The following is a 72,089-nucleotide window of genomic DNA, read 5'->3' as shown; positions in this document are numbered from 1 at the left end:
CTTACCCCATGGCTGGCTGTGTGTCTGGGTGGCTGGCCCTCCTCCTCTCCTCCTTTTCTCTCTCCTGTATTGCTTCCCTACATTTCTCTTATTTATTCTCTTTGCATGCTAGTGCCGCCCATTTCTCTCTCCTGTCTAGCTATTGGCTGTTCAGCTCTTTATTAGACAATTCAGCAAAGTGAAACAGCTTTACAGAGTTAAACAAATGCAATATAAGAGAATGCAGCACATCTCTGCATCAGTAAACAAACATCCCACAGCACAAACAAATGTAACACATTTAAACTAATATTTCACAACAATGACCAAAGACACCTAGGGAGGAAAGTGTTTATTTGGCTTACACTTCCACATCACTGTTCATCAATGAAGGTCAGGAACTCAAACAGGGCAGGAACCTGGAGGCAGGAGCTGATACAGAGGCAACGGAGGCATGTTGCTTACTGGCTTGCTCCCCATGGCTTGCTCAACCCGCTTTCTTAGAGAACCCAGGACCACCAGCCTAGGAATGGCACCACCCATGTGGACTGGGCCCTCCCCCAACTATCACAAATCAAGAAAATGCCCTATGTATGTATCTGTTTATAGCCCAATCTCCTGGAGGCATTTTTAAAATTAATGTTCCTTCCTTTCAGATAGCTATTGCTGTGTCAAGATGACATAAAACTGGCCAACATGCAATGACTGTTCAACAATTTATGACATAAGAAGGGCTGTTACTAATACTGTGATGGGAAGTTGTAGAGGAAACAATGTGAAATCAAGACTGAGGCATAGTAGCAAAACAACACAGAGTGTATCCATTTTTAATGTGTCTGTTCCCATCTCAATAAACAAGCCATATCCCTGATAATCACCCACCCTACCTGCTCTCTGCAGATTGTGCAAAGGCCAAATTATGCCTACAGTTTTGGCACCACATGCATACTTAGGAAATTCTCCTCTTATTACCTACATTACAAGCCGTCTCTTTTCAAAATTTATTTATTTTTATTTCACATGCATTGGTGTTTTTGCCTGCATGTATTTCTGTATGAGAGTGTTGGATCCCCTGGAACTGGAGTTACAGACAGGTGTGAGCTGCCATGTGGGTTCTGGGAATTGAACCTGGGTCCTGTGGAAGAACAGCCAATGCTCTTAACCACTGAGCCATCTCCCAAGCCCACAAGCCATCTCTTTTTCTTTTGTCTATCCCATAACTTTTTTTCAAAAATTTATTTTTATTTATTATATATACAGTATTCTCTTTGCATGTCTGCCTGCACACCAGAGGGCACCAGATCTCATCATAGATGGTAGTGAACCACCATGTTGTTGCTGGGAATTGAACTCAGGACCTCTGGAAGAGCAGTCAATGCTCTTAACCTCTCCTAGCCATCTCCCCAGCCCCTATGACTTTTCTTGTCCCGCTTCAGTGCACAGGACAAGGCACTGAATAAGATCATTGCCAGGTCCACCTTACAAACATTTTTCTGAGCCAGATACCAACTCTTACTGACATCTGACATGGGTTTCCTATTTCTGAGATAGCACTGTGTCATATGTTATGTTCATTTAGAAATCTTATTCTGTCACCCATCACTTTATTTTTATAAACTTCCAAATATTGTCTACAATCCAAAACTCACTGGAGCCAACTAGCATCTTTGTTTCAACAACAAGAAAGAAAATAAAAGTCCTAACCATATCAAAAATAGAACAAAACAAATCTTATTTTACAATAAAATTGGCTTCTAGAAGGAAAAGGCTCTCAGAAAAGTATTTGGAGTTTTATCAAATTCCAAACAAAAGATGTTAACAATGGCTTTAACCAGAAGTAGTCAGAATTGTATCATTGAGCATCAACTAACTCTAAAATGCAACATGGACCTTTGCCTACAAGGGAAGAGTGGATCGATTGTGATAAGAAAATGATATAGTTTAGTCATGTGTCCTGTTGACCTATATCAGCTTATTCTCAAGACTGACATACTATGATTTGAAGAGTAGTAAGAAAATCCTAAGTCCCCAAATAACTCTCCTTAAACCTGGGGCAAAAACTACCAGAATGACCCCAGAATCTTCCTGTAATTCTGTAACTCGGAGGCTTCTCCATCACTTGCCACATGAGTGCCCTTTCCTCTTACTGCCTAGCCTTGTCTATGGATGCTGTTATTGCAGCCAGATCATCACTTGGGTGTCAGGGTAACACTGTTCTGTAGCAAGGCTGCTTCAAAGTACAAGTTGTCCGCAGTGACCAGAGTGCAGTCTTAGTTACTCGAACCACTCTGATTCTTCTTGATTTATTAAAGTCAGTTTTAACAGACTGTAACTCCCAATTCATTGCATTGCCAGATGGTAATTAACTTCAGCCTTAAACACTAGGTACTGTCTGTGGTCTCAAGTGCGGAAAGTTTTCCTCCCACAGTGCTCAAATACTATTTGAACAGTCATGTTTGATCCTATCTTAGGTATCCTAAATCTGGTTTAATTTGTTATATCAATAGCCCCTTGAAAATGAGTATTTTTAATGTTATATGGATAGACTTATTAGTAAAATTCATTGCATCTTACTTGAAAAGATAGGTTTGGTCCTGATGACCTACTGTAAGCGGCAGTTCACACCTTTATACAGCATCCTTTTGTACGAGTGGTAAAGTACAAATTATGATAAAAATACAAGTTATAACAACATAATCAAGAAAAGTGACTTTTATATGAGGAAAAATATACCACTGGTTGTACACACATGATGATAATGATGCTGAAAATGAAATTTAAAGTTTCGGTAATATGCTACCTTGATATAATTATGATTGTAATTATATATTTTTCAGGTGCCATATCAGCAATTGAAAGAAATAACATGTGTTATCGTATAAACTGATCAAAACAGCGAACTCTCTCTTTTTAAGAGTACAGAATCTTGAGGTCTCCACACTTACAATTTTCAGGAAAACTAACATGTGAATGAATCCTTTTTATTACTTTAGGGGAAACCAGGCAGGAGGAAGGCATCTTCATATATACATATATATACCTACATAGATGTATACACAGGGTTTGTCTCTAGTGTGAAAGGCTTTGCCACAACTCTCCCAAACAGGATTTCTCTCCACTAAATCCTTTCATGGAATCAAAAGTAACCGGTCATTAGTCAAGGTGGAGGATTTCCCATCCATTTTCATTGGCTTTGAGACAGGAATAGTGTTTAGTGCAGATTGGCCTCAAACTTTCGATCCTTCTTCCATGGGCTCCCAAGTAGACAGAATTATAAGCTTGTATTACCAACCCCGTTTTAAGAATATAGATATTCCTATTATTTATATACATTTTTACAATATATAAGCCCTGCCTGGCCTAAGACTTAACATACAAAGCAGATTGGCCTCAAACTCAGAGACCCATCTGCCTCTGCCCCCTGAGCACTAGGAGAGATTATCACTTTAAAATACATATTTTAAGCAACTAAAGCCTGGTTAACAAAATTCACTTTACAACTGGGTCCCAGATAAAAATATGATGCTGAGAAGTTTCATGAAACAGAGAAATGATTAATTAAAGCTCCCAAGAGGATGTAGCTACAACTTTGAGGATAAGGTCAAGGAAGGGTTGGCTTCTGCAATGGAAACTAATGAAAATAGAGTAAGATAGCACCTACAGCAGGTCTCACATTCAATCATTTATAGCCTCATTCGAAATGGAGATGCTGCTTCTTAGTACAATTAAGAAAGTCACTGCATCTCTCAAAAGACTTTAGCCTAATTCACTGCTATTGTCAAATGTCTGCTATTATAGCTGACCTGACACAGAAAGGTAGGTAAGAAGAAAGCTGATATTAGTTGTATCCAGCCTCCCAAGATGGAAGGACATTTTTCACTGAAGAAGATCACCATCAATTATACACTTGGAACATACCTAGAATAGAGCAGGAGCAAGCTACACTTAATTTTATAAAAATAGCCAGTAATTACATCTAACTCTTTTTGTTGTGATTACCTATGAAGTGTTGCAGGAGCGGAAAGAACCAGGGAGAAGTGTGGCTAGGAATGTCACGGGTGAGACAAAGAATGTACATTTAGTGCCAGACAGGAAAATAAATTGCCAGATGGAGTTTCAAGAGGGACTGTTCAGGCGAAGGGGAACAGAGAGAAATGTTAGGGAAAGGCAAGCCTGGCCTCTGATAAGAGGGTTAGGAGGATGCAGAGCCACGCGGGAGTAATTTATAGATAAATGCTGAATCTAAACACTTGAATGAAGAGGGGAGCTGGGGAAAACATCCCGGTAGAAGCTGCCACACTAAGCATTTTTTCCAAAAGAGGTTGAGAGCTTGCAATGTCAGGTGACTGAGACAAGCATATGCGACTGTTTATAGACACAGTAGAAGGCTGGAAACCGAATGTGATGGGCTGAGTGCATCAAGCAAGCTACGATAACACATTGTGGAAATGCTACCACATCCCTGTTGCTTATGAGCAACAAGTTCAGTAGTTATCAAATTTTAGTCTTTGGGTGATACTTTGGTCATCTTCACTACATCATCATGAAAACATAATCTGCTTAATGTAATCCTTTCAAGCATTAAGTAAAAAAAACCTTCATGGCCAGACGGTGGTGGCATACACCTTTAATCCCAGCACTTGGGAGGCAGAGACTGGCTGATCTCTGTGAGTTTGAGGCCAGCCTGGTCTACAGAGTGAGTTCCAGGACAGCCATAGCTGTTACACAGAGAAACCCTGTCTCAAAAAACCAAAAGAAGAAAAAGGGAAACCTTCACATTGAGCTTTATCCTAAGTATCTGTGACCATTAGATCTTTTTCTAACATCCATTAACGGAAATGCATGACTTTCACAATAAAAGCATTTTATCTGTGGAACAGTGAAAATCCATCTGTGTGTTATTGGTGACGCATAAATGCCATGCCGAAACTTGCAACACATACATATCTGGGGCTTGCTTTCCTTTAGGCTCTTGTTTGACTTTTTTCTTAAAAAGTAAGTTTGTGTGAGAGAGAGAGATAGAGCACAAAGGGCTAGTATACAACCTCCAATGTCATTATACAGTTTTGTTCACCTTGTTTTAGGCCTGAAACTAGACATTTTGGCTTGGCTAGATGGCTAGAACTAAGACCCTAGGGTCTGCCTGCTTCTATCTTCCCCATGCTGGGATTGCAAGCACATGCCACTATGCTCATGGAGTTTTCCCATGGGTGCTAAGGATAAAACTCAGATCCTTATGTTTACAGGGCCAGCTCTTTACTGACAGCTATCTTACCAACCTCCTTTGCTTTTCAAGAAAAAGAAACAGGAGAAAATGAGCTGCCATTGACTTTCTACTGCACAGGTAGTTCAAGGTCTTAACATGGGGCCATTGAAACTTCTGGACAGCCCAAAGGGTAGCCGTTCAGTAAGGGAGAGTTCTGGTAACAGAAGAATAAGAAAACATCTTTTCAGACATGGGACTACAGCTCTCCTTCAAGACAGATGCTACTAGGTATTTGGAATATATTTTTATCCAGATTATAAAAAAGAAAAGTTTTTACGTATATATACATATATATATATATATATACACACACACACACATATATACATATATGTAACTCTTACATATAAGGTTATATACGATAAAAAGCATAAATATACATATATGATCAACATACAGAACCTCTATGTGGAAATCAACTAATATTTAGGGGAGTATTTTCATAAAATTGGTGAAAAAAAAGCGTATGATGACCCTTACTACCTGGTCCCATCACACAAACATATGTACTAAGTTCCCACCATGCTTCAGCAACAATTTCTCCTTTAAGTGGTTGTGCCACCAAGACAGAAGCTGAGACAACTAGCCAGTGTTGACATCTGGGCAGATAATACATTCTGAGTTTGGCCTCCTAACTTACAAAATAGCCATTTGTGACTTAAGTTAGTAACCAACAAGTGTCAACTAAACTGGAACAATTTTGTAAGAAGTGAAAATGAAAATATTTTTTCAACTCACAGAGATACTCTACTGACAAAATGACTTAATATGGGACTCAGTTTAGATAGAAGACTATCATTTCTTTGAAACCTTAGTATATTCATCAGACACTGATTCCCAAATCCTGGCTTTCTTTATGACATAGAATTTCGAGAGAGCCTTACTTCTTACTAATAAAAACTGTGCCTGTGAAAGGTATTTACCTAAACAGTGTAAGAAACTAAACCCATTCATGTAGTAATGCATTAGTTTTTTGTTCCTATAAAACTATCTGGTATATCCGCTTACAGAGAGAAAGGACTTATGTTGGCTCGTTTCAGACATCCTAGTCCTTACTCAGTTGGCACAAACGCACTTCCAGGTTGGAGCACTTGACAGAGCAAAATCATTCACGTCTTAGACAGGAAACAAAGTAAACAGAACAGTGGTGACTACAGACCCACAATCCCTAGTGGCGGTGCATTCACAGAGACTTAACAAGCCCCCATTAGGTGTCTCCTCCTGTAGGGTTCTATACTGACCTTAGAGTATTACCCTGAGGACCAAGCCTTTGGCACATTTGAGATCTAAACTATATGGGAGGTATGTACAGTACTCCCAGACACAGCAAAGGCTGCTGTGGGCTACAAGCCTTCATCTGAGAAATTTGGGACCCTGTTACTACACCACCTGCCAGCCTTCCTAGTGCTTTGCTGGCCTTATTATTTTGTCTTTTTCTCACTTAGATCATCAGTTAATCATTTCTGTTAATTAGCTGTTAAGAGAGCAACGTGATGTCTGGAAGCAGAATCCAGGACCAACTTCTAATTATACACTAGTGAAAACAGAAAGGCTTTGTATCAGATGATAGCTGGAGGACATTAGTACATAAATTGTATTCCTTTTCATACTTCTTCCAAAAAATAATCTTTTTTTCTTACTTTCTCTGTGTGCGTGCACATGTGTGTGTGCATGCTATGTGTGTGTGCACGCACACACACACACACAGAGCGAGAGAGAGAGAGAGAGAGAGAGAGAGAGAGAGAGAGAGAACCACTTGCATGGACTGGTGCTCTTCTTATGCCACATGAGGCCCAGGTATAGACTCAGGTAGTCAGGTTTGGGGACAAGCTCCTTCACCTGCTAAGTCATTTCTTCCCCCAGCTCCCTGTTTACTTTCCTAAGCCCATTGTGCTGTGCTAGCTTCATAAAAAAAAAAAAAAAAAATACTTTATGTTTCAAAATCTTAGAAGGAAGCAGTGATTAGCTTTCATGACCTTGAATTTGGCAATGCATTCTTAGATGGCACCAAGTTATATGAATAAGAGCAAAAAATAGATATACTGGATTTCCTCCAAGTTTAAAGCTTTTATATATTAAAGGACTTTATCAAGAAACTGAAAAGACATAGCAGGCTGGAAAAGCTGCATCCAATAAAGGACTTGGACCCAAGAATGCATAAAGAATTGAACAAAAAGTTTAAATAACCCCGTTTTAATGATGAGCAAAGAATCTGTGTAGACATTTCTTAAGGATGATACATGAAATGATGCTTGCTATCATCAGTCATTAAGAAAGTACAAGTCAAGATCCCACTGAGACACTACTTTATACCCACTATGATGGCTCTCATTCCTTATGAAGCAAGTGTTCTTGAGTATATAAGCAAACCCTTGTGTATTGCTCGTGTGTGTTAAATAGTGCAGCTGCTGTGGAAGGCAGTGTAGCGGTTCCTCAACAAAGCTCAATATAAACTACTATATGATCCAACAATTCCACTCTTGGGAACATAGCTGAGAGAATTTAAAACAGGTGAGAAAACAATTGCTCACACATGAGTCTCTGTAGCAGCACTATCCCCTAGGGAATGCTGCAAATGGGTAAACAAAATGTAGCCATGGAAGACAATGGGATATTATGGGTCTGGAGAGCGCTCATCAGTTAAGAGCACTGGCCACTCTTCCATAGGTCCTGGGTTCAATTCCCAGCACCCACATAGCAGCTCACAACTGTGTGTAACTCCAGTTCCAGGGGATCTGGCTATGCAGGCAAAACATTAATGCACATACAAATAAATAAATTTAAAAGAAGAAAAAGAAAAAAAGAAAATGATTCCATAAGATCAGGTTTCAGGAAGACCTGTAAGGCATTTTCTTAGGGACAGATGGAAGAGGGTCCAGCCCATTGTGGGTGGTGCTTTCCATGGGCTGATGGCTCTGGGTTCTATAAACAGTCTGAGCAATCCATAGGGAGCAAGGCAGTAAGCAGCACCCTCCATCCCTCTGCATCAGCTCCCACCTCCAGGTTCCTGCCCTGTTTGAGTTCCTGTCCTGACTTCCTTCAATGATGAACAGTGATGTGGAAGTGTAGCCAAATAAACCCCTTCCTCCCCAAGCTGCTTTAGTTGTGGTGTTTCATCAGAACAATAATAACTCTAAGACAAAAGTCTAGAGCACTTTTTGCTCTTTCAGAGAACCCAGGTTCAGTCCCCAGCACTCACATTGTGGCTCAAAACCATGCATAACTCCAGTTCCAGGGAATCTGACACCCACTCTGGCCTCCACAGGCACCAGGCATGCATGTGGTGCACAGGCATACATGCACGCAAAACACTCATACCCATAAAAAAATTATTTTTTAAGAAATTAAAAAAATAGATTAAGTATTGATGTTACAAGTTGTTTTCCTGCCAGCCTGGTCCCACAGCTGCATCAGCCCCAAATAACACACAGAGACTCTGTATTAGATATAAAGCTGTTGGCCTGTAACTAGTATTTCTTATTGGCTAGCTCTGTCTTAAATATTAACCCAGTTCTATCAATCTAAGTATTTCCACGTGGTCTTGGCTTACTGGAGAGAGGGTCCATAGTTCTGCTCCCCTTGGCCTACATGTTGAATCTCCTCCTACCTATCCCTGAATCTTCCTTGTCTCCTAGTCCCACCTATCTTCTTCTCCTATTGGTCAACAGTGCTTTATTATTAACAATAAGAGAAACATATTTACAGAATGACATCTCCCATCATATTGATCCATGCTATGATGAAAAGCAACTTCAAAACCATTATAAGTCAGCTAGGCATTGGTGGCACATGCCTTTAGTCCCAGCACTCAGGAAGCAGAGGCAGGCAGATCTCTGTGAGTTTGAAGCCAGCCTGGTATACAGAACTAGTTCCAGGACAGGCTCCAAAACAATACAGAAAACCCTGTCTCAAAAAACCAAACCAAACCAAACAAAAAACAATTTAAGCCAAGAAGCTTGATGCAAAAGCTCACACACTGTAATGACCCTGCTGACACAGGATAGCAGAAGGGATGATAAACCCATGTGGATAGGAAAGAGGTTGGATTCTTCAGTTTTCAGGAATGGAGACTGGTGAGCAACTGCTTAGTAGGTACGGGTTTTCTGTTAGGATGACAAACGTGCCTTGGAACTTAATAAACTAGCAGTTGTAGAGCAGTGTAGACATACTTGATAGAACCAAATTATATGCTTTAAATTGACTAATATTAAAAAGAAAAACTAATAGATAATTGTTACTGAATGAACTAGCATGCAAATTTGAAATTAGCCTTAATGGGGAATTGATGACTAATTAATTCAGACAAGGGGATATTAGTTTGAACGTTTCTGGCTTTCTTATGTGACTACAGGACACACAATAGTGTTAGATTGAAGCTGATGGACAAACTAGAAACCATACAAATCCATCTATCTTGTGGTGTAGTCAGGGGGAGAATCCATAGGAGGGATGCTTGGAAAGGCTTCAACATCTTTCTACTAAAACCAGAGTTGTCTGTCTGTCAAGAGAACAAGTTCTATTTTGGAGGGTAGAAGACTTAGGAAGCACCCTCAGAAAGGTATACTTCCCATTTTATGAACATCAATTTCATTAACTTCTACAGCAAATACCTCAACGCATAAACTACCCAGACCCCTAATGAAAGGGATTCTCTTTACACTTCCTTCTTCCTGGTGTGTGACTCAGCTCATATCCAAACTGGTCCAAAGCTATCATGACCCTAAGGAGGATTCTTGAGCTTGGGTACATGTGCATTTGGATATATTGCTAATACTTACATAAGATCAAACTAGGGTTTCTCTCCCATTTACTAGGGAAGTGTAGATTATTTTTATTTTGGTCCTGAACCTAGCCTTTAAGCACTAAGCTGTCTCCCCAGTCCCTAGCTTATTTTTAAATGGGAAAAAGAAAATGTTTAATGATTATTACATGTGGGGCAGTTCCATCTAGTATAAACAAAAGATAAAATGAACAACATTCACATATCCTTGGGACCAGGTTCTCAGACTGAAAAATCTGACAAGTCTGCCATTAGGATGTTTGCTTGGCTGAAAGTGTTCAGGAAAGTCAAACTAACAGCAGATTAAATGTGTGGGTTTGTTTAATTTAATTTGAATAGGTGACTGGAGGTTATCTCTCTTGCTGAATAATGTCATAACTCCTCTGGCATTTTCAGTATCTCCTTCCTAATATAAGGATATTATAAGATGTAGGATATTAGAATAAGGATATGAACAATAATATGTTATATATTATTACATGTAATATATGTAATATTATAGATAAGATATATGATCATATATTAGTATTATATGGCATAGATATATATTGCATTATATAACCTGATAATAGATAATATATTATGTGATAATACATTACAATATAAATAATATACATATAAGAATATTATAATGCCTCATATTTTTGACCACATAATCACAACATGCCACCAGGGTGACAGAGAGCCTTCATATATTTAAGACAAAGAGAAATAGATGGAGAGAAAAAACACCAACCTAGCTGTTCTTCGTCAGGCATGGAAAGCTCCCTAGGAATCTCACAGTGGACAACTGCCTCTGTGAGAACAGACACACATGCTCACCTCAGGATGCAGGGGAGGCAGAAAGGAAAATTAGAATTTCCATCCTTTTGCAAGTAAAAGGCTGGGGACAGAGGAAGGGACTTGGAATGGAGTTTTCACTTAGTCAACTTTAAATTGGAGCAGTTTGTCACTTTTTCTAGTGAAATGTTAAAGGTGCTCTTAGACAAAACACTCTTTAAAGAGATTTTATTTGTATGAGAGTTTAAGTATGTGCGCGCTTGTTTGTGTGTGTGTGTGCACGCACAGGTGACTGACTACACGTGCTCTCAGAGACCAGAAGGTGGTGTCAGATTCCTGAAGCTTGAGTTACACATGGTTGGGAGTCACTAGATGTGGGTTCTGGGAATCAAAGTCAGATCCTCTAGAAGCAACATCTCTCTTAACCTTTAAGTCACCTCTCCAGCCCCAGATGAGACATTCTTAGTTAGTTATTAGGCACACTGAGGGTTTGCCTGATAAACAAAAACACTAGAAATAGGTCAGTTCTATGTCAATCTCATAGCCTAGGAAGTATATAATTGCTTAATTTTCATGTCATCACAGGTACCAGGCTTTTTCTTGGGCCACAAACCACTCCCAAATCATGACAGGTATGAATGCTCTTATTTTAATCTGTTTCTGCTTATCTACATTTTTGCCTCAGGGCTTTTTACCTTTCTTTCCTTCTGTATGTCCTACTTTCCTGGTTCTCATGTCTCGCTGGTGCTGGCTGGCTTCTGGCCCCAGGCTTGTCCCTCTCTTTCCACCTCATTCTCTCCTCCTCCCTTGAGTCTACATTTCTCCCCCTACTTATTCTGTCTGCCAGCTCTGCTTATCCCTCTACTATTTAGTCATTGGCTGGTCAGCTTATTAGACCAATCAGGTGCAACAAATGCAAGACATTTTTACATAATTAAATTCATCACAAACACATCTTCACACAGTTAAAGTAATTTCCACAACAATGGGGGGGCACACCTGGTACTTTATCCTTCATGACCTGTCATTTCTATTTAGATCCCAAAAGATCTTAATATATATTGACTCATTTGATTTTAGTTCATTGAAAAGGAAGACCTTGAGGGCCTGGGACATAAAACAAGCTACAAAGTTATTTATTTACCCTATTGTAGTAATAGTTCAGGGAGTCTGGTTTAGAGCTCAGGATAATTGGCAATAACTTTTAATTTGAAAATTATATTTCCTCTATTACCCTCCTTTCCTTTAAAGACCTAATTTGTCACATATATGGACACACACAAGTGGGCACACACACATGCACACACACGTATGCATACACATAGAGTCAGATGAACAGAGGGAAAGGAAGCCACATATACGGACACACACAAGTGTGTGTGCGTGCATGTGCGCACGCATGCACACACATGCACACATGAGCATTCACACATACACACAAACACATGCACACGAGCATGTACACATGCATACGAGCACACACACATGCATACACAAGCACTCACACATGCACACACGAGCATGCACACACCCATGCACACATGAGCACACACATATGCACACACAGAGTCAGATGAACAGAAGGAAAGGAAGCTACACATATGGACACACATAAGTGTGCACATGCACACACACATGCACACACAAACACATGCACACACGAGCATACATACACAAGCATTCACACATGCACACACAAGCACACACACACGTAGAGCCAGATGAACAGAGGGGAAGGAAGCCACACATAAGGACACACACAAGTGTGGTCACACACACACACAAAGCATGTACACACACATGCACACATAAGCACTCACACATGCACACATGAGCACACACACGCAGAGTCAGATGAACAGAGGAGAAGAAAGCCACACATATGGACACACACAAGTGTGCACACACAAGCGAACACTCACACATAGAGTCAGATGAAGAGAGGGAAGTAAGCCATTATTTAAACCTTGGCCTTGGTAAAGAAAGGTCATAGATGATTGTCTAAATGCCAGGAAATTATTATTTTCCTAGGGAACACAAACCTATTTTAACTTATTACACCTGGAAAACTGATTTATGCAGCAATATTTCAGAGAAGAGTGGGCAGATTTATGCTGACAAAAAGATTCAGTCCATTTACGAATAAATCCAACTTCCTCTTTGTTACTCACCAAACCTATCTCAGCCAACCAGGCAAAATAAGTCTCACCCTGGCAAACTCTCCCCCGCAGCAATTGCTTGCGTTGCTGGCAGAGTTTCCCAGCTGTGGATCTGTAATTACTTTCTGAATTTCGAAGAACAGATTAAATGGTGATGTCTGAATATTACCATCTACAAATCTTTCTACTGATTACCATGAGTTATTAAGTAAGTTTCCCATGTTCCAGAAGACTTCCTGTGCTAGCACATCCTTTGTGAGAGCGCATATTGCCTCTGACAAATGATTCAAAAATAAAATATGACCTTCAAACAAAATTAAGCCAGGGATGCAGCAGACGAGATCCCAGGGAAGATGCAGATAGTGAAGCCAAGGATGTAGAGAAGAGATCTCAGGGAAGATGCAGATGTATCTTGTGGGGAGATTTTATAAAGTATTTTCTAAGGCATAAAAGGGGTAGCTTTTAACACTCACTGATAAATATTAAAATTCATTTGCCAAAAGAGCAAAAGTCTTCATAAAGCATAACGCCTACAGGTTTTGAGCTTTAATAACTTGTGTTACAACTGTGATAAAAATAATCTGGAAATACCACTCTAGGGGAAATGCAGTCTCTTCTATTCAGTTAGAATGGACTTCTAATCTGCTTGCCATAGGTCCTAATGGCACTGAGCTCAACATTTATCTTCTTCTGCTTCCTAACTACAGATACAACACAGCCAATGCTTCACTCTCTTGCCACTATGGCGAGCTATACCTTTGAACTGTAAGTAATGGTAATAAAGCCATAAGACAAAAAGTAGATTGACCAAAAATTGATTTAAGGTGTAAGAGCAAGTTAGTAATACGCCTAAACTACTGGCTAGCTTTTATAATTAATAATAAGTCTCAGGTGGCAGGATAGAAAAATCTGCCTACACCTGTGGGCACATGGGACATGATCACTGGCACTGAAAAAAGGGAACAAAACAAAACATACTCGTAATTAGAATCCTTTCTGATGTAACTAATGAACTATGAAATTATATGCTTGGTCACAGCAACAGAAACTGACTTTTTCTAAGTCCAGAAGAAAAGGGATTTGTTGGAACGGTATACAGTAATTCACTGGGACTGGATTCCAAGGCTGGAAACTGCACAGGAGAAGAAGAAGGTAAGAGAATAGGAATCGGGCCAGTCTCATTGAAGCAATGGTGGCTGGAATGTCTCAATAGGCATGACTGCCCACACTTAGCCACTGCTAGTAGCTCTTCTATGAATTGTTTGAAAACTGGCCCTATACAAAAGCTTCACTAAACTCAAATTCAAATTCTTGGGCAGGAACATCCAACTGCTTTTGTCCAGAGGAAAGCCCTATCATTTCTAAGAATCACACAGCATGGGTTCCATCAAAATAGATTGCAGGTTGCCCAGAAGAGTGCCAATGTTTACTGTACACTGCTTGTGGGACAGTTTATTCAAGAATTATTGTAATGAAGACAGAATTTCAATGAAAGATTTCAGAGCTGTCTGCAAGGACAACAGAGGTCTGCTCAAGAATTACTTCTTTGGAACAAGTGACTGTGTTCCCAGTCCTGGTTGATACATCCATCACCCCCATTCCAGCACTGAAGGCTCATGGGAAGTTCCAGGGGAACAGGAAGTTTGCTATGAGATTGAGTCTCCTAGAAATGCACCCACACCCATGAAGTTTCATCAGTATGGCTGCCAAAGCAACACCTGAACAAGGACAAAACCAATGGACATCCAAATTTGGAAGTGGGGGTAGCTCAAGGGCTTCAACTTTAGGCAAAGAACTACAGTCAGCTAAGGGAGTGGGAAACATAATCTTCCTCATGGAAGAGCACACCAATTGGTTATCTAATACCAAATGTTCAGGCCTGAAAATATACATACAGCCTGGGCAGGGTGTGTTTATGTATGTTGTGTGTGTGTGTGTGTGTGTGTGTGTGTGTGTGTGTGTGTGTGTGTAACAACAATTAAAGAAAAAGAGGCCATGAATTTGAAGGACAGCAAGGTTGGGGAGGTCCATGGTAAGAGTTGAAGAAAGGGAGGAAAGAAGGGAAATCACATTAATTTAAAAAGTGTCTTCATTGGCTACTTCCTACATACCCTAGACATCTTTGATGTCTTTCTCATATCTTGATGCAAGAATATTCATCAAGATCTCTACTTACTGAATTTCATTTTTTACTCAGAAACCTCCATCTATGTAAAGGTGTAGGAATAACCATTTTGACATATCCATTTTACACATGTCTGTCTCAGAGAAGGTACTAGAAGCAACTTAGTTATTATGAAGTACAAATAGATGTGAAACAATTAGTTTCTTCTGTCTTATTTACTCTATTTAATCAAAACTTAAGTAAAATTATTCAGATACAATTTCCTGTAGGAAATACTTGACATTTATATCTATGAGTGATAACAATTTGAAAAACACAGATGGCTGACTAGAAAATTCACTACAAGTGAAACTGAATTCATTCATTATTAACCAGATTGCACAGTGCTATTCAAAGCTTTACATTTTGCTTGGAAAGAAAACTAATTATTAAGATTGCTTTTTACAAATCTGTCTTCTGGCCTATTTCTTTACAGAACTGAGACTAGACAAAAATATTTGTTCTGACTCAGTTATATCTGAGCTTGAAGCTTTTATATCAGGGTTTCTGTACATACTTTGGTAACACTTTTAAATCCAAATGCATTTTTAAATTAAGATTACAAATTTTAAGAACAATAATTTTAGAGGAACATGCATTGCCATTGTGCCAAACTCAGAGAGCTAGGGTAATGAGCTAGAAAAATCGGCAATGAAAATGAAATAAGGTTGACATTCAGTCTCCTTTTCCCATGACCTTTTATCAACTTAGGCAATGACCTGTCCCAAGTCATTCCAGGAACCTTTACATTCTTCCTTCATGATATAACGATGTGGCTATTTATTTTGATTATTTGTTAAAATGTACCAGGCTTGCCTACCCATATACAACTTGTTCTCAATGACTCACTTCTAGATCATGCTAAGCCAGTGCCATAACCAGACATCTCAGCTGGTAACTGAGCCTACATTCCAAATATAAATGGAGGGCAGCTAGAGAGCCAACAGGTGGATCATTAGAACAGGCTAAGACAATTGCTTTGAGATGCAGCGCTGAACCTACAAAAGACCAGAAGTCAGTGTATGGAATTACAGGATATGTAAGACTCAGCTCCGTCAGGTTGTCTGCTCCAAAGTACTGAAATATTTCCTGGGGCTTCTATCATTCCTCCCCATGGATTTCTTGAACTGCCATGAGGCAAATATTCACGGTAACAAAATGATCCCCAGGCTACAATAACCCATGTATTAACTAGAAATTGTATCTTTATGTTGTAATAGACATGTTTTATTTCGGTCCCTCCCTGTGTGTATGTGTGTGAGACTCACTATGTGGCCTCGATTGAGCACCTGATTCTCTTCCCTCAGCTTCCCTCCAGCAAGTGAGCTGATTATATTTGAAGTAGGTGGCACCATACCCATCTTTTGTCTAGCTTCTTCTGGTCCTCCTGTATCCATCCTTCTAGTGCTAGAATTTCAGGCATAACCCACCACACTTAGCGGGGATCAAACCTAGAGCCTCATGTATGCAGGCAAGAATTCTACCAACTGAGCCACATCTCCAGCCTATTTAGGCTTACTCTGAAAGCTGGCCCTAAAACTAATTTTCTCCTTTAGTGGGGTGCATTATGAGATAACAATCCAAAGGCAAATCCACTCCCTTTGTTCCTGTGGCTTCTCTGTTGCTTTGCAGAGCATCTAGTGTACACACATTCTGGAGTCGGCTCACTGTCCCCAACTATATACAGCCTTCTGGCTCCCTGCTCTAAGGCTCCCAGATGTATACGTTGAGCTTGGTGATCCATCTATCTCCACCACCTAACAAACCATTCACATATCCCGTAACCCCCTTCTCCTTCTGGAGAAAGAATATTAACCCGAGCTTTATACATTGACCTGGAACAGAGAGTTTCTAATAATATAGCATTGCTGGAACATCTCTTTCTTTCTTTCTTTCTTTCTTTCTTTCTTTCTTTCTTTCTATCTTTCTTAATGAACAGGAACACCCTGCGAGGTCTTGAGTTTACTTCGAAAGCACCCCTCCTTCACTTCCCCTCGTCCCTGCAACATTTGAATCAGCCAACATTTGAGAAACACTGCTCTTCTCTGGAGGGCTGTTCCTTCCCCAGCAGGCAGGCTTTTCTATTGCGCTACTGTATTATCCTACTAAGACATCATAATACTCTGCAATTACTTACTTCCTTTGAGACTGACCCCTTCAAGTTATGTAGATTGAATATAAACTATGAACTGTAATAAGGCCTCCCTTCAGGGGATCTTATGAGAATTCAACAGAAATTAGTTTCAATTAAGTTCATGTAAGACACATTGTTTAGTAAACAGTAGGTCAGCAGCTAATACTATTACAATTATTAATAAAGCCTGTGATCTGATAGAGAACTTTTTCTTGAGAATCTCTGTGGGTGGTAGGTATGCTATTAAACCAAGAATGCAAAAGAGATCACATTGAGGGTTTGGAGCAAAATAATGAGTTCATTTTCTGGCATTGGCTTAAGTGCTCAGGAAGAAAAGCATAAAGATGGTACCACCCTTGACTTAAAAGACACACACACACACACACACACACACACGGCGGGACTGATGATACAAGATACAAAAGCATGTACACACATGAGGACCTGCCTGCTAGGTCTCAACATAGGTTGATGAAATCCAAGATCACTTAGTCAGTAAATAATTCATTCACTCACAATACCTAAATACTGGCAAACACCAATTCATGACGCTTCGAAGTCCCTGCCATCAGTATTTTGTATGTGGCTCTAAGGTCTCCTGTGAATGAATCAACAGTGCTCACTGAGCTGCTATCAACTTTAAATTCACTACTGACCAGGGCTGCTCTCTAGACATGTGACCACCTTGGTCTTTGCTGCTGGTGACATGGTAAGACAAGGGGCATTACAATCAAGCTGAAGAACAACCTGCTTTCTGTTTCCATCACAGAGAAGGTCACAATGACCATGTGGCAAGGCTTAATAACAAGGCATCTGATACACTCTTCTTCCTAGGGCTCCTCCATGCCTTATTTCCTTCTCTTCTTCTGTCTAAGCAGGTTCTCATTACCACCAACCTGTTTTCCTTCAGGTTCTATCCTGACGACCTCACTAATGAAAAACTATCCATGCATCTTCTTACAAAAAACTAAACCCCAAATGACATTTCAGAATGGTTAGAATCATGCTAAGTCTACATTAGTCCAGGCTCCAATTACAGGAAATTGCTCATGTCTGACTAGTCAGGCTCTGTAAAGTGTGGGACACGGAACTATCACTATGGAAACCAGGTTGCAGCAAGCAGGAGGTAGTGCCAGTGACTCAGCAGGTGGCACTTCCCTTCAAGGAAGGGCACCAAATGCTCTGACAAGACACCAGGCAAACACCACGGAGTTTCATTTGCTGTATCAAAAATGAGTCAATCGACAGCTGGTTTTGCTGCTGTGCAACCAGCTTTTAGATCAGTCAAAATGCTAGTAAGAAGAGCAAAGAAAATAAGGCAGCCATGAAAAGGACAGAAAAACACACAAGTGCAATGTTTACTGTTAAACCGCAGCCGGGACGCTTATTTACAGAGTTCCAATCAGAAGTAGCAAATAATTATATATCAAGCTTAGTAGGAAGACAAAACATTATTTCACAACTGCCACTACGTGCTTCTTCCTCTCTGACACAATTGGCACAGATCCAGGCTTGCTATGTTTACGACGATTCATTTCCCTAGAAAGAAACAAAATACATAAAATATGAGCAAGTATGTAAGAAATCATCTCAGCCAAAGGGGGAAAAGTTTAAATCATAAAGCATTTTCTTTCACTAGTGAAAGCAGGCGGACCTCAGTAAGTTCAAGGGCAGCCTGGGCTACAGAGAGGAGAGGGAAGACAGTTAAAAGGACAGAGGGAACAGTCAGATGCTCTAACACGTACTTTCGGCGGCGAGCCTCCCTCATAACGCGCTGCTCCTGAATCTGGCTGTAGATAGATTTCGGAAGATGCCGATGGCGAGCGATCCGCTTGACTTGTGGGTGATACTGAAACTTTTCCTTTAACTTCTGGTTATAATCGTTTGCTGCTTTTTCCCGTGATGTAAGCTAAAAACAAGGAGCATTTGGTATCTCGAACTCTGTAGTTTTCTTGACTATAAAAACCTAGGAAGCATCCTCTTCTCCTTCTCCACAAAAATTCAACTTTGACAACATACAGACAAAACCACCAGTGAGCTTGCACGCCTCTGCAAAGTTGTTAGTAGCACTCTGCAGACACCAACTGTTCTGGAGGCAGCACACCAACTGTGTAATAGATGCCAGAGAGTAAACACAAGTGCACTGCATGGGCAGGGCTGTGAACCCACAGGGGGAGCCTACTAGGCACAGAGCACCGAAAAGGCATCCATAGCAATTAATCAATTGAGGTTCTGGTAAAAAATCTAACTACGTGAAAACAAAAAAAGTGATCCCCAAGTAGGTTTTGTTTAACAATGCTAAGAACAAAAACAAACACACTAGACCGTTTAATAATGAATGAAGACATAGTGCAACACCTAATGATAACTGAACTTAAAATAGAATTACCTTTCATTACTTCTTACTGTGCCTGGATTCTACTACTGGGGCTAAGCAAAAAACACTTCAAACCTAACATTCCTTTTAGTTCTTGCTTCTCACATAAACATGATGCACGGTCCACACAGAAAGTGGCCATTTAGAAATATCAACAATAACAAAACCCACAAATCAACTGTTATCTGACAGCCCAGATGTAGCTGCATTTTCATGGCATCAACTCTGAATTAAGGTTTTCAGGTCTTGATATGTGATGGGTTTACAGGTCTCTGATATCAGGTCTCAGGGACCGTCAGCCTTTGATGTGCCACTCACTACCGCTGTAACAGAAGAGGGGTCTCCCAAACCCTGAATTGCTAGTCCCCACAGCACAGATCTCCCACCAATGAAAACAAAGAAGCAGGAAAACACAAGAGGATCAATCTGAATTGATAAAACCTGCTGACACCCGGACAGTGGTGCACCACTTTAATCCCAGCACTCAGGAGGCAAGGGCAGGTAGATCCCTGTGAGTTCAAGGCCAGCCTGGGCTACTGATCTAGTTCCAGGATAGCCAAGGCTACCCACACAAAAACTGTCTTGAACCTCCCCCACAAACCACCTAAAGAAACAAACAAACAAACCACCCAAAAAAACTAAAACCAGAAAACCACAAACTACAACTAAAACCTTGTGAACGGGCATCTGTGTGCGCACCGACAGCAGGTGCCCGGGAAGGCGCAAGTCCAGTGGTGCCTCCCCACTGCTCTCCACCGTGTTTCTCCAGACAAAGTCTGTCTCTGAACCTGGAACTTGCCAATTCACTAGCTGGCTAGCCAGTCTAGATGGTGGCCCCAAGGATCCTCCTGCCTCCTGTAGGAGTGTACTGGTCTGTTGCTATGTCTGTTTTGTTGTTGTTGTTGTTTAAAGAAAGAAATGTGTTCTAGGGATAAAACCCGGGCCTCCACATGAGCCAACTCCCCAGCCTTGCAGGAAAACAGAATCCATGAATCTTGCTTGGATTAGTTGCTAACTTTCCATCACAATGAAAGTAAACTGGCCTTACCACACCCAGTTTCTCTGATGCATTGGCTTTCCACAGACGGATGTTCATTTCATCAGACCCACACATTATATACTTGCTGTCAGAGGTCCATTTCACACAAATAACATGCTGCATTCGTTTTGTATGATAGACTTCCCTGTAGAAAAGGAATTAAGTTAACATCTTCAGGGTCACTGCCTACCAGTGATTCAGGTCGAGAGCCACTCTCTACTCAATTTAACATTTACTGAAAAATAAAATGAACCCAAGAGCCTCCAAAGAACACCCCCTAGCACTCTGAACCCAGCTCTGATTTTTGCTTGGGGACACTGTTTTAAATGCCTAATTGAAGTGAGAGTTTATTTACATGTGTGAAAAACAGAGGAGGGCTGCAAAAGTTGATAAGTTGAGGTAAGTATCACCTAATAAACAGCGATGTCAAGTTATACCTATTTGGAATGCTGTGAAACATGCTAAGTGAATTCACAGAAGATACTATATTGGGGAAGTGTTAAGAAGGGCATTTCAAAGCAAGTGAAAGGTCAAAGAAATTAAGATGAGATGTCTTAATTCCAAGTATGGAAAAAATGAGTCAAAAAGCAGACACCTTGATAGAAAGGAAACAGGTCAGACAAATTATTCACAGTAAAATAAAAACCACAGACGACCAAATCAGATATAACTCATATTTATAGACTGTATGTCTAAAGTGTACTCACACACTAGCCTTGTTCATTGCTTTGAAGGTCTGTACTAACCATTTAAATGTACTTGCATTTAAAACTGCAAGAAGTTTATGTTTGACGAGTGAAGCTTGGATGACTTTCTCCTCAATGCCCTGCTCTTTGCGTGTAGATCGCCTAGTAGCTCCACTTTCTTAAAGCCATCTGCCACACACACTTTTCACAAGGTGGCACGAGTCTACGCCTGGGATTGCAGTTAAGCCTTCCTTCCTATACTAAGATTCTCCTTCTCTTTCTCACCACCCACATGACTCCCTACTTCCTTTCACCGTCTTTCCACAAAACTATAGTTTTCTCAAGTAAGCCTAGGCCACTCAACCTAGAAAAGGCACACACACGTAAGCATACACACACTCACACACACACACATATGTATATAATTTTCTTTATATTTTAATGTGCATATAAGTCATATAGCTTGAAGCTTGAGTGACACTATCATAATCTTTCAATAGTTTTGTTTGTTTCCCTACGGTTTTGGAGGATAGCCCAGGTTAGCCTGTGTGGTTAGTGTGTTTTTGTCAGCTGGGACGAGGGAACCTCAACTGAGAATGTGTCTCAGGCAGATCTGTGGGGCATTTTCTTGACTAATGACTGCCGTGAGGACCCATCCCATTGTGGGTGGTACCATCCCTGGACAGGTGGTTCTTTAAAAAAAAAAAAAAAAAGCTGGCTGATCAACCATTGGAAGTTAAGCACTGCCCCATGACTTCTGCTTTAGAGCCTGCCTCCAGGTTCCTGCCTCTACTTCCTGTCCTGACTCCCCTTCATGACTGACTGACTAGGATGTATAAATCAAACAAACTCTTTCCTCCCCAAGTAGCTTTTGGTCATGGTGTTTCACCACAGCAACAGAAAGCAAACCAGACGAGCCTGGAACTTAACAACCCTCTGCTTCTGCCTCCTGAGCACCACCGCCAAGCCTTGCTGTCATGAATCTTATGAGATGTTTGTTTCAATGTCCTGTGGTTTACATGTACTTACAGGAACATGTCTCAGTATGACGAACAACAGTGAGAGTATGTGTGTGAGTGCTCTGTAAACCACAGCACACAGTCAGGCTCTCAGGGGGAGGGAATGGTCCAGGCAAGAACTCACTGGTTCAGCGCTTGCATGAGGGTCTAGGTTCAATACTCAGCAGCACAAAGCCAGTCAGTAAAGCAAACAATTAAGTACAAAATTTCCCTGAAGTTGCCAGTTTCCTATATATTACCTCAACATAAAAATACATGGATGTATAAATGCAACACTGAACTGCATATAATAAGTAATAAAGGTAAGCTGTAGGAAACAACTGAAATCTTAAAAACAGGAATCATACTAGTGTGCTCACAGACTGAGCTACACACACGGGATGGCTCAGCACTCACATCTCTTCCTCCCAGTTCAACAGTGGATACAGGTGAAATGACCAAATTAAGGCCATCTTGTCCCCACTGCAATTTATGTCTGCCTAGACTCTACATCTCACTCAGGCTTCCATCCCCTCAACAGCCACATCTGCCTTGGCAACACTTTGGGGACTGTCCATGACCCTAGACATAGTATACAAAGTATGTGGTTTTTGTGCAAACTTAAACATAAAACTAAAATAAATCAGAAATAATTGTCATGTACTGTACCACCTGGAATATACTGCTGAGCTTTGCAAGAGAGCAGGTGTCACCAGGTGACATAGCTCCCATCCCACTGGCACTCCCTGAGCACTGACGTCATCGGAATTTTGTTTTTTAAAATGTTGTACCCCTGAGCTTGGTCACCATTTTAGAGGCACAAGCCTGCTCTTGTTCTGCTCATTAATAAAATGTCTCAAAACTTTTCATTCTTGGTTTTCATAACTACATGTGTGGAGCAATGCATAGGCATGCACTAATTAACCTAAAAAGGGAAATGAGCTCAACAATCTAAACCACGTTTTCCTTCATCTTTACTTAGTTAAGTAAGCTGGACTTGAATGCATAAAAAAAAAAATATCAGGGAGTATTATTTATTGCTTTTAAAACTTCTTTCAGAAAAAAAGTCTGAGTTCTTAATCAACATACTATTTTTTTAGGTGTTTATTAATTATATGGAAATAATCACCTACTCAACAAAACAAACCACCGGATTTGCCCTGACATAATACAGTAAAAGTCTACACACCATGTCACAATACCTGGGTATAAGCTCTATCATACATACACAACCAACTGCCTTCTAAAAAAAAAATGATCACCAGGCCTAAATAAATATCATGCAAGAATAAGTGGTTTAGCATCTGAAAGAGACACACAGAAAAGAGCAGAGCTGCCAGGCGGTGGTGACACACCCAGCACTCGAAGGCAGAGACAGGTGAATCCCTGTGAGTTCAAGGACAGCCTGGTCTACAGAGGAAGTTCCAGGACAGGCACCAAAGCCACAGAGAAACCCTGTCTCAAAACAACGAAATAAGCAGCTTGCTGGCAGTCACATACCTGCTTCGGCTTTTGTCCACAGGAAAGATTCTAATAGATTTATCAAAACTAGCAGACACAAATTCTTTTCCAGTGGGAGAGTAGTCCACATCAAGTACCGCAGATACGTGATCCATGTGAACCATAACAGGAGTATCCAGTGCACGCATATCGAAAGTATACAAGCTGTAAAACATTGTTAAATATTTCACTCAAATTTCTATTGAAGAACATTAGTAAAAACAAGAGCATTAGGTAAATAATGACACACTTAATAGGCGCTCTGGTTCTGAATACAGTTAAAGAATGTAAGTCACATAGAAAGACACCAACAATTCTTACTACTTTGCAGCATCACACAAAACCAAAAACCAAACCAAACAAACAAACAAACGAAAAAACCCAAACCATTGAGATGGCTCAGTGGGTAAAGGTATACACCACCAAGACTAGTAGACCTGAGGACAATCCCCAGAACCCACATGGGGAGAGAACCAACTCCCACTAGCTGTCCTCTGACCCCAACACGCGCACTCTGGACGAGGGCCCTCAGTGATCCTGATTATGCTGGCAATTCCCAAACTAAGATAAATAACTCTTTGTTTATAAACCACTCAATCTATGGCAATTTGTTGGTTGTCTGGACTAAGATAATGATACGAAGCAATACATGCAGGCAAACACTTAAAAAAATTCATAATATTCTTATCAAAAGACAAACCACTCTGGTAGGATAGTTACACCTTCATGCCTATAACCTCAACCATCAAGAGGCTGAAGCAGGAGGCTCACATACTGAAGGGAGGCCAGCCTGAGCTAGGTAGCAAGTGCTAGGACACCGTGGGCCTACTGAGTCTCAACATTCTTTTAGCAAATTGCTTTTTATCAAATTGTTTCAACATTCTGTGAAGAAGAAAAATGCTCATTTGTTCAAATTCCAAGCAACCTGATCCTCATGGACAGGAAAGCCTAGCGCTCTGAGTTACAGCAATTCTTCAGGCAGCCCCTACTCCACACGCTTGTCCTCACAGACAGCAGAAATCACAGCACTGAGTTAGGTTAAACGGCCTGCCCACTTTCTGCATAACAGTCGGATGCCTTAGATCCGAATTTGAATTTTAATTAAAAATGACTGTAGTATTTAAAGAAAAACAAAGAAGGCAGAGAACAGAAATACCACAGCAGGCCCTTTTGGTCTGTGATAGGCTCTTGTGTAGCCCTTGAGTCATGTAGCCAAATTCTCCCCATAGCAGATAACCCTCAACTCCTCATTCTTCTTGCTTTGGCTTCCCCAATGCTAGAATTACAGGCATACACCATCATACCCACCAAGAAGAATTTAAAAATAACAATTATGGAAAACTAGCAGTCATTGCTTATAAGAGATATGCCTTATTTTAGGAACTGTATATAATCGTTGCCAAGGCAAGAAATGGGAAATTCTAAAAAGGCTCTGAAAGAAGAGCAAAACAGCTTAGCTGACATGTATTTTAGAAATATTAGTAGAGAGGTCACTATGCTGCAAAATTACTCTTGTCTTTTATGGTGTTTAATTGCAACAGTACCACTTCCTTTCAAAGCATCTATTACAGTAAGTAAAGGCTTCAATGTGGTTGGCACTGCTAATTATCAGCTGCACTTCTCAGTGCAAGAATGATAAGAGAGAACTTATGGCACTGTGCAAGCTAACACCACCACTTACACTCTCCTATCTATACACTGGACACAGTGAAAGCCATACTTTTTACTTGTGTGTATGTGTGTGTGCTTCCTGGTCTGTATGTGCACTACGTCTGTGCAGATGCCTTAGAAGACAGAAGAGGGCAGCAGACACCTGGAACCAGACTTACTGCGATGCTGGCAACAAAACATAGGTCCTTTGCAAGAGTAACAAGTACTCTAAACTGCTGAGCCATCTCCCCAGCCCCTAGTGGACATTTTTTAAATACAGAAAATCAAAGTTCGAATCCACCAAGAGGCTTGTACCTTCTCAAAAGTATATATTAAGAATGTACTTAAAGCCAGGCAGTGGTAGCACACACCTTTAATCCCAGCACTAGGGAGGCAGAGGCAGGGGATCTCTGAGTTCAAAGGCCAGCCTGATCTACAGTGAGTTCAAGGATAGCCAGGGATACAAAGAGAAACACACAAAACCAAAAAACCACAAACCTAAAAAAAAAAAAGAGAGAGAGAGAACAATAAAATGCATTAAAGATATAGTAAGACTAATACATAATTTCCACATGATTAACCTACCTGAGAACAAAACTAAAAAGATGAAATAAGGCAGTCAATGTACAATGTTTCAACAAGAATAAAAGATTACATAGGAATCATAAAATCTCACAGTTCAAAGTAAGTCTGCTACGTCAGTTTTACAGCACAAAAAATATAAGCAAATATTAAGCTAAAAATTTAAATTCTCACTCAGTTTGACCACATGAGCATCAACTACTGGAGAAGTCACAAACACCTGTAAAACAGACATTGCTTCCAACAAAACATGTATGTATGGGTCATGCATTACTTGCTCATGTTTGTTTGTTCTGAAACAATGTCTTCCTATATAACCCAAGCTGGCTTTAAATATACCATGTAACCCTGGATAGCCTCATATTCAATCCTTCTGCCTCAACCTCTGGAGTGGTAAGAACAGAGACAGGAGCCCCACCTGCTGGTCCAGTCATTATTTAAATGGCCTACATCAGAGGTCAACCAATTTCTTCTGTGTGGTCAAGTGAGCCATCAGGTATTTACTGTAACTATCAACACAGGCATTATATAGCATAAAGGCAGCCATGCCAGTATATAAACAAACAGCATGGACATACTCATGAACTAATGTATAAGCAGGATTTACCCAGAGATGTTAGTTTACTCTTTTTTATTTAAGCTATTCTAAAACTAGAGAAAATATTTTTTCTAAAGACCTCTTTTCCAATTTGAGAAATTATTTTCAGTACAACAAATGACAGCTTTCCAACTCCCTTATGCAAGACTTAACAGGTGAAACATACAGTATTAACAAGGCAAGGCGTGGAAAGGGAGCCATTTGTGATAGCAGTAAGTTTCTTCTATAAAGAGAGACACTTACTTATAGTCTTCATTGGCTGCAGTAAAATTGAAAGCTTCCATAGGGTTCCAACAGATTGTATTTGTTCTCATATCCAATATAACCTGAGAAAGGAAGCATGCATTATCCCATTACCACAGAATTAACATGTACAAAATGAGTACATTTTTTACTTCTTTCCTTTGGTTTTTCGAGACAGGGTTTCTCTGTGGCTTTAGAGGCTGTCCTGGAACTAGCTCTTGTAGACCAGGCTGGTCTCGAACTCACAGAGATCAGCCTGCCTCTGCCTCCTGAGTGCTGGGATTAAAGGCGTGGGCCACCAAGGCCTGGCTTCTATTTCTTTCTGATTCAAGCATATACTTTATACACACAGTACACAATTCAGGGCAGTAGGAAAAGAAATCAATGATTGTTTCCTCAGAGGAGAGTAGTTAAGTACAAACAAACAAACAAATGGGAAAAAAATCAAAAATTATGTTTCATACCTAGCCCCTGAACTTCAAATGACTTAATAGTTTAATTAGGAAATTAAGACATACATTTAAACAAAAATTAAGATGCAAATAAAAGCAACAAATGGTAGTGTAACAAGCTAGGCACAAAATTTAACAGTGAGCTTAGGGTTAAAATTCAGAAGAAATGTTTCAAAAGGGAAGCAAGATTTGAAAGGACCTGTGAGGACTAGTAACTTGTAGCGTTTCTCAACAAAATGATATTGGTACTTGGGGAGGAAGAAAGTAAAGAAACCCATGTATTTACTGAACAAAGCTTAGCTCTCAGGTACTTTCCCGCTAACTAACTGCCCCTGGGGGGGGGGGGGAGAACTACTATAAATAAAAAAGATAAAGAAATGTAGCCTAAGAGGCAGAGGCAGGCAGATCTCTGTGAGTTCAAAGCCAGCCTGCTCTACATAGTGAGTTCCAGGACAGCCAAAGCTACATAGTAAGACCCTGTCTTGAAAATAAGTACATAAATAGCAATTTTTAAGATAACAAACAAGATAAAGTAGCAGTGTCTACTACTATCTACATATGACAAAACCCAAGTAAGTACTGCTTTACCGCAATGCAAACTGGACTCAGATTTTGAGTGCATCAAATGACAGGCTACAATTATTTTCTCCTTTACAGCTAATGTAAGTCCACTAAAAATGAACTATGCATGTAGATGTATGCATTTGCCAAAGAGTACTATTTAGAACTTCATGTCAGCATTATGCTAAATGCTAAAAAGTATAATATCTTATTTTGCAAGGCTGCAAGGTACTAGTTAATATCATTAGTTTACAAAAGAAATACAGATAGCAAAGTTCATATGTCACATGAATGAGTAACTAAATTTGTACTTTCAATGAATACACTAATTTCATTCTTCCTACCTTTAATATCTCTGAAATCTCTGAATCTATCAACTCATTATGAAAATGTTTTGTTTTTATCCTTTTGACAGTCTTATAAAGCCTGAAACTCAGTTTGTTCCAGGGATGACCTTGAACTCCTGATCCTCCTGCCTTCGCCTAGCAAGTGCTAGGACTGCAGACCAGGACCACCACCATCTAGCGGACAAAAGAATTTTATATGTGAACTGTGCCAACAGACTCCGGTTACATGAATGACACCTAGCCCTTCTTGTGCCCTGACAATACTAAAAACGCTTTGGAATCCATTCCATGTACAAACAATATTTCTCTCTCTTGAAAGTCAGCTTTGATATCCAAGTCCTGAAATGACCACGGTGAATGAAAAGACTACTGAAAAACCTCATTCACAAGACAGAGAGAGTCAAACTAGCATCAGCATGTAACTAAAATAGTTGGTTATATGAAAGAGTTCTAAAACTGCTTTGAATAAAATAATGGATATGTCATATGATAATTAAGCCCCCCCAATTAGTACATATTAGTCAATGTAATGAAATATCTTTCATTTTAAAAGTTTCATTTTAGCAAGTACTGATTTAGATGCCTAAAATGTACTGGCATTACAGAAGTAACAGAGAAACAAGAGTGTAAAATCAATGGAGAGTGAATGTTACTGCCATCATTTTGGGGTTAAGAAACAGCTCTATGAAGGAAAACAAAACTGGGAAGCACTGGTTTCATTTTCCAGTGACTTGCTATACAGAATGCCATAACAATCTCATAAACAAAGATGAGACAGAAACGTACCTTTTTCAGAGGAGTTGCTTGCCGCATGTCATACAGTACTATGTTCCTATCAGAAGCACAGCTTCCCAAGAGAAATGTCTAAAAATAATTGTAACAATCATCAATTAAAAACCAGGCTTGGAAGCAAATGATGTCTATTCAAAGCACACATTATTTATCTTTAATATTTATGTTAAACCCTCAAGCTGAATCCCATTTTTATCAGATATAATCAATCACCCATAATCTCAGCTACGTCAAGTATTTTCATGGTTAAATCTCAATGCATGTACTTCAAAACTGGCAACAACAGAGTGTCCTATTTATAGCAGAACGTATTTTACTTACCTGCTCTCCAATATAAGACAAGATACTGCTTCTGACTACTACAAATAACACTTCAGGAAATATTTCCAGACATTTAAGTTCTTCTTTTAAATTTTTCCTTAACGTAAAATTTCAGGAGTGGTATTAGTGAGTCAAAAGTATAAATAACTTTATGACTTTTAACATCTAAGGCTTATTTTTTAAAAGTGATACCAATATTGCTGTAATGTGATAATGTACCTTTTATTACAACTGGATGAATCATGCAGTCATTTAAATGCTCTAGATGACAATATTTCCTAAACACTCAAATTTCCTTTTGTGAGTGCTGCATAAACATGCTCCATCTTTTGTCCAACTGTGTGTGTATCTCGTGTATGTATGTATATGTATATATCTTGCTCATGTTTACATACATGTCTGCCTGTTTATGCACATGTGAGCAAAGATGCATGGGGAGATAGATTGGTGCATGGCCTCCTTTATTGCTCTCTACCTTATTCTTTGTAACAGAATCACCCCCTAAATCTGAAGATCATTATTCGGCTCCACTACCTAGTCGGTAGGTTCTGGAGATCTGCCTATCTCTGTTCTCCATGGCACAGGGATTTGGGGCACACACTAGCATACATGGCTTTTACATGAATGCTGGAGATGCAAGCTTGGGTCCTCATGCTTGCTCAGTGGGCATTTTACTCACTGAGCCATCTCCTGAGCCATGTATGTTCTCCCTCCTCCCCTCCCTCCCCCCCGCCCCTTCCAAACAGAGCTGTCTAGTTCACTATGCTGTTCAGGATGGCATCAATCTTGTGACCCTCCATCTTGGCCTCCTGACTGCTTGGATTACAGGCATGTACTGCCTCACCTTGCTAAGTCAATTTTCAACACACAAAGCACTTACGACAACCCTTGGTGTTGAGTGCAAATAAGCTATCATCCAGTAGAGCCTGATTCCACTTATGTGTGTGGTGTATGCATGTCTGTGGGTGGACCTGACTGTAGTGGAAGCCAGAAGTCAATTATGTTCCTCTATCATTCTCCACATTATTTATTTAGTACATGCACGTGATCATCAGGAAACAACTTTACAGAAGTGGCTTCTCTCCTTCCACTATATGGGTTCTAGAAACTCAGGGTTCAGCCGGTAGCATCTGAGCACGTGTGCTTACCTACTGAGCCACCTCCCTCATCTCCTCAGCCCTATAAAAATCTCTGAAGATCCATTTGTTTTATGTGAATGACTGTTTTGCCTGCATGTATGTCGATAAACCACATGCATGCCTGGTGCCCGTGGATGAAGAAGAGAGTGTTGGATTCCTTGGAGCTGGAATTACAGATGCCTGTGAGACACCACGTAGGTACTGGACAACAAATCCAGGTCTTTGACAAAAACACCAAGCACTCTTAATCACTGAGTTATCTCTTCAGCCCCTCTAGCCCCTTACTTTCTGAGATACTCTTTCGCTGGCCCTGAAGCTCACTATTTTGCTAGAAGAGCTGACCTAGGAATCCTTGTGATCCCAGTCTTCCCTAACACAGGTTACAGGCATGACACCATGCTCAGCTTTTACATGGGTGCCAGGGATCCAAGTTCAGTTCTTGCTTCTACAGCAAGCTTGTTAGCCACTGAGCCATCTCTCAGCTCTTGACCCCACTCTCTGCAATACTGTTCTTCCTCATTCATGGTTCCAGGCACCACAACCCTTGGCTCCTGCTTAATGTTACTTCCTACTGAAAGCAGAGTAGAAAGAAAGGGACTTCCTACATAGCCGTACAGTCAGCAAGCTCCTACTGTGTGCACACAGTTTAATGGAATACCATAAACTACTGTTAAGAACATGGTATGATTTGGGTCTCATTCTTTTCAAAAGCCTGTCTCAATTGCTGCTTCTGAGACCTCTGTTAGTTGTCCCTTAACCTCCTAACCTTTAGTGGCTTTTCATTATGTTACTTTTGTTATCAATTTCTAAAACAAAGACTTTGATCTGAACATAGCAAAAAGTTCCACCTAGACTGAGTATAAAGTTTCACACTGCAAAATGTGGCAATCCTCAGTATTAACTTCTGGCTTTACCAGAATTTCAGGCTTCAATATTTTAACAGAAAATTAATTATTAATGAATAAAGGAAATAACTACTCTATTTGTTCACAGCAATCTGCCCTGCCCTTTCCATTAGCTTTAATACAGGGTAAGAGACATGAGTATCATTTGCTTTTATCACTAAGTCAATTCATAAGATTAAAAATAAAAAACAGTAGACAAATAGAGCTATTAAATAGGCAAGTTTGAAAACCATGGTCAATAGGTCATAACCAGTAATTACGATTTTACAATTGGCCATTAGCTTTTCTGAAATGCTCATCAAAACAGAAAAGCAAAATATTTGTCTGTCCCTTCAAAAAGTAGCAACTACTATCTTTGTATGTTTACTGTTGTGTTGAAGATGGGGAAGACAGAGGATGCACCAGGAACACACAGCTCAGACAGATATCAAGAACAGGGATCAGCCAACCTTTTCCATAAAAAGCTATAAGGAAAGCATTTTAGGTTTTATGGGCATGTGATTCCCACAGCAATTATTCAAATTTTTCACTGTGGTTAAAAAAAGCAGCTTGTGTTCTAGTAAGACCCTGTAACAGGCACTGGGATAGAATCACTGGCAACCCCTGCTCTAGACCCGTATGTAGCCTCAAGCAGAAGAGTGTGTACAGGCACAAGCTGGCGGCAGTGTGGCCTTGTGTGCTTGTCTCCCAAGTTCACACGGTACTGCAGCACACCGTGACTCAGTACATCAGCATCACATGAGGACTGTCACACTCTGCTACGCTGACTTCACCTTTCCTCCTTCTCTTACCCTTCAGGGTTTTCTCTTACAGAAACTAGCACAGTTGGTTCCTATTATACTGGAAGAGGAAGCATCTTGACTGAGTCTACTGGACAATGAGGCTCATTTACTGTTACGTATCCAGAAAAAGACAAGGAAAGGTTGGGAATCCAATGGCTACAGTAGCCTCCAGGCTAGCCGCTCTTCCCAAGTTCACACACAGATGGGTAGCATGCGACAGCAGACCTCCACACATCTGTACTTAGAGCAGGAAGAAACTAGAAATAAACTCAGATTTCAGAACAAAAAACACCTCTGGCTGTAATTACCATGCAGTCCAAGAGTGGTCATGCATACTACTGTGAGGCAAGGGCATCGCATGATTTACACATGTATGAACAGCATGTCCAGTGCTTATTCCCGCAATCTACAAGACAGTCAAGGAAAAGGAGCATCTTCCTCAAGTTCAATGGTACAATCTGATGGAACTCGAGCGTGGAAAGCTAACGAGAGACTTAGGCAAAAGGATCACAAGCTCAAGACCAGACTGCTAACCAATGCCTGTCTCAAAAACCAAAACCAAAAAGAGGCAAGTATTTATTTGGAGAGAAGTATTTATTTCAGAGAACCCAGATATAACCTGGAAAACTTATCAAATGCTAGAAAACCATTAAAATGTTTCACAAACAGAGCAAAAATTTCATGTTAAACAATGAGTAGAACATAGTTTAAAAACAACATACCTCAATAGGGTTAAATTTAACACTGCTTATACTGTCAAATCCCCAGTTCATTGAGCATATAGGGTTGGTTCTTTGTTCGTCCCAAATGTCTACTTGCTGTCCACATGTGGCAAAGGCGGGGTCTTTCCAGTGGTGATCAATGCCAGTGTACACTGTCTTTGAAAGCAGAGAGGGTGTTACACATGTTCACCTCATTGACACTTTTATCAGCAAATCTTAAGTGGATTTTTTTTTTTTTTTTTAAATCTACTATAAAGAAACTTCTTTCTTCTTCTCCCCCAACCCTTTATTACAAGCTAGCAACCGAGCTTCCTATGTTTGGAGCAGTTACAGGATTGGCACATCCAGAATGTAATAGGTAAATTTCACCCTGCAAAAGCCACCTTACCAATCATGGTATATCCCCTTTGGGTAATTCTAAAGAACAAAAAATCCTGGACAAAAAAGTACCAGATGGTGATGGTGGCGGTGCACACCTTTAATCCCAGCAATCAGGAAGCAGAGGCAAGATCTCTGTGAGTCTGAGGCCAGCCTGGTCTATAGAGGGAGTTCCAGGACAGTCAGGGCAACAGAGAGAGAGACCCCCCCCATCATAAAATACTAAAAAACAGTGTATAAAAATGAAGTCAATTGTTTTTTGAATTACTAATCTGTTATCACCTGGAAATTTTTTTCATCTTATACACATATCCTACCCATCTCCCTTTAAGAGTACTCTGAATTTGCTGAAACCCGAAGCAGCACCTAAATATACACTAATACCTAATAGTGCAATAAAGTAGCAGCTTTTAAAATGCATACATTTAAAGATTAAACCAAGCTTCAGAATTCTGTTTGCTTAATGTAAGAATGTCAGCATTACAAAACATGTATAAACCACTTAGTCTATAACTTAGAGAAAAATTTGTGAGAAGTGTAAGATTATACAAGAAGCACATACTACTCCATGTTTTCAAGTCCTAATGGTTTCCTTAGGAAATTCTGAGCTTTGCCTAAGATCTATGATGGTATGAACCACACAGAAACCAAGCCATTAGTCTCTTAACATTCATCTTACACAGATCTCCATGGTCTTCTGAGTACTATTCCACTGCATCCCCCACATGGCCTGTGAGGTCTAGTGTGACAGCACTAGCTAAAAGGAAATCAAACTCTACTACAATGAGCACCAAAGAGATGCTTGTATTCTTTAGCTTCAAAGGATTTTAATTATATAAAATGTCTCTTTTAAACATTGTTTTAGTAGGCCAACTATTAAACCTAAGCCCTCTTAGTTGGTACATTATTTTTCCTTTTGTAATTATAAAAAAGACAGAATTTGAATGGGCTAAGCACAAGTTAATGTATTTTGTACCTTTCCTAATATTGTATGCAGTGGCTCCTCCTCTTCCCCATAGCCGGGTCCATCCATTTTCCATTGCTTCACAGTTTTGTCATCACCAACCTAGACACAAATAGTTTAATACAAATTGTAAGTATCTCATTTCAAATAGTAACACATAGCATCCTTTCATTTTTTACATTTATTGATGCATTTACTTTCTACTCCTTTATCGTAACAAATACATAAAGTACATAAAATCAAAAACAAAACAGTATGAGTAAAGCAAAGGGCTAAGACTAGATCAAAGTTAGGGCAAAGAAGAATGGTATTTCAAATCAGGAAGAAAAATGTATTATAATAAATGGATACTGAAATGTATGGGTAATCATTTACAAAGTTTTGATCCTGGCATTGTGGCACCCACCTACAATTCCAGTATTCAGGAGATAAAGGCAAGAGGATGGTGAGCTCAAAGCCAATATAGGCTACATAGTGACTTGGAGGACAGCTCAATATCCTATCTCAAAAAAACAAGCATGGTGGGGGTGGATTTCCAGGACCCCTATCAGACAGCTCACAACTCCCTCTAACTCCAGAGGATCAGATGCCTCCTTCTGGCCTCACCTGCATGTGTGCTGTCCACCTACATATATTCAAGGCACACACACACACATAAAATAGTTTTGCTTCTGAATCTTTTTTGCCAGTATAATGGCATACACTTTTTAGTCCCAACTCTCAGAAGGCAGAGGCAGGTGGATCTATATGAGTTTAAGGACAGCCTGGTCTACATAGAGAGTTTCAGGCCAGCCAAGGCTGCATTCTAAGACAAGGTCTTGAAAAAACAAACAAAAAAAAAAAAAAAGGAAAAGAAAAAAAAGAAAACAAAAAGGCAGGGGCTGGGGAGCTAGCTCAGAGGTTAAAGCATTTAACCCGCAAACAACAAGACCAGTCCTTAGAACCCACGTAAATGCTGTGTGGGCATGGCAGCTCGCTAGGAATTTCAGCCTTAGAATTCAGACTCGGGGGATCCAGAGAGTAAGATTGCTAGTAAGACTAGTCCTTTAATCAGTGTTATTAAGGAAGGATCTTAGTATCTGATATTGATACTGAGGACTCTACACATATACTAACATACACACATACACACAAACACACACACATTCACAGAGAGAGAGAGAGAAAGAGAGATAAGCAAGTATGAGCCAATACAATAAATTCCAGATTGTGTCAAATGCCAAGAAAAAGATGAAAATGCTTGCTAGAAGGTTTTTATAATCTTAAGATAGACAAAGCCCTTCTCTGCATGTCACACAACTCTAGAAACTATTACTTTAGAAGCTTTCAAACTGAATATAGTCCTGTGGAGACAGTCTCAACATCCCACAAGATCATTTCTTTTCACTGTGCTAAAGTTACAGAGATTCTGAAAACATGATACTGATCACCTCTGCTCAAAAACCGTGGTGAGTTAGACGTGGATACCTGGCAGACATGTTTGAGACAGATGAAGTAAGAACTCAAACTACAATGTGTACTCTAATGTGGCTCATGGTTAACAATGTCAAAGAACCATGCATGTAGCACTACACGACACTTAGTAGCCTTTGGAGCACTTACACACTTGGGAAGGAGACTCAACCTCATAGCCATTCCCTGAAGATAATGTCACACAACAGTTTAAATATTTTATATTGGCAGCAGTTTCAGAGCATGAGTCTTCTACTTCTGCCATCATGCTGAATGTTCAAAAGATCTGAGATTTTCCAGTATTCTGGATTTCAGATTTTTATTAGAGATGTTCAAAATGTACCATACTCCTGGCTTTAACTTAAAATGTAAATTCTATTAATGTTTTATGTGCATTTACTCTTTCTGCCTATCTAAAAGTTTACCTTTTCAGAACATCATCATCTCAGTCTCTTCCTCTCTAAAGCCACTGGAACTACTAATCTAGGAGTAACATGTTTGATCTTTTATAGTCTATATAAAAATGAGCTTCTGGCTGGGCGGTGGTGAGGCACACATTTAATCCCAGCACTCAGGAGGCAGGGGCAGGGGGATCTCTGTGAGTTTGAGGCCAGCCTGGTCTACAAAGTGAGTTCCAGAACAGTTACAGACAGAAACCTATCTCAAAAACAAAACCAACCAACCAACCAACCAAAAGAGAGTCTGTAGTGTTCTTTCTGTGGCAGGCTTAGAGCATCCAGCATAACATCCATCTATATGCCTGCAGAAGACAGGACCTCTCCCCTTTTCCTTATGGTTGAGTAGTATTCACTACATCCATACACCAAATCTTCTTTATTTATTTGTTGATGGACACTTAAGTAAATAATACAGAGAAGACTTTATTCATTTTGAATGTTTAAAAAAAAAAAAAAAAAAAAAAAAAAAAAAAAGCAAACCACACCAAAAAAACCATACAGTAGAGTTGAGAATGAAGATTGGTGATAGAGCCTTGTCTAGCACACACAATGATCCCTTTAGTGCCTGGCTCCACAAAAAAGGAAAAACATATTGTAAGTATCCTGGCTGGGATATTATTACTTTATCAGTTCAGATACCCAGAGGAAAGCCTCGTGGAAGAACAGAAGTCTTAGCTGCCAGTAGCTCCAGCTTGCCACCCAATTCCTTCTACCATATATGCTATCACTGTGTCATACAGTTCTATCTGCTCAATGGCTACTATGTTTTCCTATTTAAACAGAGGCATTCTATAGTGCCACTTCTCTGACACCTGTAGATGCTTACATTTTCCTCATACTGACGCTATACTATAATCTCAATCATTAGTTCTATATTGATGCCAATGTTAGTTCTGACTTTTCTTCTAAGTCCCAGAACTTCATCTATAGAAGACAATCACTTCAAATAACCTGCACTGAGTCTAGTTCCTCACACTAGAACTTTACTCCTCCTCTAAGCCTGCGGTAGCTGCTGACTTGTCCTTTTCCACAGCAGGAATGACTGTCTTCCCATGTACCTCTCAGTCATTGAACCGGCTCACCAAGACTCCAAAATATAACTGGTTTTAGTCACCAGGTAGGTCCCCTATCATTTTATGCTAACAATGAGGACTGCTTACAAGGTGATCATTCATTGCTTTCAAAGCAATCATCTCACAGCACAGCAGGGAATGTGTTGTTCACTTGTTATAAAACCATCAATGAACCCCAACTAGTATTTATACACCAATATCCATAGCAGCATTACTCATAATAGCAAAAAGGTGGAAACAAACTAAAAGTTCATTGGTAAATGAATGGGTAAAAAACAATGGTATATATTCATCACTGTTGATCTTATGCAACCTCAGAAAAGACATCATAGATATGCTACACCACAGATAATCTTGAGTTCATCATGTTAAGTGAGTAAAGGTATGGCAATTACATATACAAACATTGTATGAGTCTACTTATGTGGAGTAACAGTAGTCAATTCAGAGAAACAGGAAGTAGAACGTTTGTTACTAGGGCTGAGGGGAGAGTATAGGAGCTATGGCATGACAAGTTCTTAAAGCGGATAATGATGATGGTAGCACAATAACATGAACATGCTGAATGTCACTAAATTGTATATTCAAAATGGTTGAAATAGCAAATATTCTATGTATTTATTCTTCCCCCATACACATAGTTTTCAATGATTCCTTACTGACAAAATACAAATTATTCATCTTAGCACTAAAAATTTTCCATAGTTAAGTCACATAATCATTTGTGCCTTAATTCCCATTAACCCCACTTCTCGGTGTTCAGGATAATAGTTAAGTAATTGTTTATAAAAAGGCAAAAAGTAGTAAAAAGGGGAAGGCTGGATTACATAAAGAAAAGTAGAACTTTTCAAGGTTTAATGAAGTCTTTTGTACTAATGAGCTCCAAAGGTCCTTGGAACAAATAAATGAACTTGAAAATAATTTAATTTGCAATTAGATATTTCCTGTGCCTGCTGGAAAGACTTGCTGAGCCAACAGTAGTATACTCACAGTAAAAAAGGAAGTCCCACAAAAGCGGGTGCATATCCCTCGTACAAAACCTTCATGAGCTTGTATCGTTCGGACACATTTTCGTTTAGTGAGGTTCCAAATTTTAACCTACGTAAAACATCAAAAATTTTAGTGAACTCTAAATGTAAAATATTTTAGAAACCCACATTGGAAAGGCTATGAATCACTCTATTAGGAACTAAAAAAATCCTTTGGATTAAAATAACATACTGCATATGGATAAATGTATCAACAGCACAGAATTCAAACTGTCAAATACTCTGTTGATTAGCAAATGTTTCAGAGTCTTTTTTCCCTTACCAAGTGTTCAGTCATCAGTAACAACCTCTGTGAAAAATTCAAAAACCTTAATTATAAACATGCTAAGTTTATAAAATATCAAACTGAACCTTGCAACACCCATTTTAAGATTAGATAAAAAAAAAAAAAAAAAAAAAAAAAACCAAACTACTAAATGTTATTTCAGAGTTTAGGCTTAAGAATAAAGCTGAAGTCAAACAGACGGTAGCCAGAAGGAAAAGAGATTTGTAATGGACTGTGTTAGTTTAGGTCAGCAGGTTTACAGTGGACTTGCCTCTCCATCACATGCTCCAGAAAGAACAGTAGTCAAGCTCTTTGGGTGCTTTGCCAGGCAATTAACTCCATCACGGTGACCATCCAGGGAAGCAAGGAATGGTTTTGCAAACACTCGTTCCAATTTAGTAGCATTTAAAGCTCTTACATATTCTCGTGGGACTTCAAAAGGATGTAAGGTAGGATCATAATTTCTTGGAACTGGAATAAGAATAATCTCTCTTAATATAATAATTCACATTTACTATTTCCTATGAAAAGCCCCAGCTAATCATGCAATCTGTTACTCCAAAAGCCTTTAATTAGGGATACTGCTTTCTGACTAGCACTATGAAAGATACAAAAGTACACCTGTCATCCAACAAACCTTTTCAAAATTATGAAAAAAAACCATGGCACATACACACACACACACACACACACACACGAGAGAGAGAGAGAAAGAGAGAGAGAGAGAGAGAGAGAGAGGAGAGAGAACGCTTTCCTTCTATATGCCCTACCATATTCAACTGGGTTGTAACCATTTACAAACAAATGAACACACTGTTTATTAGTACTCCTACTATCTGGAACAAAGTCAAGTACTATGAATTTTTGTTCAACTAAAATCTATGCTACTTGTGCTAGCTGTTCCATGGTACTGAACACTGCACAGACAGACAGACACACAACACTTTTTTTTAACTATTCAACACAGCTACTATATTTATTGATCACTTTCTACATTTGTTTACTTACTTGAAAAGTACTGAAATAAGAGTTAACTGAGTTCCAGACAGTATTCCAAACACCTCATCTAAATCAAATACTCTCCATAGTATAACCCTACAGGTTATATTCTACTACTATCATCCACTCTATAGTTGGTTAAACTGAGGCACAAAGACACCGAGTAACCTACCTATCTATAAGCCATGTTCTTAACCAGTCTGCCAAACATACTGTCTCATTTTAAGTCCGTGTCTAATCAAATTCAACACGTAACAGTAAATACATTTTTCCCTTTGACTTCCCCCTGCTATCTTTACTTTCTGATTAACAGTATATCATAGCCAACATGTAATAAAGCTCAAACCTTGGTCACTCTTGAATTCCATCTTCCAGTCTCCAATCCCAAAACCCATCCTCTCTGAAACAGTCATTCTTCCCTTTCCCATACACCTAGCCCTTATTACCTTACTTCCAGACTACTGCACTGCCATCCCTACTTGATCTGGCAGCAGCACTGTTACCAGATTAATCAAGCACATGCCATTCCCATAACTAAAGAAAATTTTAAGGCTCCCTGCAGTAGTCGCCAAACCTTTAGATTGTGGGTCTCATTGTAACACGATTTTTGGACAGGTATATTTAGTACATTTATATATTAAACATGCTGCTTTGTATTCATTAAAATTTTGCTTCCAATTAAGCCTCTTGAGAGAAAAACTCAAGGCCTCCAGTTGGGTTTCAACATGTGGTTTTAATGGCACTGATTTCCACACAGTACCATGTCAATGGTGCAAACACAATCACACAGCACTGACCTCTATACAATGCCATGTTAATGAGCTGCTGAACGAGTGCTTGCTGGCACATTCTTCTGTGGTGATACATGTGACTGCAGTCCCTGTGAACCTCTCACTGGCATAGTGACAAAATGAGGAACGTGCTTCAAAAGAAAAAAAAAAAAAAGCAGATCCAAAAAGAAGATGTCTAGAGCTGGCACTATTCATTTAGGTATATTTACTTTTTGGTCATATCCACCAGATTTTTGAAAGTTACTTCTGAAGTATGTTTTGAAATTTTCTATCTATTCTGATTCTTACAGCTAACTGATATTTAATAGTTAAAAGAACGTAGATTGTGCTGTTTCCAAGTGATTTCATGTAGACAAAATCTGTCATTATAACAACATATTCAGTATAAGAGTTTTTAAATAGTTTAAACAGTTCCAAACATGTATTTTCAAAAGAATCTCTCACAGCACAACTTTTTTAAAAAGCAATTTCCTTATTTATCATTAAAATGGATTTGGAAAAGTTGAACATGGTGCTGCATATCTTTAATCCCAGCGCTGCAGAGGCAGAGGCAGGAGGATCTCTAAGAGTTCGAGGCCAATATGGTCTATATGGAAAATTCCAGGCTAGCCAGGGTTACAGTAAGACCCTGTTTCAAAAATCAGATAAACAGGGGAAAGGGAGTTGGAACAGATTATATGCTTTATTTTCTTTCAAAAGTTAATTAATATCCATAACTAGAGAAAAGTTTAACAATTTCCAAAATACTTAATTCACAGTTAGGTTCTTCCAAGAACTCTCCCATAAAGTCAAGCTACTTCTTCAAGAACAAACACTTTTATAGTCTTCCCCTTCACCCTACAAACTATCCCACACTAACACAGACGGTAATATAATACCCCACAATAATAGACTGTAATATACTATCCCACAACACTACAGGGTGTAATATACTACCCCACACAGTCTCTGCCCCGCACTAATATAGACTGTAATATACCACACCACACTAACACAGACTGTAATATAACTACCCTACACTAATACAGACTATAATATACTATCCCACAATAATATACACTGTAATATACTACAATATTCAAAAGGTGGAAGTAAGTCCTCCCTGTCAAATCTACTCTTCTCAGGATACTTAGCATTTGGCTGAAATGGGGTTCTAAGTTCACTAACTATTACATAAATAAAAATTAGAGGATCTCGTTTGTTTATAAACAGGGTCTCACTATGTAGCCCTGGCTGGCCTGGAACTCAAAAATCTGCCTGCCTCTGCCTCTGTTTGTTTGTTTGTTGAGACAGGGTTTCTCTGTGTAGGTCCAGCTCTCTTGGAACTCACTCTGTAGACCTGGCTGGCCTTGAACTCAGTCTCAATGCTGAGATTAAAGGCTTGAACCACCAAACCTGGTTCAGTTTAAGACAGGAAATACACACTGATATTCTGTTTTCCCCAAATTGTAACGATACTCTAAACACCTACTTTTAAAAGTACAGAATTAAGTTCCAACACCCTGCTGGCCTTCTAAAACTTGACCTCACCGTCTCACCAACTTCAAATCCTTCCAGAAGTTCAGCTCTACCAGGTTTTACTCACTGTAATTTAAAACTACCTTGCGCTTCCCTTATGATAATCCCTTCTATGAAGACTTAACTTTCACTTAATCTAGCAAAACCTCACACACCCCTTTAAAATATTCACTTTAAGTCTTCTAATCACAATCACTGCCTCCACCTCCAACTTCATTCATCCAGCCAAGGACAGACAACTAACACTAATGTAGCATGTGACATGCAACATACATCATAAGCACTGAGGACACCCGCTTAAAACTCCCATAAAAACCACACACATATAAGGTGTTCCTACACATGAACCAGGAACATCAGAATTATGGATAGTTTAAAAATAAAGGCTCACCAGTACTTATCCCAGTATTTAAATACTGCATAAAACTTACAAGGAAATAGCACTAAGAAACCATAACATTATTGATTTTTATTAAGGACATTTTGAGATAATAATTATAGCTCCAAAAATAACGAATGTATTTGTTTTATATTTATAGTGCTCCAAAAACTTCTATTTTCACATTTTGCTATTAACATTTCCATTATAAAGTAAAAATAGGGAGTTATTGTTAAAGGGGGGGTGCTAATAACAAAAATAGCTATATCTCCTAGAATAAGATTCTGTGCCCAGGCTGACATCCACTCATTCATTCATTCATTCATTCATTCATTTACAAAGCAGTTATTTATGTGATTCACTGTCTACACACAGTGTATTTAGTAACATGACTTTCCCCCTCTTTGCAAGCTAATAGGAAAGCCCGCTAATCAAAATATATACAATCATGAGACCGTGATAAGCACTGACAAATCTAAAACTATGTACTGGAAACACAGAATAGGGCACTGAAGTGCAGGAGGGCATGTTCAGGGTGTAAGTGTGTAAAGATTATGGTTAATAAAAAGCTTCCCATAGGTACAGCTCAAAGAGAAAGGCTAAAATGCACCCATACTGAAAGGGAAACATAACATACTTACCAGCAACACACTGACTGGTTAAAGTGATGAAGTAAGAACCAGTGAGGTTTGAAGAGTCAAGATAATATCAAATCCAAGTGACACATCTAATTTGCATTTAAGAAATACCTTGTTAACTTGGGAGCAGAGACCATATACCACATCTTAGCAAAGCTCACACACACATACAGACTATATACCACATCTTAGCAAAGCTCACTCACACACACAGACTATATACCACACTTTAGCAAAGCTCACACACATACAGATCATATTACATTTTAGCAAAGCTCAAACACACACAGATCATACATCATATTTTAGCAAAGCTGACATGCACAGACCATATACTATACTTTAGCCATGCACAAACACACATTGATATCCTCCAGTAACTAAGAGTTTTACAGCTCCCTCTTCTACCACTTACTGTCATTCACTCTAATAAAGAATAACCAAATGCTTTAGTTACGTCTATTATTCTCTTAAGTTAAAAAACGATCTGTTCACACAAGATTGGTCTCCTGTCATTTACGTTATCAAGAACTGATTCATTATGTATTTGAACATTTCATTCATGCATAAAATGTGATTTGCTCAAATCTATGCCCTATTCTCTCCTCTAAATTTCTTCCCATGCCACTTTTCCCTCCGGACTTCATATGCTTGGTTTGTGTAAAGCCACTTTGTACTGTCTGTATATGTATGTCCAAAAGATTTTAGTACTTTTGAAGCTTTCAAAAAGAAAGAAAGAAAGAAAGAAAAAGAAAGGGTCGGCATGCTAACAGGGCACAGATCGAGAAAGATAAATAAAACTCACCAACTTCATTCTAACCACTCTCTCCTCAAACTCTTAAGAGCAGTTTGTGCGCCAAGTGACCACTTTAAACCTCTCACCGTTTTTCCTCCCCCCCCCAGAAGACGCTATGAAAGCAGTCGAGTGCCCAAAGCGGCAGCCCAGTTTTAAAAGATCTTGAACCCTTAACTCATGAGTTTGGCTAAAAACTCCACTTTTCCACCGCTCCAAACCTGAACACGGAGAACGACCGACTCGAGTTGAAGCACTCCTCCCAGACCTAACTACGTCCCACGAGAGGAAACTCCTTTAAAAGGACTTCAAGAGACGTCGTCCGCAACTCAGTTCCCCAACAGCCCTGGGTGGACCGAGCCGCCTCGGCTAAAAATGAAAAAAAAAGGAAAAAAAAAAAAAAAAACAAGACCGGAGCGCTGATCTCCCGCCCCCTTACTGCTCCAAGCCGCCCAGACGCACAAGTCCGGGAAGGCGCTCCCTCCTCGGTCTCGGCTCGTCTCACCTCTTTGTATGTCCAGCTTGGTTTCGCGGACATAGTTGTCCGGGTTCCGGCTGAGCATCTTCACCTTCATCTTGGCGGCTCCGAGTCCCGGACTCCACGAGCCTCTTGCCGGGTGCGCCTTAAGCCGGCCTCCTCGCAGACACATGACTTCCGCCTTCCGCGGGCTTCTTCCTGTCACGTGGCTCCGCCGTGCGCAGCATCCCGCTTGGCTCAGCTGGACCCCGCGGCATTCCGTAACCGCTCGGTCCGGGGATGTAGGCCGGCCGTCCTTTAGCTGGCGCTCGCGTGACGTCAAAGGGCGGCTGCGCGGCAGCTGTGGGCGTGGCCGGGAGGACTCGGCTCGGCTCGGCTCGACTCGACTCTTCTCGTGCTCCGTCTAGCGGCTCCGCTCGTGGGTGTCCTAGGCTCGGGTCCCGGAAGTGGGCTCGCGTCCTTCATTCCTGGCCCCGGGCCCCCGCGACTGTCGCCACGGTGGCGGCCACTACATCTCGCCCCACGTCGGCGGAACTAAGCGCCGTAGTGTCGCCGAGCCCCGAGCCCATGACAGGCCAGGGCCAGTCGGCGGCCGGGTCGGCGGCGTGGAACGCGGTGTTCCGCCACGTCCGGTATGAGAACCTGGTGGCTGGTGTGAGCGGCGGGGTCTTGTCCAACCTGGCGCTGCACCCGCTGGACCTCGTGAAGATCCGCTTCGCCGGTAAGCGCTCCCCCACGCTCCGGGAGGCTCCCCTCGTTAGCACCCAAGGAGACATCGCTCTCCCCAGCCTCCGGACTGCAAGGAGGAGGGCCCCGAAGGTGATGCTGTGTGTCCTGCCTTAGGAAGGGAGCCCGGTTAATGTACCTTCCCCGAGTCCCGTGTCCCTAAGGGATGGGGAAAGTGTGTGAGGTTTGAGAGAAGGGACTGTCACATTCGACCCTCATGCGTACCAGTCGTTCACTCTCTCGGGGGTAGGTATTTTGAAGTCTTAGGGCAGCCACGTGTTTGGCTGTGTAAAATCAACAAACGAAAGTGCAAGCTCTTGAGCCAGAGCGAGCATAGTCCTCGGGAAAGAGTAAGGACTAAGTTTGGGACAAAACTATGCTTGGAGGTTTCTTTAGTTTGGAGTATTTATAATATGCATTGACCAGTGAAGGGAAAGAGGAGCTGCTGCCACACACCCTAAATAACTGTATTCAAGTGCGAATTAAGTATATGCAAGTTTAGCACGTAGCACGTTTTAGGAATCGACACCAAGCGGAATTAAAAAGGTGATATTTGGTAACTATTTAGAGACCATTTTCTGTTATCTATTTCAATTACTACAAGCCTAATTTTTCCTTGAAATTCAAATCTTTAGAAATGGTTTTAGTAAAGCTCTAATTTATACAATTTCCTTGATGCATGTGTGCCTTACTGTTTGAACAACGGTATCCGAGCTACAGAATCATCCACAGTTTGTTGCTGTCAGGAAACCAAAAATCTAGTTAGCCTAAGTTACATTAAGAATTCTACACATCATAAAATCAAGAGCAAAGCATAGTAAATCCAAATAAGAGTACAAATAGACTATAAAGAAAATCGGGGCCGGAGAGATGGCTTAATACGCCCACGGGACCCATGTAGGGTTCCCAGCACCCACTTTGAGCAGGTGGCCCATAGTTGTCTATATATCTCCAGCTTCAGGGAAACCCAACACCTCTGGCCTCTAGCACCTGCACACACATGCACATGCCCACATAGGGACACATATAGGTAATTTAAAATAGTAAAGGTAAATATCTTAAAAACATAGGTGTCTTGTATGTGCCTGTAAAGTTTCCGTGGCTATTAAAGTTCTTAACAGGATTAATATTTTGGCTGCCAGAGAGGAGACAAGAAGGCATTCTGTGTTGGAAAATAGGTGGTACTTGTGGAGTATATCCTAGAAAAGATACCACAAAGACATATAATTCCATGGATTTTTATATGCATCTATAAATAGTCACAATAAAAGTTATGACTATTGACAAATAACTTATATTGAACGTTTACTAGGAACTTACTATCCCCTTTATGAAGATAATGATGGTAGAGGTTGAGTAAATTACCCAAGTCACAGGATTATAAATACCAATATGAGATTTGAATTCATCTATTTCACTTTAAAACTGCCTTGCCCTTAATCACTTTCCACAGTAACCCTGTGAGCCCAGCTTACCGTGGCTTGAACGTGAATAAAGAATCTTGGACTTGGCATTCTACTTCTAGGGTTTAGTGACTTCTTAAACAATAAAGCGATAGTTGATACTGCATTGTTCCATGTTGTTTCCTACAATCTTCCCACAGTCCTGTTAAGCACCACTTATTCCCCAAGTTATCCTATTTCAAATGTATTTTTCAATTCCTATAGGAGCGGAATAAAAATAAATGCCAAATTTATCCCAGCATAGTGGCACTCTAAATTTCGAAATACTACACTGCTTAAAAACAGATGGCAGTGTTTTCTGAGATGTAGACCAGTCCAAGAGAGCTTTATGTGGTAGAATAAAGAGATTTAAAAAAAAAAAGACTTTAAAAAAAAAAAAAAAGATTGTTTAAAAGGAAAGAAAGGAGTGGTGACTGGTCCCCAAGAACATCTCTGTCGATAGTAGTGCCGTTGGGAAAGGATGGAGGAAACGAGTGCAGTTTTAGAAAATAATGTTCAATGGGGTGCTTTAGTACTTTATATTCAGACTGCGTGTGTAATGGTAAAGAGAGATTGTGCAGGAGTTTGCTGCCCTACCTCCGGGTCCCTTCCCTGCTCCCCCTCAGATCTTGCTAGCATTTTTGATAGAACTGAAGCAGCTGCCTGGTTTATTTATTTTTCATTTTTATTTTATGTGTATGTACCATTTGCATGCTTGGTGTCCACAGAGTTCACAAGAGTGTGTCAGATCCCTGGAACTGGAGTTAAGGATAGTTGGGAGCCACCATGTGGGAGCTAAGAATCATACCCAGGTCCTTGAAAGAGCAAATGCGTGCTCCAAACCACTGGACAATCTCTCTGGCCCCGAGTAGTGTTTGAGTTGTAGCCTTGAGTATCTGTAACAAGCATACAGGTGTTTGGGGTTACTTAAGGGCTAGTTCCTGAAATATTAGAGGTTTTAGTGTGCTCTGGCTGGGTACTTTGGTAAGCTGATAGAAGTACTAATTTTAAAATACTAAATATCCTAAAAACAGTTTCTTGCCCCTGAGATTCTCCTTTCCGGATCTGATTGTGTGCTGCATCTGTGTGTGATTCACGGGTCAGCATCTCTTCTCATCTGTGGTTCCTCAATGCAGTGAGCGATGGACTGGAAGTAAGACCAAAATATAAAGGAATTCTACATTGCTTGACTACCATTTGGAAAGTTGAAGGACTGCGAGGACTTTATCAAGGAGTAACCCCAAATGTGTGGGGTGCAGGTTTATCCTGGGGACTCTACTTTTTCTTGTGAGTAGATGGGGGGGGGCTCTTAAATTTAAAGGAATCTTTGCTTTAATGTTTTCTGCTGGTTACCTTTGTTCACATGTGTGACTGATGAGTCATTTAACCCTGTTTTTTTAGTTGAGAGGATTGGAAAGCAAAGTAGCTTGTTAGGTTCCCATCTGCCAACTGTTGTCACAGATACTTAACCTGGGTCAGAGTTGCTAACAGGACAAAGGTAACAGATGAGATGGAGAAACATCCTCACAGAAACCGTTGCTGTGGGCCAAGGATGGTGTTATACCCCTTTATGTTCCAGCACCCAGGAGGCAGAGGCAGGCAGACAGATCTCTGGGTTGGAGGCCAGCCTGGTCTATAGAGCAAATTCTAGGACAGCCATGGCTACACAGAGAAACCCAGTCATGAAAAACCAAAAAAGTAAAAATGTTTCTTTGAAATGTATTCAGGAAAGTTGAAGTGTTTAGCTGGTCCCTGAGCAACAGGATATTGATACATTGAGAACTCTTTGTTTTGGTTAAAGCCATTGGAAAAACCGCAGACTCTAACTTACAGTGACACTGTACAATCTCTTCAGGAATTCTGGGGTGCTGTGAGCGTATCAGTACTCTGATGCACTTTTAATGGCAAAAAATAGACTAGAAAGAAGTAAATAAGTCAGTTATTTATCAGTGGTTTTGTTCAAGGTCATCCCTAACTCATAGTGAGTTTGAGGCTAGCCTGGGTGCCACTCACACATAATAAAACTTTCTAATAACAAAACCAGTAATGAAAACTGGGCCTGGTTTATCTTTCCTGCTCAGAAATAGTGACTGTTCTCTGCCAAATGACCTAAATCCCAGCCTGCCACTCTGTGGCTTCTTTTTCCCTGTGGTGGCATCTTGCTATCACTTCCCTCCGTGTGTATCTCTTTCCATGGTGAAACCCTGCCTCCCGGTCAGTTTCTGAATGCCTTAGCACACTGGAGCTGTCAGTGTGCCAGCATCCTTGTTAGTCTGTTAAAGAATCCAGTGCATGTTTACCTCTTTGTCCATCAGAAAGCTGGTTGCCACTGCTGAGCATGTGTTTGTCTGGTGCCCCTTTGCCTTCTTCTCAATGTTCATGTCATTACAGCATCTTCTCCCAGTTTTCTTGTGCTGCTGTTAATGGCTGAAGGTGTCATTAGAATACACACACACACACACACACACACACACACATCCATCCATCCATCCATCCATCCATCCAGGCGAGCCAGTTCTGGCATATCCATTCTTCAGTGAGGTCTTAATTTGTGGTTTCATCATGTGTTGACTTTCTTTGGAGATGATGCTTTAAAATGGATGTTGCTTTAAGACTCGTGTTCAAATTAAACCCTTGTTTTTAACATTTCTAGTTACAATGCCATCAAGTCATATAAGACAGAGGGAAGAGCTGAACAGTTAGAGCCACTAGAATACCTGGTTTCAGCTGCTGAAGCTGGTAAGACAATGAATATTATCACCTTCCAAACTCAGTTCCTTGGGTGGGGGTGGGGTGCTTGAGTGTATTCACTGAAGGTCTCCCTCTGTGGTCCTGGTTGGGCTTGTGACCTGCCTCAGGTCTTGATTTTTGTCTCTCCTCCAATTCATTAAACATTAGAGGTTTAAATGTGTTCATCTAATCTTGTAAAATTAGAAATCTCTAGGCTAAGATGGTTTGGGTGTGGCTAGAGAGGTGGCTTGATGCTCAAGAGCATTGGCTGATCTTCAGAGGACCAGCAGTAGATTCCCAGCACCCACACGGTGTCTGAGCCATCTGTAGCTCAAGTCCCAGGCCTCCACCACCCTCTTCTGGCCCTTGAGAGCCCTAGACACACATGGCGTACATACATGCATGCAAGCAGGACACTCATAGACATAAAGTAATTTTTTGAAAATTATTCTTTAGAGATGATTAGGATATATAGTTTTAAAATTATGTAGCTCAGTAACTTTGTTCTCTTGCTTCTGTATGCATGCCATCAAGAAAAGCCAGTGTGAACCATGAGTGTCCATAAAGCCTGTTTTGTTTCTTGTGTCTTTGCATGTCTACCGTGTTTTTTTTTTTTTTTTTTTTTTTTTTTTGGTTTTTCAAGACTGGATTTGTCTGTATTGCTTTGGAGCTTGTCCTGAAACTCGATCTGTAGACCAGGTTGGACTCACAGAGATCCGCCTGCCTCTCCCTCATGAGTGCTGGGATTGAAGGTGTGTACCACCAATACCTGGCTTCCAGGTGTTCTTTTAAAGCAAGAATCATCTATTTTCAAATATTTAGCCACATGCAGAGACCTAAGTGATGATAGAATATGTTTACTTACTAAAAACAACAGAATTCCTCAGGGCATTCAACAAATGAGAAATGTAACCAGGTGTGGTTTTTTTTTTTTTTTTTTTTTTTTTTTTTTTTTTAAGTAGACCCACATATAATATGCCCAGATGCCCAGGCTAGCCTTGAAATGATCTTCCTGACGACAAAAGATCACTTCCATAAAGACTATTAAAATGTGCCTTATTAGACTTATGGGAGGGCCTGTGGAAGGGTGTAAGGAAGATCATAGTGGATCATGGGACATACATGTACACATGCAGTTTGAGGAGCCACATTCCTGGTTCTTCCTTAAACCACAGCCCTCTATTTTATGTGCATCTCCTAAGGTCTAGCCTCTATCCTAGGCACTTTGTTTAGGAGTATATAGCTTACCTCTGTCCTTGCGAGAAATTGTTCAACATTTTATCATTTAATCAACCTCTCACTGACCACAGGTGGGACTTTTTCCTTTTGACTCTTGGGGATACCTCAGAGACCACATCTCACTGTCCTAGATACAGCCACTTCGTGTCCCATTCTGTTAGGGTACCTATGCTCAAGTGACTGGAATACCATTGCCCTCGTTTCTTAATCAAACTTAATGTCCTGCTTATGCCCCACTGGTTTTGTTGTTTTGTTTTGTTTTGAAGACAGGGATTTGCTGTGTAGCCTGGTTGTCCCGGAACTCGACATGTAGACCAGGCTTGCCTTCCAGCTCATAGAGAACTGCCTGCCTCTGCCTCTGCCTCCTGAGTTCTGGGATTAAAGTGTGTGCCCCCACACATGGCTCTACCCCTATTCTTGATCAAGTGGGCCTTCTTTATGCTATATGTACACTGTTGAAAAGCATGTTCTTTTCTGATAACTATTCTTAATTTGGATTAAGTGAAACAGTATCTGTATGGTAATTATTCTTTAAATATGATTTTAGGAGCCATGACTCTCTGCATTACAAACCCATTATGGGTGACGAAAACTCGACTTATGTTACAGTATGGTGGTGTTATTAACCCCTCACAGAGACAGTATAAAGGAATGTTTGATGCACTTGTGAAAATATACAAATACGAAGGTGTACGTGGATTGTACAAGGTAACAAACTATCATGAGTAACTAGACATTTCAATTAATACTGGCTTTTGTTTTGCTTTTGAGGCAGTCTTGTCATACAACTCTGTCTGGCCTTCAACTCTCAACCTTCCTATCAAAGACCATAGGGTACTGAGATTAGAGGCATGTGTCACCATACTGGCTGCTCCTTGTCCTGGACATCAGCTCTTTTGTTTTACTTCTGAATGACCTGTCTTTGGTCCTAAAAAGAAAACAAACTTAAGAAAGAAATAACTGATAAGTGAATGGAATGGAAGTCTTGTTTATAATATTGAAATTGTTCTTTATGCTGGGCATCCCCTGTCTTCATGATGTTGACACCTGACATGATGTCTGGTGTCTTTCAGTGAGTCGTGCCAGTAGGTCCTGCTTTCCTTACTGTAGGCCTTAGAAGTTGTCTGACAATATTAAAAGGATCTATTTTTACTGACTGTAAATATAACATGACCTTAACAACCAAAAGGAAAGTTCAGCCTCTTGCCTGTTCATCATTTGTCTAACATGGCTTACGGTTTCCGAGGTGTCAGCCTGTGGTGGTGGCCAGGCAGAGGAGAGCAGCTCCATGCTCAGAAAACGGGAAGGTGTGCTGGTGCTCCACTAGCCTTCCCCTTTTCCATCTGTGCACAGTCCTCTGGAATACCATTAGCTTTTAATTAATTATTTATCCTATGTGCTTTATAACTGCCTGATATCTGTGTGCCAGATCCCCTGGAACTGGAGTTACAGACAGGTGTGAGCTGCCATGTGGGTGCTGGGAATTGAACCCAGGTCCCCCTGGAAGAGCAGATAGTGCTCTTAATCACTGGGCCATCTTTGCAGCCCCTGCAGTACTGTTTTTAATACCATATATAAAAACATTTGTGCGAAGTATAGGTGAATTAACATGAAATAATATGAAAATATTTTAAGTATATCTTCCATTGCAAGATGTTAATTTTGCTTTTCTTCATCGTCCCCTTTAGGGATTTGTCCCTGGGCTGTTTGGAACATCACACGGCGCCCTGCAGTTCATGGCATATGAGCTGCTGAAGTTGAAGTATAACAAACACATCAACAGATTACCAGAAGCCCAGCTGGTAAGAGAATTCTCTTAAAGTAACATCATTTACCTTGATGGGCACTAAATCAGTAGAAGATTTTTAAATATGTTTACTCTAACAATATTGCTATCATAATAAATACTCTGTCACTAATTTAACTAACAGCCATGTATTTTATAAGCTAATGACACAAATGTTAAATAGGACCCCATATTAAATAGACCTTATGTTAAAGAGGGAATAGTGTTTTTATTTTTTTATTTTTTTTTTTTAATGATTTCTTGTCTGTAATTTTTGCTTTTAAAGAAATCCTATTCATGTTCCCATTTTAGAGCACAGCAGAATATATCTCTGTTGCAGCGCTATCCAAAATATTTGCTGTAGCAGCAACATACCCGTATCAAGTTGTGCGAGCCCGTCTTCAGGACCAGCATGTGTCTTACGGTGGCGTGATGGATGTAATCATAAAGACGTGGAGGTGAGAACATGCCTAGACTGTCCACTCCATAGGTTTTTAGGACTGACCAGTTTGCTGTGAAAAAGACACTTTACAGTGTCTCTGAAGCCTGGTTCATTCATTTGTAAAATTAGACTGTTGGGCCTCACAAAGTTGTAATAAAAACAATGAAACAGATGTCAGTGCTTGGAAACATTATCGACACAGGATTTAAGTCTCAAAATATTTGATTGACACTGGATGTAAGAAGTCAGAAAGTTAGTTAAATGTCTTTGAAATGACCTGTATCTGCTACTGGCCCTGTAACTTTTACAAATACTTGTCTCAGAGGTATAGAAGAGATTACACACAAGAAGAATTGCATTACTATAGGTCGACTTCCCTTGCATTTCTCTTTGATTCTAAAAGGCCTGAAGAACTGCATTTAATTAATTCACTTTAAGAAATACTGTTTGATAATCTACATGTTAACTTACGGGCCTTGTTCCCTATTCTAGGCATTAAGGAAATATGTGAGCTATATTTAGACTTTGTATCACTGATATCAGTTAGAGATCATGAACATACTGCTGCTTGCTTGTTTGAGAGTCTCTGGAATATAGCTCTCACTGGCTCCCTGTTGTGGTTCTTAGTGTCTAGTCCAGGCCCTGCTTCAGAGACTTCAGACTTGTAAGGGTCCCTCCTGCCTCAGCCTCCCTGCAGGGTCCTGCTTTTAGACCTGCTAACCCTACTGCACCGTCATCCTTTTAAAGCATGAGTGACTCCCTAAAGAAACAGCGCTGTCTGTTCTCCTCTGAGGGGCCCTTATCCTCTTCCTTCGTCAGTTTATAAGAGTTCTGTGAGTGACACTTAAGTTATGTCCCCTCAGGGCATTGTACCCATGGTTTGCACACACCCATGTATAGGTAGGATGGGGCTTGACTACTATTCTGTGCCCCATGTTCATGAACTGTTGCTATATTCACACTGGCTACTTAGGAAATGAGTGTGTGTCTATCCCTCCTACAGGAAAGAAGGTATCGGTGGATTTTACAAAGGCATCGCTCCCAATTTAATTAGAGTGACTCCAGCCTGCTGTATCACCTTTGTGATTTATGAAAATGTCTCACACTTGTTGTATGGCCTTAGAGAAAAGTAAGCTAAAAGAAGATTCCAGTGCATCTGCTTGAGGTGGCTGCAGACTCCTTTGTGTTTGAAACACAGAACTCAGAGACCACAGAGCAGCACAGCTTATGCCCAGCATTTGTCTGTATTCGAAGTCAGAAGATGGAAAACCTTGTTTTCTGCCCTGTGCTGCTTCTCAGTGTGTGGGGGGGCTTGGCTGCCTCTGTCTGCAGGGGATGCCATCATCATAGTGTTGAGACGGATAGCCAGTGTAAGGATGTATGTACAAGATCTTCCATTTCCTTCTTCATGTAGAAGATAATTTGCAATATATGTAAACAACTGGATGAATGTTTTTTTTTTTTTTTTTTTTTTTTTTTTTTTTTTTATGAACTCTCTGGCCTGGATTGGCTTTAAAGCTGACTCATGTGCAATAGAAAGGAGCTGGCTTCTTCCAAGAGTGACTGTATTCCGGGGGTAAATTAACTTTGGGGGGCTCATGACTGAGGCATTATCCAAATACAGCCCATTTTGAATGGAGATGCTTTTGTTCTGAGAAATATCAAGCAGCTTTTGTCGTTCCATTGCTTAATTATTTAAAGTGTGATTCTGAGCCCCAACCGTCTTTTTAGCCATAAACACGCAGTATGTAGTTGGAGTGTATAAGTCTGAACTTCTGGGATCCGGTAAAGTCTTTAGTGTGTGTGGTTACAAATCTCTCATCAGAAGAGCCAGGTCACATTTCAGAGAGGGGATGTTTTCTGTGAGTTTGTTGAAAAGCTGAGTAGAAGTAAACATTCCTCTTTTCCTTAATTTTAAGATATATCAAATAAATGATTGGTCTACGTTGGTACTCAAATTCATGTTGAAATACAAATTACATTCATGACCATTATTGATTTGATATGTATGTCATTGTAGATCTCCTACCCCCAAAAGGATGCTGTATTAAATATAATTTTTTTCATAAACAGCTGTCAGTGCTGCTATACTAACATCTATTTTTTTGTAAATAAAACAATGGTGATCAACGCTATATATAAAGGGTTCTTTGAAAATAAGCCTTTTTTTTATATTTGGAAATGGCACTGTTCTAAAATAAAATTGAAGATAATTTATATTTACAAATTGTGTTTGCTATAATATTTTTAACTTTTTAAATTTTTTTTTTAGCAACAATGATGCATTTTTAAATTGTGACATACTGTAACGAAAAGCAAGTTTTTCATCAAGTTTTCTAAATTCCTGGCATTTAACTCTTTGAGATTCAGGGACAATGAATCAGATTCCCAAGAATTCTTGGAAATTTCAAATTGCTATTTTACACATAGTTCTAACTGTATCTATACTTTATTTGGATATCTAAAATTCTTATTTAAAGAATAAAATACATTGATTTTAGTAGTTTACAAAGAACTATAACCTACAGGAATATTAAAACAATGCAAAACAATTTAAAATTCATATCTCCTAGCTAAGGAAACTAGAATTTTTCCTCCCCAAGACAGGGTTTCTCTGGGTAGTCCTGGCTGTTGTAGACCTCACTGCAGACCAACCTGGCCTGGAACTGGCAGAGATCTGCCTGCCTCTGCCTCCTGAGTGCTGGGATTAAAGCAGCAACATGCGCATGGCCTCACAGTGCCCTCAGACAGCCTCCTGAGACAGGAGCATCAGGGGAGAGGAAAGGGGAAAAGAGGAAGAGAAATAAGAATGGGAGGTGGGCAGGGCCCTTTTAAAAGGGAACATAGTGAATGTGCACAGGTGGTGCTCCTTGTGGCTGCAGCTGAGGGTGTATCCTATCAGAACTCCAAGGACAGGCCAGCGCAGGTGCCTGAGTACTAACATTCCTCCCTTTTTATTTATTATAAAAAGGTGAGGCAGGATGAGGACACTGTGTTCTCAAAACTACTTCCTGCTGATCTGAAGAATGTAGCTCATCATCGGGGGACGTGGGAAGGCTGAGGTGCTAACCATATCCTCAAGTAGCTGGCTGTTTCACTCCACTATCCAGGCTATGTGGAACCATCAGGTGCCACTTGGACCTGGCAAAATGCAGTTCTTGGTGAATCCAAGACTCCCTAGGGCTTAAAGCACCTGATCCTTTCCCATCACCACAGCACCTCCTGGACATGTTTGGTAGTCTTGTGCCTCCTGCTGTATGGCCAGCAGCTGGTAGACCTGCTGATTAGGAATGGTCAGTGGGTGAGTCCCATGAGTGGGGTAGAGAATTAAGACCCAAGGGTTTGCAATTCCTAGCCTCCCAGAAATTAAGGTCAATTTCAAGATAGGCACAGGCCACCCAGTGAGTCGTCACTGAAAGGGTGGGGGCCAAAGGCTCTGAGCCCGAGAGAGACAGTCACCTAGTACCAGGACTTCTAGAAAAGCCAGAAAGCAAGGGAAGGGCTGTTCGAGAAAGGAAGCCTCACATCCAGGGGAATGGGCAGAAGTGGGTAAACCCACTAGAGACCCAATGGTTGGTATTGATTGGAAGGCAAAGCCATTAGCAAATGGAAAAACAGATTTGTTGCAGGTGGACGAGAGCAGATCTATTGAAGGTGAAGCAGGTGGGAAGGGTCCCAGCATGAAGTGATTACAAAGTGCTAGGAAGCAGGACAAGATCCAGTGGCTTTTATCAAACAAGGATGTATCGAAAAAGGCACAAGCCGCCTAGGTGATTTGTTAAACAAGTGGCAGGGGCCAAAGGGCCAGAGGGTCCAAGACTGGCACAGGTCACCCAGTGGGTCATCATGCAAGGGGTAGGAGCCAAGGTCTCAGAGCCCAAGAGAACCATGGTTGCCTGATACCAGGACTTAACGAGTCCAAAAGGAGAGAAACCACGATCCAGAGACTAGAGGAATCCCCACTCATGGGAATAGCCTAAGGTGGGGAAGGTGGAAAGGCTCACCAATCATGACGATTTTAGACGGAAGGACCCAGCAAGCCGGAGAAGCAAGGCTGTCAAATGTGAACCGGGGTTCTAGGGTCCTGGTGTGCCTCAAACTGCCTGCAGGCAGGGGGAGTCACCAGACAGCCTTCAGGGCCAGGGAACCAATGCTGTAATTGAAGCTGCCTGGGCCACCCGCTCATGCATCCTATTTGTACCTCTGGACTTCTGTGGGGGTCCCTGCAGGTGTCACACCAAGATGCAAACCCCACAAAGAGTTAAGAATGAAAACCGGGTGCATACTGACTTTGTCAACCTGAATCAGACTTGGGGGTTGGGCGGTCTAAAGACAGGTGGTTTGTTCCCTGTGTATGAGCCATGAAAAAGTTGCCTGGTGTAGTGCAATCCCCAGTGCACAAGGAAGCATAATTACATTGAAACTCAACTTAGGGTACATGTCATTTCCTCCAAGAAGACGGGCTCCAGGGATGGGCTACCTGTGCTAGCTTAAAGGCCTAGAGGGCTAGCTTGGTCTCAGTCATAAGAGGTCCTTTTGGGCTGTCAGCCTCCTCTGGTCCTGGTTGGGTGAGTGTTGGGGAGCCTCTGGCTATCAGGGTCATTTGGATTACTAACCACCTCCAGGCTTGCGGGTAGGAGCTCCGTATGGCCTGGACCAACAGAGAAAGCAGTTCACCAGGCTGTTGTTAATCATTTCCAATTCTCAGCTTTCTAGATGGAAGAACAGGTTTTTCATCTCTCGGCTTGGAAAGACAATCCTGTATACTTAACATTCCTGGTTTCCTGGGATTCTGTGGGTGCAAAGACCTTTGGCCTGTGCCCCCAACAACTTCCCATGCTGTGTCTCTCAACCCTTCTGTGGTTGCTTTCCTACAGACAGCTAGCCTAGGAGATGTGTCCACACTGAGATCATGGTGGGGAACTCAGGCCACGTGGGTCACCTGATGTTTCTACCAGGGCCCACTGACTATAGTGAGCCAGGTGTTCTTATAGATAATAGCCATCTTCACTAAAAGGATAAAAAATCCAAAAAGCCTGTCTTTGACTTGCCCACTGGTGTTTGCTAAAGTTGACGTAGGCACTCACAGCTATGGGATATGCTGGACAAAAAGTACCAAATAGAGTGTTGTTTCTGCTGCTGCCTGGATTTGCATCAGAGCCTTTGGGCCTTGTTTCCCTGTAACCATAGGGGGTTTAACCATGGCAGCCATAGGGGGTGACTGTAAATATGGCTTAAAGTATCACATTTAAGCTGGGTGGTAGTGGCACACCCCTTTAATTCCAGCACTTGAGAGGCAGAGGCAGGCCGGTCTCTGTGAGTTCAAGGTCAGCCTAATCTACAGAGTGAGTTCCAGGACAGCCATGACAATTTATACAGAGAAACCCTGTCTAGAAAAACAAACAACAAAAGGATCCCATCCAAATGTTACATATTGTCTCTAAAACCCAAGGATGGCTACAAGTGGTGTGTTGTTAAACTGTTTTCTTAATGATGGCAAGAATGTCTTTCCAACACCCTGTCTTTCTTCTTGGAGAATACATCACATCAACTCTATACCCCAAGACACAGCACAAAGGAGATTTATTTGCCCTAGGGGGACAACAAAGGGGGGAATAAGAGACATAGAGAATGAGGGAGAAGGGGAAGGGAACAAGGGAGAGGGGAAGGGGTATTTGTGCAGAAGGAATAAAGGACTGCCTCTGGATAGAGAGGAGACAGATGTGGCCCATAGGAAAACTGAACTTTATGAAGATAAAATGGGAAACTCTGTGTTCAGATGAGGTGTTTAATTTTAATTGGGCATGTTAATTATGTTAATTAGATGGACCACTTTTGATAGCCGGACTTTGGTGGTCAGCCTCAGAAAGAGGAAGTGGCCAATAAGGGAATAGACCTTGGTGGCAGCTTTAGGAATGCAATCTAATAGGTTTTTAGCAAGGAAGAGGGAATGGGAGAGAGGGGCAAGGCCTGCCAGAGCCATGCTTGCCACATTCAGGCTGGCTAGAGTCCCTTCAACACATACCAACATACTTCACAACAATAAACAATCAGAAATGTCAGTAGTCCTGGGCTCCTGTATCTTTGTGGGAGTTGGTTGTCTCCTTCCCTCTAAGTCACATGAATCTGTGCACAGTATGTTCTTCACTCCTGTTGGGTTTTGGCATTTTGTTTATTTCTAGGAGCTTTATACAAATGAGGAAGATGAACGCATGGGCTGTGATAGGAGTTCCAAATAAATTACCCCACAGTGGAAGGGCAAGAGATAAGGAAGTCCAGTTTCTAGTGCTGGTCAGTTTGTTTCAGATCAATGTGATTTCAATGAATGTGAAGCTAGGCGAGGAGAGGTGCCTGCTGCTGTACCACCACTGGTTATTTACCTTGTCCACATTCGTATAGTAGTAGTTCGTGCTGTTGAACATCCTTCCCTTCACTGAATTCTCTCCTTGGCTTGATGATGTTCTCTGCTTTGGATTCCTGTACTTCTATTCACTAAATTTCCTCAATCTGGAATTCTCTCTCTTGCATTTATCTATTTTCTTTCTTTGTAATGTGATCTCATCTCACAGTTTTAATGTTTACATTTTGTTTTTCTTTTTCCTTCCCAGATGTCTTGCTATACAGTCTAGGCTGACCTTGAACTAGTGTACTGGCTGGTTTTATGTCAACTTGGCACAGGCTGGAGTCATCAGGGAGGAAGGAGCCTCAACTGAGAAAACGTCTCTGTATGATCTGGCTATAGGAAAGTCTGTAGGGAATTCTCTTAATTAGTGATTGATGGGGGAGGGCTCAGTCCATTGTGGGTGGGGACTGTTATGCCAAGTTCTTGAAACCCCAAAAAGGCCACCAAGGATTCCTTCCACTTTGAGCTCTGCCACCCCCTTCAACACTCTCATTTTTGTGTGTGTTTTATTCTTCCTACCAAATGGTAAGCAGATCGAGGCCAGAGCCATGGGTTTTTACCCATTCCTAAAATACTATTATATTCCTGACATACGAGCACCCTTATGCCTTCATATCCCTCAAGATACTGGACCATGTTTAGCACAAAATATATACTAAAATTTCATAAATTGTTAAATGACTACTTGAAGTTTAGATTTCTGTGTAAATTCCCATATATTGAAAGACCCGCCGAGGGTGTGAACCCTCATGCCCTGACTCAGGAAAGGCGGTCCCCCCAAATCACTCACGAGAAGCGGTCTTGATGCAAAAGCATGAGGTCTTTTATATTCCAGTGCACTGGGGTCCACAGCCATACTCCACGAGGGTTGGGGACTGGGAACCCTGAGTACAGGGTTCACAAACCAATCATCTCATAGCATCCAGTGTGGACCAATCAATTTGAACTATCCAAGGCCGCGCTTAGCCCAGGAAGTCTGCTTTCGCTAGGGCTTCTGGGTAGTGTGGCACAGCTCATTTCCTGTTCTCATTCACTCACAGGTGCTGTCTGTAAACAGTCAAGAATGACCTTTTGCCTACTCACTGCTAGAGGGCAGAGTCTAGGGAAAATTAGTCTAAATTTTTCCATCCTTACAATATCAAGTACTAGAAATTCAACATCATTGTCAAACTCTTCAGTTTGAAAATACTAAAGTTGTCAGGTGTGGTCAACACTTGGGAGGTATAGGCAGGCAGATCTGTGAGATTAAGCCAGCCTGATCTACATACAGTGCGGACTTTCATGACAGCCAGGGCTACACAAAACAAACAAACAGAAAAAGAATACTAAAGCTGTTTTAAACATTTTATTTAACAGATACAAAATAGTTTTAAACATTTACAGCTTGTACAATGATGTAATTTTTATATTTTTAAAAATGTTGACAGTAGGAAATAAGAAATTCTAAAGATCATAATGCCATTCTGATATATGGGTTCAGAGAACAGAATCATGAAAAGAAGTAACCAATGGAGGAAACCTTAGTGAAAGCAAAATGGATAATGCAGGATTTTAAAGTGTGAGATCACACTTAGGTCTGTAAACATATTTAACTGCATTTTCATTCAGTTGGGTACATAAAGTGATTTCTTGAATGTCATTCAAATGAACCATTCAAAGGTTTGGTTTTAAAAACACGAGAGGTAGGGAATGAAAGCCACGGAGGATTTATTTTGGTAGCTCTTCAATAATGATGCGAGACACCGAGTTCCAACCTGTTGAAGCGTCTCCTTTAGGGTAATCAGAACAAGTGCCAACCCAGATGGCCACATCTACCAGCCCAGCACCGATTCCTTCGCAGAGTCCTTCCACTGCAAAACACAGACGATCACAACACTCTTTAGAACAAAAGGCATTTTGCACTTCCTGTAGAAAATCAGATTATAATCCTGTCTAATGTAAAGCTAATTAAAAATTCTCGTACCTGCTAAGGATTTCATAATAAAGGTCTCTTTCTCTTAGTTAGTACATTAATATTTTTGAAGGCAGGTCCGTAATTACTATGCTGTTACCTCAGTGGGCAGTGTTCTCAAACCAGAGTGTGTTTAGTTACAGAGATGGTTTAAAACCAAAGAACAATTTACCAAACCATACAACTGTCAAGACTTGATCCAGAGTCTGGATCAAGATGTACAAGTCTTTTGAAAGAAATCCCTTTTCACCACTGCTCTGTAGATCTGATGATATTCAAATCAAGATAGGACATTTATATGATTAAAAGAAATCTTAGCTGACTCTTATACCAATCATTCAATGTATGAATCTATTTAATAGATTCTTTTTTTTTTTTTTACAAAAAATTGCATCTACATATGTATATATTTATCTACCATCTATCTACTATCTATCTAATCTGTCTATCATCTATCTAATCTATCTATCTAGTGTGTGTATAGAGGTGTGGGTACACCTCTGCCACAGTGCACATGTGGAGATCAGAGGACAACTTAGTAACTTATGAGAGGAGTTGGTCCTCTCCTTCCACCATGTGGATCTCAGGGATCAAAGTCAGGTCATCCGCCTCTGGGGGTAAGTACCTTCTACTGCGAAACCATCTCATTGACTTTTAACAGAATAACTATGATTAGAAAGGAACCCTGCTTTTTGTTCTGATGCTGTATCCTTCACAAGTCCTTTGGGCTCTCACCCACTAACATATATTTTGCATTCTACCTAACCAAAGTTCTTCACTGACATCTAAAAGAAAGATTTCACTGTTGGTCATTAAAACAGGCAGAGAGACGTGTTTCCTTTGATGTCTGTGTGAGTGAGAAAGGAAATTGATGTTGGCAGATTTTTTGTTGTTGTTGGTTTTTTTTTGTTTGTTTGTTTTGTTTTTTGTTTTTTTGAGACAGGGTCTCTCTGTGGCTTTGGAGGCTGTCCTGGAACTAGCTCTTGTAGACCATACTAGTTTTGAACTCAAAGATATCCACCTGCCTCTGCCTCCCTAGTGCTGGGACTAAAGGCGTGCGCCACCACCGCCTGAAGATGTTGGCAGATTCTTAGAGAAAATGAACGGTGGTATACAAGCAGTGCAGGGGGTTTAGCTTCCCTGCTGGTTCAGATTAATGTGCTCACGTGCCCTGTCAGGTTTCCACCTTCGTTTAGTGCAGTCCAACTGAGCCCAAGAATACAGAACTGAAGCAATCTGCCATCACTGGCAATGTCATCTGTAAGTCAACTGTCATCAGAATATGGGGACCTGACACTAGTTCAGACCTCCTTAGAGAGGTAAGCAGTGAACCCGCATGATGGGCATGTCTTCTGTACATATGTTTCTCTTATTGGTTAATGAATAAAGTACTGTGTCTGGTGGCCAGGCAGGAAGGATAGGCGGGGCTAAGAGAGGAGGAGGATTCTGGGAAAGGCAGGCAGACAGAGCAGCCAGTGTCATGATGCTGGGGCATTATTAGGTAAGCCACAGCTTCCTGGCAATACATAGATTCATAGAAATGAGTTAATAATTAACAAAGCTAGCCAATAAGAAGGCCAAGTCACCAGTCAACAGTATTAAAATTAATATAAGTCTCTGGGTGTTCATCTGGGGTGACATGGCTGTGGGACCAGGCTGGTGGGAAGAACCAGCTGCATTTCCATTTAAGCTGTATGGTAGTCTCAGAACCATGCTAGCTGAAAATGTACGTCAGCAATATTTAAATTTCCCCAAGGTCTTGACCCCTTATGGCCTAGAAATGTGTCCATCCTTGTAGAAGGCCCCGCAGATAAATGCAGGTCCCGTATCAGCCTCACAGTGAGTCAAGTGGTGAAGTGATGATGTTAACAAACCAAATCCCCATGAACTCCATCTTCTGGGAGGAGAGGCTCCATGGCAGGTATTTCTCAAGCTTCCTAGGTGAGCCCATTGTGTACCCAAGGCTGAGAACCGAAGCAACTGCTATATGGGGTCACTGCCTGTTTTGCCATTTCTAACTAGTCATTGACTTTCAGCTTTGGGACACATCTGTTCCCTTTGAAAAAGATCTGTGCACGATTGTGAATTGCAGGCCAGGCTGGAGAGTCACATACCTTATAACCTTCTAGAGGTCTACTTATAACAGGCTAATTACCCAACATGATGGTGGAGAGCAAGAATCCACCCAGGCAGACCTGAGCAGTACCACTGTTAAACATACCAGAAGAAGTGCGATGGATATTGATGGTTGAATTTAATTCAGGGCTCCCTTGATCCAGATAGATGATGGCTTCGATGGGAAGAGGTCCTGAACATTCAGCTCCATTAAACGTAAAGTACCAGCGCTGACAGCACGCGTTTCTGCATTTTAGCCGAAGTGAACCGCTGAACAGGACTCGCAGGGCACTGTTGGATCGCATCTTCGTAAACGTACACTCCTGCCATGGGGGAAAACAGCGGAACATTTTTCATTCCAGTTAAAAAGATGTTTCGACCATCAAGTCACGGAGGCTAACCCAGAGTAACGGTCACAGTCTGAAACTTGGGGGAGACTGACCAACAACTCCAAAAGAGGTCCCCATATCTGGCATTGGACTAAGGAAACACCATTTAAACTCTTTTATACATGCATATGTATGCATCTTAGGAAGCTTCTCCAGTAGTCGATTCCATATGGCTATTTTCAAAGGTCTTCAGTGTTGGTCACCCTCTCTCACGCGCCTTCCCTTCTCCTGCCCTCCTATCCCCCTCCTCATTTAACCCTTCCTATCACATTATTCCCTTTTCCTCCTTCATAATGCCTGCGTTCTATCCCATTTCCACCGAGTCACGTGACTCCTTACTAATTTTATAACTTCTATGAATATGCCCTAATTTAAATATGCTAATCTAACGATTCAAAGCTAACATCCAGGCCGGGTGGTGTTGGCACACACCCTAAATCTCAACACTTGGGAGGCAGAGGCAGATGGATCTCTGAGTTCAAGGCCAGCCTGGTTTACAAGAGCTAGTTCCAGGATAGCCTCCAAAGCCACAGAGAGCCCTGTCTTGAAAAACCAACAACAGAAAAAGACAAAAAAAAAAAAAAAAAAAAAAAAAGCATCCGTACATGAGAGGGAGCATGCAGTATTTATCATGCTGCATCTGGGGGGCCTCATGAGAATGAGCATTTTCGACATCACCCATTTACCTGTGGGTCTCATAATTTCATTTTCCTTTACAGATGAATAACATCCCCTATTTCTGATGATATTCATGGCTAATTGAGCTGGCACTGACCTGGAAACTTTATCCCTACTGGCTAGCTCTCATAATGCTGGAAGGCTCGATGCATGCTGCCACGGAGAAAAGTAATCAAGGGTCTTACCCAGCTGTGAACCCCATGAACTAGGGTAACAAAGGCCCCACTGGGGCAATAGAGGCACAAATGTTAGGGCGCATCCAACTACTTCCTGCTTGGTTAAAGGCAGCGCTACAGGATGAGACTTATGCCGACCCCAAATCTGTAGCCGGCTAGCTCTAGAGGAGAAACTAATGCTACTGTTCTGCTAAAAAGACAGAGTAATAATCTGCCCCCTAAGGTTTTATTTTTATACCCATAAATTAGTACCTCTCTTCAACCTTACCATGTCACAGAATCGCCGTAGTGATTATTTTAAATCACTAGACATCAATTTCAATCCCCTTAACCTAAGCACCTTTAAGCTGAGTTTGGGAATAAGGACAAAGGGACTTCCCATAACATGGATCCCAGTCATGTGGTAATTTCTTCAACTATTGTGAGAGTCAGAGCTACGTTTTAAGTTTTAATTACTATGCCTTAGAGATCCATGAAACAAAAATGCCTCTGATCTGCACTCTGTTGCCCAAGGACAGACAGTTCCTGAAATGCTGGTGGCTATGGTTTATGGGGGATAACGAGTCACATGTTTTCACTCCCCTGAACAAGTTAGCTTGATCCATCCTCATGGGATGTGCTTGATCACATGTGGTGGGGGGGAGGTTCGCAGGCTGGAGGTACATCAGGATGTTTGCTTGCTCCCTATTGCACATGGTGGGGAATGCAATGAATTATGGGTTTTCTTTCTTAAGTGACTGCAAACTATGATTTGGGGTCATTTCCCAGGAACGAGGGTATGGACCAGCCAGAGCCCATCTACCTGGTCAGTTTTTAGTTAAAGCTTGCTTCAAATGTGGCTTTAAACTGTGGTAGTGGTCTTATTCTGGATCGGTGGGATTACCTCTATCTTCCACTTTTACATCTGAAGCTACAGCAGGATGTGTTAGACTAATTTAAATTTAAATTTACTTAATGATAAGATTAGAATGCTGGTTAAAGTCTAATGGAAAAATGCTATACTTTCTTTTTGCATTTGTTTAAATAAATAATCTGTCTTAGATTACTTTTATGAAATTAAATGAAATGTTATCAAATTTTTCATTATTTTTAAGTAAAGAAAACCATACATTTTTATTCTGCATCTCTTTTTCTAAAGTCCTTTAGGTTTAACAAAAAATAAAGTTGACACTGACTTATAAAACTCTTATATTTTTACTTCAACCGTAATATAATTTGGACTTAACTTACCGCAATTTTCCCAAGATCTATGCCATAATTCAGTGAATTCCATGAGCACTGCTTATAGTTTGGGGTCCAGGACTCCTCAAAACTTTCTCTTAGGCACTCTCCCTTTTCTCCTTTGAATCCATCCCGTCCTGGAATGCCTGGAGTGCCAGGGATGCCATTGGCCCCAGGGCTCCCATCGCGACCAGGAACTCCTGCTGGTCCTTGTAAGCACATTCCATTATACTATAGTACAAAGGAGAAGGCAGGAAAGCATCATTACTTAAGATACAAAACCAATAGAGGGTATAGGGGTGTAGTTCAGCCATAGAGCTCTTGCCTAGCTTGCACAAGGCTCTAGGTTTGATACCCAGTACAAAATTAGTAAAGAAGTAAATACATTTCTGAACATGTAAATAAACATGTAAGGGTCAAATGATCACAGCTACATTTATTTTGAATCTGTCAAGAGTCCCTTTAAACCATCTTGTCCATGAGTTACTAACTCACTTCAAAGTTATTTAGAAAACATTGTCTCTTCTTCATACTTGTTTATTGCACAAACTTATACAAATCAAAGAGAAAATGTATTTTTATGTCTTTTTCTTTCTACTTCTGATTATATATAATTTTAACTAGCTGTATTCCAAGGTACACACATTTGATTTTTTATTTAAATTTTGTTATTATTATTTTATGAGTACAGTAGCATGCCTGGCTTGTGAAGGCTAGAAGAGGGATCAGATCTCTTGGAACTGGAGTTGCAGGCAGTTATAAACTATCATGTGAGTGCTGGGAATTGAACCTGGGTCCTCTGGACAAATAGCCAGTGCTTTTTAACCGCTGAGCCATCTCTCCAGCCTCCAGTAGTCTGTGTTTGTTCCTTATCATCCCATATTTTTTCACGTACTTATATTACATAAATGCACTTTTACATTATCATAGACTTTTTTTTTTTCTTCCCAAAACAGGGTTTCTCTGTGTAACCCTGGCTATCCTGGAACTTAATCTGTAGACCAGGCTGACCCTGAACTCACAACAAGCCACTTCCCTCTGCTCCTGAGTGTTGGGATTAAAGATATATACCACCACTGCCTCATCATCATACAAACAATTTTTAAAGCATAATTCTTTATTGATTCTTTGGGAATTTTAAAACATACGCCCCAATTCTACTCACTTCCCAGTCCCTCCATATTCATCCCTCCCCCTGCAGAATGCCCCCTAAAATTAATTAAAAACAAAACAAACAAACAATCATACAAAACTTTTAATGCTCAGTTTTTGGGTGCTTATTTCTAGTTTTTATTATAAATATTAATATAAGGAAAATACTTCTCCATATAGACTTCTTCTTTATAGTGACTCTTTAATTTCTAGGGAAAGAACTGTGAGATAAAATCTTATTTATCCTATATTGCATTAACTTGTAATAATTATCTTTAAGTTGGGTACACATATCATCTGCTTCTATTTTTACATAAAGGGAGATACACGAGGGTAGCCCTTTTCAGTCCATTCTGCCTCCCTAAAGAGGAGTCTGTGGCCCAGTTTCATGTGGCTACCTGTTCTCAACTGGTAGGTTGTAATTTATCAGACCATCTGTAAGAGCTAGGAGTCTCTGTGTTGTTTGTTTTGTGTATGTTGTAGAATTTAAATGCATAGATTCTAGAACCATTTTCTTTTAATACTAGCCTCAGCTTTTCTTCAATATGTGAGACCAGGCCATTTACCCAGCATTTCAGTGCCTGTTTCATCATGTATAAACTGGGGATAGTAATAAACATTCTTGCCTTGAGGTTAGTGGTTGGTAGCACACGCCTGTAATCCCTGTGCTTGGGAAACAGACACAAGAGGATCCAGAGTTCAGGCTCCTCCCAACACAGCAAATTTGAGGCCAGCCTGGGATGCATGAGACCATTCACACACACACACACACACACACACACACACACACGAGAGAGAGAGAGAGAGAGAGAGAGAGAGAGAGAGAGAGAGAGAGAGCACGTTGTTCATGTTACAGTCACGGGTATTGACAGTAACATGTTGAGCTTCCTTTGTCCAATTCTTGTGCCTACCTTTGAATTAGTTCACATGGAAACAAGGGTGCCTGCCACTAATTACACTTTCCAAAATAAAATGCATTCCAACTAAGATTTTTACTTTAACATTTCCCTTATTGATGTACAATTATCTAGTACATTTGACCCTTTTAAATTCCTCTCAGATAAGATGTTACATAAAGTTTGTTTCCCCCCCAATTTAAAATCCTAGTCCTAATAGACATTTAGAATTGTCAGTCAACAAAATGAGTAAACATGAATGGATGCTCTAATTCCCTCTCCCTGCTCCCCGTATTTTTATTGGCCACCAGGGGGCAGAAGTCGGTGGTAGCTGAAAGGAAGGCTTTGAAAGCGCCTATACAAAGACGTTACTTTATGCTATCTGTTGAAACCTTCCTGATGACTGTGTCACTTTTTTCTGCCACCAAGACTAAATCCAATCTACAGGATGCACCTGAGCCAGACTGCACAGTATGCTTTCCCAAGTTCAGTTAGAGCTGTGGGAAACCACAAGTACTGTAAAATCCATCGAGGGGAAAATGTTAGCTTTATGGGGGAAGGAGCCGTTTTCTATATCTTAACTACACATTCATAAAGTGCAAACTGCACAGGAGTCACATTCAAGTGGCACAATTTTTTTAAACAACTTACTTACTTAAAATAGAACTGTACCCCCCCCAACACAGTGTGCTTTGGTGGAGCAAAATTATATATCATAGCAGAAAAACAACGACGACAAAACAAACAAACAAACAAATAAACACCAACCACGGCTGTGTGAACAGCATGGGTTTTTTTTTCTCCCCTTTCTTTCTTTTTTCTTCTTCTTCTTTTTTTTTTTTTTTTTTTTTTTTTGTATACATTTTTCCTCCCACTCCCCTTCTCCCTTCTCCCCCTCCCCCCCTTGGCTTCCCAGGAGATCTTGGGTTCCCAGCGCTTTTGAAGCCAGCTTGGAATTGGCTCTCAGGGGAGCTTGTTTTATCACAGTAACCTAGAGTGTCAGTTTAAGGAATTCAAATCTTAAAAAAAAAAAAAAAAAAAAAAAAAAAACTCACCAAATCTTGTGCATTGCGATGCCTGACAAGCATAGAGATTGGTTTAAGAACTGGGCAAGGACTATGTGGCAAGGTCTACAAGATCTGTCATTGGCAGGCTCTTGCATGGGACCTAAAGCCTCTCTCTGCCCTCTACTGAGTTTGTTGACTTTAAAAATTTAGAGGGAAGGGCTTTATGCAAACGGACTTTCCTACAAATCAGCCCCTCAGAAAGAGCCTGGGATATTTGCTTTCCCGGAAGCCTTTTCTTTCCCTTTAGCTCAATTGCGTTGTTCCTGGCTGGTAGCCACAGACTGAAGACCCTACCGCTGCGCATCGTCTTTAAACAGAACAGACGGAATGGGTCCGTGGGAGGGCTCCTACTGGCGCCCTTCAATTCCCCCTTCCAGGTCCAAACCCCCTGAACTTTTCCTGGTATGAGCTGTACTGCTCTGAGGAGTAAATTGCAGTTCATCCTCCCCAGGAAGATGACCCAAACTGACTCATAATCTTCAAGTTACAAAAAAAGCTGGACACATGCTTTGTGGGTGTTGTTAGCTTCTCCTCCAGGCAGACGTGGCCACCAGTGCAACAAGGGACACGTTGCACAGCTTTGGCGCAGGCCCAGGAGATCAGCTGGCCTAGGGTCGTCCTCAGGCATGCTTTAGAAATCAGGCAAGCAGCTAGCTCAGTGTACTCCAGTTGCAGTCACACGTTCCCCACGTCTCTCAAGAGTGGTCTCCCCTGAAGCCAGAAATTCCTGGGTGAGAGACTACAAGGACTTGGGACATCTCACTTGAACCACGTCGCATCTCTGTGATGACCCCTCACTATGGTCTCTCGTGGAACTTCAAGACCCTATTTCAGGCATGTCCCAGACCCTTCCCCACACATACTGAGACAAGGGAGGACACCCGTTAAGATGCGTAACATGTTGTCCCGTCCCAGCGTACTCCTAGTTGGCTCAGCACCACCAACAGCTATTGTGATGCCCTCCCTGTGTGCGCGTGGCTGGGTCCTCTCCAGCAGTGAGATCAGGACCGACTGACTTTCTCAGACTCACCAGGTCTACCACCTCCCTCTGTCGGATGAGCGCTTTTTGCTTCACCTTGGGATTCTCTGAGGCGTTGGACTTCGCGGGCAATTGCAGCAGCAGCAGCAGCACAAAAAAGAGGCCGAGCAGGAGCTGCGGGGAGGCAGCGTGACCTTGGGGGTGCATGGTGTGTGGTGGTTGCAAAGCCCGGAGCAGGAGGTAGAGGGGTCACTGGAGCCCAGCGCTGGTAGGCTTCTGGCCCAGCTCTGCAGACCGCAGCATCAATGCTCCTTTGACTGAGCGCCGCCCTCCCTTCTTCCCTCCCGCCCCCTGGACACCCGGAGCTTGCATACTGTAATAGGCCAGGGTCCCAGGCTCGAGCCCGCCCCTCCTCCGCAGCTCCGCCTGCCCCGACCCTGGCCGAGTGACTGTGGTCTGGAACCACAGATGAAGGGTATCAGACAGCATGTGTCTTAAATCTGGTCCAGGAATCACCTTAGGGTTCCTTCATTCCTAGCAAAGCTTTGGCAGAGGGGAGGGAGGGAGAGGGGGAGAGGGAAAGTACATTTGAGGGGCGTTAGCCAGGAAAGCCTTATAGTAACAGCCTTTAAAAGTCCTCTGACCCAAATGATTGCTAATATTTGAATAAATGCTGTCTTTTCCCTTCTAAGAGCCAAGGCGCAAAGCTTGGCAATCCTGTGCGGGACGATGCTGTCTGCCTTCTTCTCCGTTTATAGAAGAAGAACTAAGGCTCATGGACAATGACCACCTCTCAGCGGTGGAAGTTCCCTTTCCCGTGCCCATTCCACATCACATTAACTCAAAACTCCAGCCAGGGGAGCAGCCCTCAATTGCATGGACACTGCCTGTCCGGGAAGAAGGTAGGCGACCTGCAGACCTGCATTCATTTCTTCCATTCCTCCAGGTCCAGAGCCCAAGTTTCACCCCCCCAGCTCTGGAGCAGAACACCGACACCTCATCTCTGATGGATCCCACAGATCTTCCCCTCCTAAACTCCCTTCCCCAACTCACTGCCTCTCCTGCCCCCCCACTCCAGCAGACCCCCCCTGGGAACCCACAGGACAGTAAAACAGGTAGACTGATTGCAGTTCTTTACCTCTCCCTCTGCTCCTCCAAGTCCAAACCCCAGGCTTACCCCCAGCTCTGCCTTTGACTTTTCCCTAAGGCCACACCTCACTCTCTGCTTCCATCGATGAGACTGACTAAGCAGATTCTGGTGGAACATCCTGAAGATTTTCCTACAGGCAACATACAGCTGCCACATTCTTCCAAAAAAGGAGAGGGGGGGAGGGAGGGAGGGAGGGAGGGAGGGAGAGAGAGAGAGAGAGAGAGAGAGAGAGAGAGAGAGAGAGAGAGAGAGAGAGAGAACAGCAACAACAAAAACAAGGAACAAAAAACACCCACCCAACAAAGACCAGACCAGGTATCAGCACCTAGAATTACGGTCTTCCTAAACCCAGATGCCTAGATGCCAGTGTAAAAACACAATAACAGCCAAGACAATTGTGTCTCCACTAGAGCCCAGTAACCCTCCCACAGTGGGCCTTGAATATGCCAACACAGCTGAAGCACAAGAAAAAGACTTTGAAACAGCCTTTATGAATATGATAGAGTTCCTTAAAGAGGAACAGGATAAATCCCTTAAAGAAATCTATGAAAACACAAACAGTTGAAGAAAAAAATAAATAAATTAAACCATCCAAGACCTGAAAGTAGAAACAGAATCAATAAAGGAAACCTAAACTGAGGGAAATCTGGAAATGAAAACTACAGGAACTTGAACAACAGCCACAGAAGCAAGCTTCACCAACAGAATACAAGAGATGGGAAAGAGAATCTCAGACACTGAAGACATGATAGAAAGAAGATGTTAAATCTAAAGACCCTGGCAAACATCTAGGAAATCTGGGACACTATGAAAAGACCAAATCTAAGAATAATAGGATTAGAGGGAGGAGAAGAAATACAGATCAAAGGCACAGAAAATATTTTCAACAAAATGATAGAAGAAAAAATTTCCTAACCTAAAAAAGGAGCCTATCAAAGTATAAAAAAGCATACAGAACACAAAATAGACTGGATCAGGGGGAAAAAAAGTCCCCTTGACACATAATAATCAAAACATTAAATGTACAGAACAGAGAAAGAATATTGGAAACTGCAAGGAAAAAAGACCAAGTAGCATATAAAGGCAGACCTACTAGAATTACACTTGACTTCTCAATGAAGAGCCTAAAAGCCAGAAGGGCCTGTGCAGATGTGCTGCAGACTCTAAGGGATCACAAATGCCAGCCCAAACTGCTATACCCAGCAAAACTTTCATTCACCATAAATGGAGACAATATGACATTCCACAATAAAGCCAAAGTTAACCAATACATATTTACAAATCCAGCCCACAAGGTGCTAGGAGGTAAACTCCAATCTAAAGAGGTTAACTATATCAAAGAAAACACAGGGAAAC

At 41.0% G+C, this 72,089-nt stretch overlaps 3 protein-coding genes across 3 annotated transcripts; 1 reads left to right on the top strand and 2 right to left on the bottom strand.

The window, feature by feature from the left end:
- Positions 1-18,619: 18,619 nt before the first annotated feature.
- Positions 18,620-44,391, bottom strand: Dcaf13 (DDB1 and CUL4 associated factor 13). The gene is made up of 11 exons (XM_051202509.1): positions 44,219-44,391; positions 38,867-39,066; positions 38,272-38,379; positions 34,311-34,400; positions 32,957-33,112; positions 29,082-29,159; positions 26,936-27,018; positions 23,863-24,027; positions 20,688-20,823; positions 19,008-19,171; positions 18,620-18,801 (listed from the first exon to the last, which is right to left on the bottom strand). The coding sequence occupies exons 1-11, from the start codon at positions 44,361-44,363 to the stop codon at positions 18,714-18,716; spliced, it is 1,413 nt and encodes a 470-aa protein (XP_051058466.1). The 5' UTR covers positions 44,364-44,391; the 3' UTR covers positions 18,620-18,713.
- A 206-nt stretch (positions 44,392-44,597) lies between these two features.
- On the top strand, positions 44,598-53,979 carry Slc25a32 (solute carrier family 25 member 32). Its single transcript, XM_051202555.1, has 7 exons — positions 44,598-44,912; positions 47,496-47,646; positions 49,013-49,098; positions 50,876-51,036; positions 52,017-52,130; positions 52,427-52,572; positions 53,560-53,979. The coding sequence occupies exons 1-7, from the start codon at positions 44,759-44,761 to the stop codon at positions 53,687-53,689; spliced, it is 942 nt and encodes a 313-aa protein (XP_051058512.1). The 5' UTR covers positions 44,598-44,758; the 3' UTR covers positions 53,690-53,979.
- A 6,310-nt stretch (positions 53,980-60,289) lies between these two features.
- On the bottom strand, positions 60,290-69,922 carry Cthrc1 (collagen triple helix repeat containing 1). The gene is made up of 4 exons (XM_051202475.1): positions 69,635-69,922; positions 65,499-65,720; positions 63,132-63,348; positions 60,290-60,809 (listed from the first exon to the last, which is right to left on the bottom strand). Exons 1-4 carry the CDS (start codon positions 69,788-69,790, stop codon positions 60,667-60,669), a joined length of 738 nt encoding a protein of 245 aa, XP_051058432.1. The 5' UTR covers positions 69,791-69,922; the 3' UTR covers positions 60,290-60,666.
- Positions 69,923-72,089: the final 2,167 nt, after the last annotated feature.

Source organism: Phodopus roborovskii, unplaced genomic scaffold, assembly GCF_943737965.1.
Source record: "Phodopus roborovskii unplaced genomic scaffold, PHOROB, whole genome shotgun sequence".
NCBI lineage: Eukaryota > Metazoa > Chordata > Mammalia > Rodentia > Cricetidae > Phodopus > Phodopus roborovskii.
The sequence above is the reverse complement of the archived record's forward strand: the minus strand, read 5'-3'. Positions and strand labels throughout refer to the sequence as shown.

What these genes read in the sequence shown, in the direction of transcription:
- Dcaf13 (XM_051202509.1), bottom strand. Translation starts at nt 44,363, where the DNA reads ATGTGTCTGCGAGGAGGCCGGCTTAAGGCGCACCCGGCAAGAGGCTCG. An exon ending in TGCATACAATATTAGGAAAG is followed by an intron (nt 33,113 to 34,310) that starts GTACAAAATACA and finishes CTGCTTTCAAAG; the next exon opens with ACAGTGTACACTGGCATTGA. An exon ending in AAGCAACTCCTCTGAAAAAG is followed by an intron (nt 27,019 to 29,081) that starts GTACGTTTCTGT and finishes TTCCTTTCTCAG; the next exon opens with GTTATATTGGATATGAGAAC.
- Slc25a32 (XM_051202555.1), top strand. Translation starts at nt 44,759, where the DNA reads ATGACAGGCCAGGGCCAGTCGGCGGCCGGGTCGGCGGCGTGGAACGCG. An exon ending in GATTACCAGAAGCCCAGCTG is followed by an intron (nt 52,131 to 52,426) that starts GTAAGAGAATTC and finishes TTCCCATTTTAG; the next exon opens with AGCACAGCAGAATATATCTC. An exon ending in GTAATCATAAAGACGTGGAG is followed by an intron (nt 52,573 to 53,559) that starts GTGAGAACATGC and finishes TCCCTCCTACAG; the next exon opens with GAAAGAAGGTATCGGTGGAT.
- Cthrc1 (XM_051202475.1), bottom strand. Translation starts at nt 69,790, where the DNA reads ATGCACCCCCAAGGTCACGCTGCCTCCCCGCAGCTCCTGCTCGGCCTC. An exon ending in AGAGGGAGGTGGTAGACCTG is followed by an intron (nt 65,721 to 69,634) that starts GTGAGTCTGAGA and finishes TTTGTACTATAG; the next exon opens with TATAATGGAATGTGCTTACA. An exon ending in TATCCATCGCACTTCTTCTG is followed by an intron (nt 60,810 to 63,131) that starts GTATGTTTAACA and finishes TGTGTTTTGCAG; the next exon opens with TGGAAGGACTCTGCGAAGGA.